Source organism: Glycine max, chromosome 9, assembly GCF_000004515.6.
Source record: "Glycine max cultivar Williams 82 chromosome 9, Glycine_max_v4.0, whole genome shotgun sequence".
Lineage (NCBI taxonomy): Eukaryota > Viridiplantae > Streptophyta > Magnoliopsida > Fabales > Fabaceae > Glycine > Glycine max.
In genome coordinates this window covers 35,968,485-36,040,573 of record NC_038245.2, presented here as the reverse complement: position 1 = coordinate 36,040,573, position 72,089 = coordinate 35,968,485, and the positions used below count along the sequence as shown (strand labels likewise).

Here is a 72,089-nt window from a genome sequence, read left to right as displayed (position 1 = left end):
CTCTAATTCAAACATACTATTTTCATGGACTATGTTCGGCAAAACTAGCTGAAAGCTAGAATGCTAGTTGGAAACTAAAAATATACCTTATTAATTTAAAAATATTCAGTGAAACTAGTTGTTAAAATAGCTGAAAATTGTAAAATTACTAGAAAAAATAAATTCATAATTTATTTAAAATGGATAAACAGAAAATTTGATAAATATATTAAGGATAAAAATGAAAAAAAATAGAAATTAGAAGCTAGCATTTAAAAAAAATACTTCAAGTAAAGATTCAAAAAATGTTAGAAGTTATTGAGAAACTATTAAAAAAACTTATCTATCGAACAATCAAATGAGTTTTTCAACTAATTAATAAAAAAACTAAAAAAACTAACTGAAATGTCTTGTCGAACATTACCATGATTTTCTGACATTATTGCCTGTTGTGTCCCCTTCGACAGGTTCTTGGTTGAGTACCATAATCTCATTGCAGACGAGCAAAGCCCAACACTGTTGTGACAAGTTCTTAGTCTTCATCATCACAAATCACAATTCACAATTGTTTCTCGTAATCACAAACCATAACGTGAGATCAATTCTTTTACATATTTATCTAAATATTTAAAATTTAATAAATAATTTTTTAATGAATAATAAGTTTAACAAAAATATTTGTTATTAATTTCATGTGTAAAACTAGATATACGATCTATTACTAAAATAAAATAAAGTATATATAAACTCAAAAATCTATTTTCTTATATATGTTTCTTCATTATTATTTTTATTTTTATTTTTTCTTTTTTTAAAATTCTTATAAATACATAAAGGATCTCAAGGGAGGATTTCCCATATCCTTCATTGCCTTTATATTTTTTCTTAATGCCCATAACATATTTTTGTTTGTATGTCAATTTTTGCATTCCTCAATTCACTCTAATTATGTAGGATCTCATATATTCCACTTCTTTTCTAATTGTGGCACAACAAACTCAATTTATAACCTTGTTTTGTATTATTCATAAACTTGAAAATATTTTATAAAAAAGGTCTAGCTCACACATGGATCCAACTTTGCCACCTATCATTAATTATCAATTACTTCATTCAGTCAATCAATCAGTTACTTTGATTAAAATGGCTCCACTAAGGACACATGTCAACTTCTTATAAAATTTGCCTAAACTAGCATCTAAATATCTAAGTTTGTCCTTTTTGTTCTCATTTTTTATTAGTTTTGATCAATTTTTTTCTTTCTTCTCCATTTAGTTTATGATCTTCTCTCTTCTTCCAAAATCTTTTAGACAACACCTCAGAAAACCTCCTCTGGTCACCAACTCTATATATGAAACTTAAATTAACGTGACCATCATAAATGAAATCTTACCCAATTTCTTCAATATTTTTTTTTTGTTTGGCATTATTGAATTTGCGATTGAAATTGCTTGCTATGTGTCGGACACAGTAAACATGATAACCGTAGGGAGGTTGCCAACCAAGTGCTTCGTTAGGCACAGTAGACTTTATACTCACGTGACGATCAAATATGAGACAAATACCATTTTTATCTGTGACGTGTTCACGCAAGTGTGCCAAAAACTATGACCACGCTGTTAACGTCTCACCTTCGACCACGACGAATGCTAGAGGAAGGACACCACCATTTCCATCTTGTGATGTGCCCATTAAGAGGGTCCCACGGTATTTGTCGTACAAATATGTGTCGTCAACTTGTATGATTGGCTTACAATACTTGAAAGCCTCTTTACATTGACCAAAAGTCCAAAACACTCTATGAAACTGACGGTGTTTGCGACTAACCGTATTCCCAATAATAAAATCGTCATGTAGTATTTGAAAATATGATCCAGGAGAATGATTTTGCATGTGTGTTAGCCATGATGAAATTTTCGCATATGACTCTTCCCAATCGCCATATTCAATTGCAATGGCTTTTGTTTCGCAAACCAAGCTTTTTTGTACGACACCTTGTAGGAAAATTCACTGTTAATCCTCTCTTAAATCAAAAAAACTTTTATTGATGGATCTTTTCTGATCATGCCTGTCAATAAAATAACAAAATTTAAATGACAATTAACGCAAAAGTAGCATAATATGAACATAAAATACGTACCTACTACACAAGTGGCAATTAAATATGAATCAAGCTTCTCGTGATCTTGTTTCATGGTCATATTGAGACATGTGTGTGGTCCACCCCATTGTGTGACTTTCCATGAATAAGTTTTTTTAGATAAAATTGCCCTCATATAGAAAGGGAAAGGACACTTTACGCTTTTATTCAAGCAACAAACGACATACTTGTTCGATTTGCTTCAACAACTTTGAAACTTTGATGCACCTTCATAACATATTGTTTGACTACATTTTTGACCGCATCTTTACTATCAAAATCCATGCCAACATATAATTCTTGGCCAACATTAAAACTCGATGGCATCCCCAAACCACAAATGTCCTCCTCATCAGGATGACTCCAGTTGATATTGTTATAATGCAAAGCATCATTCCAAAATGGATTTTGAATTCCTTGTACACCTAATAGTTCAAAAAAAAATTTCAAATCATACTTATTTAGCATTAAATACAATTGTCATCAAATGATAAATGTCTTCACCTATTTTTTTTTACAGGAAATTATACCTTCTGCTGGGTGAACAATTCTTACTGGTTGAATCATGTCGGTGACTTCATCGTCATCGTCTGTATCAGATATACCGTCAATACTATCATCTTCGTCTAAAGACTCTTCAACGTATGAGTTAGACATAAGATAATCATCATCATCATCTTCATCACCATGTAAATTGCTCTACTCACATTTCTTGGCGGTTGCACCTCATTATTAGATAAATTATTTCCACATGATGTAAGAGAATTTGCAGAATGAAACATAGAACCACCAACCACATCCTTTTCTATGTACAATTCCAGAACTGACATTTGATCTTGTTGTTGAAAACTTTCGAGCATGGTTTCAACATCTTCGTCATCACAAATTTGCAACGCAACATATTTTCCAGACACTAAAAATCTACAACTAATAGCAGAAATAATTTCATTATTTTCTAACTTTACCTTATTTCCAATTTTTCTTCTTCAAAGCATTGAAACTAATTCCACGTTTAATTTGAATCGCTTTTTTACTGCCTTCAAATATTACACCATCATTCTCTTCATATACCCTTCCATTGAAATACAACACTGTTATAACCGAACTCATGATGTACCTACAAAAACAATATTTTAAATAATTAATCATAATAAATTAAAAATAATAAAATGTAATCACAAAAAGTCCCTTTACTGGAACTTGACATTAAAACTTTATTCTATAGAAAAATTATTAACTTCAAATAAATATGATGGTAGACACTTAAAAAACATAAACAATTCCAAGGTAGTAATTTTAAAGGCAAAATAAACCATAAACAAAGTTAGTATTATAAATAATTAATCTTAACAATAATAACTTCAAAATAAAAAAGGTAATTAAAAAATTACTACAAATACATTAAAATAAATATGATGCCAGAAACTTAAAAGTATAAATTTAAAAAGGCAGAACAAAGCATCAAAGAACACTTTCAAACTAGACATTTTAATTACATTACTAAGCATCAACGAAGTTATTATTATAAAGGCACACAGCATCAACACCAACCTAATCTAATTAAAAAAATACTACACACTTCATATTGAAATTTTTTTCCGCACTCAACATACTTACTTCAAATAAATATAATGCCAAAATTTTTTTATTTTAAACACCATTCAAGTTAAACACTCATAAATTTTTAACACACACCAACAAACCATGAACATCAACCTAATCTAATTAAAAAAATACTACAACTTCATATTAAAAAAAAAATTCCACACTCAAAATACTTACTTCAAATAAATATGATGCAACAAATTTTTTTTAATTTTAAACACAGTTGAAAGTACAAGGTACATCAATTTTTAACACACTAACAAAGCATCAACACCAACCTAATCTAATTAAAAAAATACTAAAAACTTCATATTCAAAATATTTTTTCCAGACTCAAAATATTTTCTTCAAATAAACATGATGGCACAAATTTTTTTATTTTAGACACACTTTTACTTCAACCCTCACAAATTTTTAACACACACGAACAAGCATATCGAATATAAATCTAATTTAATTAAAATAATAATAAAAACTTCACATTCAAACTTTATTCCGGCCTAAAAAAATTACTTCAAAAAAAATTTGATGCCAAAAAATTGTTTGATTGGGAATTTCGAACCTTGAAGGCTGACAAATTTAAACTTCAAGAAGGCAAATTTTGAGGGTTTCAACAAGTTTTCAAAACATTGAAAAGCAAGTTTTCAAAACACTAAAGCAATTTTGAAGACGCGTTGGACCTATTTAAAGACCCTAAATCGCCAAAGCCACTGGCTACTCCCATTTAGCCTAACTCGCCAATGCCAATGGCTACTTCCCTGTAGCCTGTACCCCTGCCCCTGCCAACTGAAAAAGCCTGCCAACTAAAAAGCCTGAAAAGGCTGAGAAGCCTGCGCCCTGTGCTTGGAACTCACCAGTTTGACTGGCTACTCCCCCTTGCATGGCGAAATCGCCAATGGGGCTGGCGACACCATGGAACCCGCTAGTGGCAATGGCGTATTCACCACGTGTCACAGCCACAGCAAATGCGCCAATGGAGCTGGCGGTTTGCATGGTTTTTGCATGCACTTTACATAGAAAATAGCACCATTATGGAATTAGTTTGAAAACAGACTTATTTCGGGAATAACTTTATAAAAGTGCCCCCTTTAGGGCAATTTGACTGCAGGACTTAGACCCAATTTTGAGTCACTCCTTTTAATGTTTGGTTGTCAATCTTTGACATCTCATAAGCTTTGTAGTGGGTGGAACCAACATGTGACAATACCTACAAATTCTCTGCACTTGCCTGCGTTAAAAAGCATGCATCTTGCATATGTCAATTTTACTACAAGTGACAATGACTGTGCTGAGACATTCTCATACTTTCTCGTCTTGAGTACTTTGGTACTTGAAGATTTTTCTTTGCATAATGATGCATAAGCCCTCTGCATATTTAATCATACCCTTTGGATATATAACACCCTTTCCCATTTGAGAATAATACAACGACAAGATTTCAAACTTGTGTTGTCTACTCTAGATCTTAGAGTGTGTTCCGATAAGAAATTTAAAATTCTGAAAAAATTTAAATTTTAAGAATTTTAAATATTTCAATTGAAATTATTTTATTTTTAAAATTTTTTATTTGGATAAAAAAATATAAAACTGTGAGGATGAAAGAAAATGAATGTAAAAATAAGAGAAGATATGGTTGGTGTGCTCCCAAAGGGAAGGGGAAGTTGAAGGGGAACCGGGACACGACTGCGTACACCAGCACATCCAACCACAACATTCAATCAATGACACAAGGCATGACCTAGGCCCTCCGCGCTGGTGAGCACCTCCACTGCATGATGCGTAGCGATGACTGCTCTCCTGACTGGCAGGTGCAGTTCTACGTGTTTCCCTACGCCCACACCCAATCAATGCTCCACGAGTTCAAACAGTGTTTCTTGAAGAAGAAGATCATCGACGTGAGGAAAGAGTCGCGAATTCGAGAATGAGATTTTGGAAACTTTCAAGTGGAAGAGAGGACAGAGGTTATAAAGGAAATACGCGAACATTTTGAAAGATTCTTCTATCAAGAAGAGAATTTCAATTTCTCACATTTCAGAAGGAAATTGAAATTCCATATTTTTAGTTGTTTAAAATTCTGTTTTAAAATTCCAAAAATTTAAATTCTTCATAAAAAAATTCAAACAATGAATTTTATATTACAAAAATTTAAATTCTCTGATAAATTACTTTCCTCAGTTAAAATTTTCTATTCAAACGCACTCTTAGTTCTTCCTTTGTCAATAGTTTTCTTAGTCACCAACTCTCCACCACATGCAATCTTTCTTTTCTTGAAGAAGTAAACCTTCCGTCGGATTCAACTATATGGTGACAAATTCGTGTCTCATAAAATGGCTGCAAGTGCTTTCCAATGTAAAGATATTGATATTCTCTTTGGATACCCTTCAAATAATACTAGATGTAAGTTACTTTAGAATGTTTTTGCATCTTTATTTTTTTTTTATGCTCGTAGCATGTCTACATTCTTATGTCAAAATTTTGCCAATACTCAATCTTGTATTTGAAAATATCAATTTAAATGTGTCTTCACTTCACTCTAATTGTGTAGGATCTCTCAAATCCCAGCTCAATAAAACCTCAACCTCCGTACTTTGTTAGATTGGAGTCATTGAAAGTGAAAAAGGAATTGGTTGCAGACATATCTGATGAGGAATTTTACAGAACACGGATCTTTTACAGAACATCCTGCATTTTTCTATTTTAACGTATGCTATGAATTTTTTCTTATTTGGCTTTTACCAATGGAAAATCTTCAAATTAAGACACAGATCTTTTATTCTTTTGTTATTGGAGGAGGATGAGGAGAGAAATATTCAATTTAAAACAAAAATTTTATGTCAAATATTGTTGGAAAAATCAAAGATGATTTTGTAGCACTTTCCACGACAAACATAAATCGTCTTTGAAGCTGTCATCATGGAAAGTAAATACTTTCCACAATAATTTTTAAATCATTTTAGAATGTCGGTTTCTATATCAGTTTTATTAGAAACCGTCTTAAATTATTTTTTTATTGTTAATTTAAAAAATGTTTAAAACATTAAGATTCTAAGACAATTTTTAGAAAAATCATCTTGGAAACTACATATTCTAAGATGGTTTTTAGAATAACAGTCTTAGACTTTGTAATTTCTAAACCAATTTTTAGAGAAACTGTTATTATTTTTTGAATGTCTTTTTTTTTTGTTTTACATCAAACCCAATCTCCAATTTCAGAAAAACCGACACACGGTAATAAACAACTAAATATATATTTTTGCTCAAATAATTATCAATAAATTATTAACTACTTATAATGTTTACAATAAACATTTATGCATGATATAAATTCCTCTTATATCCACCATGACATCCATAGTTTTTCTCAATGTTTATAAAATGGAGCAAACCCTTTATTTTTCCAATATCCTTTCAAGGCTGTCTAATCCTCTTAAGCCCATGCATCCCAATTGTAACATCTCATTTTTCGTAAATAAAATAAAAAAGCTTTTTAGTAAAAAAAATAAAATAAAGTTTTAGAAAATGGTGAGGTTTTATAATTAAATAAGTAAAGAAAAATAACTATATTAAAATAATGATTTGAAGAAAAAATATATTTGATTTATTAATTTGATAGGAAATAAAATAGAGTTCCTTTTATAAAATAATAAAAATAAATAAATAGAGTAAATAATAGGCTATGAGAGTACCCTATCTAAGGCATCTTAGGTCAGTTTTTAGACTGATGATACTCTCTATGCCACCTCTTCTTCTCAATTTCGTTTTTCCTTCTCCTCCTTTCAAAACCTTCACTTTTTCCCGTATATAACCAAACATGTCCCAGAAAATGACGATCTTGGACTCATTCACCGTTGGATTGTTGTGAAATTTGAGCACCAAGTTTGGAACTGATTTCCAAACATTTTCACCATTGGGAATTACGAAAAGATGTCGGAGCTGAGAGATATACCCTTCGCATTGTAACCTTTTCTTTTCTCATAGAAAAGCAAAAACATTCTCAGTAAAATTATGATACCAAATTCGTTAACCGTTGGATTGTTGTGAAAGTTTGATATGTAGTTCGTGATTCATTTTTGCATACCTTAACCGTTGGGATTTGTGAGAAAATATTTACAGAGAGAGAAAACATAATCGCACAAAGCAGTACAAAATGGAGGAGAAAGGCTCTTAAAAATCTTATAATTATATTCCACGGTACATTGGTCAATCTTCAACATGTTCTGAAGTTTTAAAACCTTTACAATAAATACAAGCTGCAAAACCAATTGTTGATTTCACTATAAGAGATAGGGACGAGTGTAGGCAACAAAATCATCATATTGTACATATCTAATAAGGCATTTGTTGGGTTACAATCACCATCAAATGTTATTTTTAAGGAAAATGAGAAGAAAAGATGTAAGAATGTAGAAGAAGTAAAATTTGACCCAAGGAATTTGTTTCAATACTACAACAACAACAATCACAACAATAGACTTATCCCACTAGGTGATGTCATGTACATGGATTACATGTCATTGGACTTAGTTAAAAATCAAATCTTAGATATTATTCACCATCCATGCAATAAAGTAACAAGGAAAACTAATCCTACTTTCACCACAAGAAATATAATGAAGTGTATGGGAAGTAAATTACCTCAAATAAATAAATATTGGGAAAAATAAATAGACCACTAGAACCAACAATCAAATGCCTTTTATTTTTTAGCATTTCAAGTTGTGACCATTAGATTATAATTATACAAAAGATATGCATGATAGAAACTAAACTTGAAAGTGTAGTCATCTCATCACCCATGTCAAGTTCCATTTCAGAGGAATCTGAATCAACATTAGTAGAACCAATTTCAAGAGAACCAGATTCAACAACATCCATAAAAGCATATTAACTCTCTTCATCAGCCAAAGAGTTGCAATAAGCACACTCCCGTCCAAATTGGGAAGCCGACATTGCAACATTAACAAGAGTCTCCTTCTAATTGGTGTGTTACACAAACTTGCCCCAATCCAGAAAACAAAAAAAAAAAAAATACACGCATTAAATAATTTTTGCTCTATCTAACATCTACTTTTTCTTACATCTAAATAATAAGTTGGCCATTAGCCTGAATTGTACTTCCTATGCAAAGACCCATCAATTGCAAGAGTTAGAGCACTATCATCAACTATTAGTTTCTAATAAACATCTGGATCATTAGAAAATGAGAACAAACATCTCAAAAGGAAATATTAGGCCCAAACCTCTTTACCCAGATGTTGCATATGATTTTGTTTTTTCATTGTCATTTCTTAATGTCTAGATACATGAATACGCCTTTCTTAACAGTATATTATATGATCTACAATTGATCTAGTCAGAAGCATCACCTATTTTTTCTTGCTTCTTTAACATTTGCCTCTCGAGTTCAAGAGCATGAAGAATGACATCTTCTCTACGTGTATATTTCTCTTTTTTTCTTTAATAGCATACCCTGGGTGGACTCCGCCCTTTCAATACATCCATCAAATTCACCACATCAGAATGCCTTCACATGCTTGGATTTCTCAAATTGTACCAATCTCTGTTAAAAATAATACCAACGAACACAAGGAAAATAAAAAAATACTAATGACATGCATCAACACTGGATATCATAAGAACAAGTCTCTATAACTTTCTAACTCACAAAGAGTTGGCACCATTCAATAACTATATACTCACACTCACAATCACATAAACTTTAACTTAATTGCTAGTGGCTAAACTCAAACAAAGGAACACTATAATAATCAAGAAAGTGTGATATGAATTATTGAATAAGAATAATAAATGTAATAAAAGGAAAAAAAAGACAATTACTTGTTGGAATCTTCCTTTCTGAGAAGCTTAACGGGAGTTCCTGAACAAGGAGAAGTAAGATGAGAAGTAGAAAGGTGATCAAAGCCAAGTATTTGACTTGGCCACCACGAACCATTCCTTCTTCGAACCCAAACAATCGATCCAACATCACAATCCACTAGACCTAACCCAAACACTCCATCTCCCTCACTCTACCTTTCATTTTCTCTCTTTTTCGCTTCCCCAATTTTTCTCTTGATTTCTTTTGGTCTTTCGATATTAATAGATGGATGTGATGCCTTAGCTGCTGACGAAGAAGGACGATGAATAAAACGACGAAAAGTGCGATGTGGGTTAGGGCACATGATTCCATTCAAATTTGGGAAATTTCATTTTTAAGGTTTTCAATTTTGACTTTGCTTAATTAAAAGCTTGAATCTTCTAGAAGCACCATGAGCTAACCACAAATCCATCACCATAATGAAGTCACACCTACCATTCTAAAAACTTAATTCCATTCCAAAACGACCATATATAGGGACCAAAGTACAACATTCCAAATCACCATCTAAAGAAAAGTTCAACAGTGTTCTACATATGTTCCAACCAAGCACACACAGACAAACATGTCATTAACACAAATTATAAGCAAACAAAGATAGGAAGACCGCGAGGGGGAATGAGCGAGGGAAAATGAACCTTACAAACGATGAGAGAGTGAAGCTATTGTGAGGGCGAGGGCATGCAATGATGACGACAATAACACACACGAGCTTCGACAACTACACTGGACAACTTCGACATAGACGCTTTTTGTAACATCCCATTTTTTCGTAAAAATAAATAAATAAATAAATATAGAGCAAATAATAGACTGAGCACCCTAGGTATAAATAGCTATGTTAAGTCAGGTGTCTTCCTCTTCGCTTCATTTTCGTTTTTCTCTTTTCTCCTCTCAAAACTCTTTCTTTTTCCCGCAGTCTACCTAACCCGTCTCAGAAAAACGATGATCTCAGAATCATTCACCATTGGATCGTCGTGAAATTTTATCAGCACGTTCACAACCCAATTATGAGCATTCTCACCGTTGGAAATTGAAAAAACATGTTGGAGCTAAGAGACATACCTCTCGCACCGTAGCTTTCTCTTTTCCCGCAAAAACCAAAAACAGTTTCAGTAAAACTACGATCCCGGTTTCATCAACCGTTGGACTTTCATGAAAGTTGGATATGTATTACGAAATGCAATTGCGCACACTTTCACCGTTGGGATTTGCGAGATAATATTCGTGGAGGGAGAAACAGAATCACATGAAGACAGTACAAGTGGAGGTTTCAATCCCTTCTCCGTCTCTCTGACGTTTGAGAACTCTATCGGAGCAGTCAGAGGAAAAATTGGAGGAATCTCAGGGAACCGCTAGAGATGCCGCGATCGCTGTCGGAAGACATGTGAGTCCGCTTAGAGGTAAGAGATGAGTTATTCACAATTGAGGATTAGTGAGAACATGTGTATAGATCTTTAAAGTATCAATTGAAATAAGTTTTGGGGTGTTTTTGCAATTTTCATTTTATCCTTATAATTATTACGGTGAATTATATTTGTTTGATGAATCAGTTGATGTCCCAATGAGAAATTGCTGTGAAATTGATGTGTGTTGTTTGTGTTTGGATCCTGTGATGATCTTGAACTTGTGTTCGGGGGAGCAGATGACTAGGTGAATTGCTTTAAGGAACCTTGTGCTAAAGGACGTCGAGACACAACGCTCTGATAATTGAGGATTAGTGAGAACATGTGTATGGATCCTTAAAGTATCAATTGAAATAAGTTTTGGGGTGTTTTTGCAATTTTCATTTTATCCTTATAATTATTACGGTGAATTATATTTGTTTGATGAATCAGTTGATGTCCCAATGAGAAATTGCTGTGAAATTGATGTGTGTTGTTTGTGTTTGGATCCTGTGATGATCTTGAACTTGTGTTCGGGGAGCAGATGACTAGGTGAATTGCTTTAAGGAACCTTGTGGTAAAGGACGTCGAGACACAACGCTCTGATAGGATGTGTCTTTGGGATATAGGGTTTTATATTAATTGTATGAAGTCTTAGACGATCTTGTTTGAACCGAGATGACTTTATTATTTATTTGTACAAGTTTGAATATCATATAGAAGAAAGTGAATGTGAGCCTTTTATCCCTTTGAAAGACTTGTATTTAAAAATGTAAAAAAAAAATACTTTTAATTAATATTTGAATTTTTATTCCTTTACTAGTATATATGTGAGGGGTAGAGGATGTCACACTTTTTAGGGTGTGACTGAGTCAGAGAGACAGAGGGAACAAAGAAGGTGAGGTATGAGTGAGACGAACTCAGAGGTTAAAACCAGGCATGAGAAAAAAATACTTCACTTTGCAAAGAATTTGAATTGTCAATTTCAATGATGGGTCGTACCAAAATTGCCATCGATTACCAATTTCAAAGACGATTTTTCAAAAACCATCATTGAAAAAGTCACACTAATTACAAAAATGTCACCACCTTCAAAATGACAACGGTTTTGATATAACCAGGGTCGAATCACCATCGTAAAAACTATGTTTTGTAGTAGTGGAAGAAAAGATCAAGTAATAAACTGAAGAATCCAAACCGACTTTGTTAGTGTTGTCTATTGCATTGTCATTGTAAATTTTTTATTCTAGATGATTGGTTAAAGATGACATTTAGCCATTTTTCATGTTCAACTTCACATCTAAAATTTCTTAGGTTTAGTTTCACTGTAGAATTAGATATCATCTTTTTGAAAAGAATTTTGTTACTTGTAAAATAGAATGCTCGAGAAAGTTATTGAAAAATTAGATTGAAAATGAGATAATAAAATCCTTATACATTCATAAACTATTATTGTAATTTATCATTAAGAATTTATTTAATGTCTATTTTGGTCTTTTAGTTTATTTTTTAGGTTTAATTTGATACTCTAATTCAAACATACTATTTTCATGGACTATGTTTGACAAAATTAGTTGAAAGCTCGAAAGCTAGTTGAAAACTAAAAAGATACCTTATTAATTTAAAAATATTCTGTGAAACTAGTTGTTAAAATAGCTGAAAATTGTAAAATTACTAGAAAAAAATAAATTCATAATTTATTTAAAATGGATAAACAAAAAATTTGATAAATATATTAAGGATAAAAATGAAAAAAAAAAATAGAAATTAGAAGCTAGAAGCTAGCATTTTTTAAAAAAAGATACTTCAAGTAAAGTTTCAAAAAATGTTAGAAGTTATTGAGAAACTATTAAAAAAACTTATCTATCGAACTATTAAATGAGTTTTTCAACTAATTAAAAAAAAATAAAAATTAACTGAAATGTCTTGTCAAACATTACCACGATTTTCTGACACCATTGCCTATTGTGTCCCCTTCGATAGATTCTTGGTCGAGTACCATAATCTCATTGCAGACGAGCAAAGCCCTACACCGTTGTGACAAGTTCTTAGTCTTCATCATCACAAATCACAATTCACAATTGTTTCCCATAATCATAAACCATAAGGTGAGATCAATTTTTTTACATATATATTTAAATATTTAAAATTTAATAAATAATTATTTAATGAATAATAATTTTAACAAAAAATATTTGTTATTAATTTCATGTGTAAAACTAGATATACGATCTATTACTAAAATAAAATTAAGTATATATAAACTCAAAAATCTATTTTCTTATATATGTTTCTTTATTATTATCTTTATTTTTAATTTTTCTTTTTTTTAATTCTTATATATACATAAAGGATCTCAAGGGAGGATTTTCCATATCCGTCATTGCCTTTATATTTTTTCTTAATGCCCATAACATATTTTTGTTTGTATGTCAATTTTTGCATTCCTCAATTCACTCTAATTATGTAGGATCTCATATATTCCACTTCCTTTCTAATTGTGACACAACAAACTCAATTTGTAACCTTGTTTTGTATTATTCATAAACTTGAAAATATTTTGTAAGAAAGGTCTAGGTCACACATGGATCCAACTTTGCCGCCTATCATTAATTATCAATTACTTCATTCAGTCAATCAATCAGTCAGTTACTTTGATTAAAATGGCTCCACTAAGGACACATGTCAACTTCTTATAAATGCTGCCTAAACTACTATCTAAATATCTAAGTTTGTCCTATTTGTTCTCTTTTTTATTAGTTTTAATCAGTTTTTTTCTTTCTTCTCCATTTAGTTTATTCTTTTCTCTCTTCTTTCAAAATCTTTCAGACAACACCTCAAAAAACCTCCTCTGGTCACCGACTCTAATGCGATTTTTGGCTTGTTAGGGCCGCAGCTTGAAAAAGTAAATCGATTAAAACGTTTCTCACATTCTATTATTCATTTCCCCCAAAAAAATTCCAGAAAATAGCACCTTGGCCAAACCCTAACTATCAAGTTATTGTCGTTGTCGGTCATAGTGAGAAGAATGATTTTTCTTTTGTCATTTTTCCTTTTCCTTTTCTAGAAAATCCCTTAAATCCTCGACATCTAGTCACCGGCTCTTATGCCCTCTTCTTTTCCTCCTTTTGCGATTTCCATCTTCTTCAACAAATCTAAAGGTAGTGTGATGGGTAAGCTTCTTCTTTTTTCTTTTTCGTTTTTACCTTTGACAAAACTTAATTATTAGAAGTTTGTTTATCTTCTTCATTTGAAGAACAATTTCGGTTGCTAAGTTTTCTGGATTGCCCCTAATGTTTGTACCTTTCAGTTATATTCAAAGGTTTTTGTTGTTCTTCATTTTAGGAATCACAATCGTCAGGTGTGGGTACATATTTTTTCTTTCCTTATTTTTGTTTTTGTGATTGAGTCTGATGCATACACAATGTGTAGCTAACATTTTTGTTCTTCTCCTTCGCACAAATGCAACATTATGTTGTGGGTGAGTTTTCTTTAATTTTTCTCTTTGGGGTACTAGAGCATTTTGGCAGCAATGACTAGGCAAGTCTGGGCAGTCATGGTTAAGCAAGCTCTATGGGTTACCTTTGGGTACTACTTATGGATTTTAAATTTCTTCCACTTGAGAGGAAAATTACCATGTGAAAGAAACTCACACTTGACGAGAAGATTCTTAAAGTACAAGTGTGAGGTGAGGTCTCACATCGTATAGGAATTAGAATGTTGAGCATCATATATGTGAAGAAAAGACCCATAAGTATGAACCTTAAGGTTTTAGGTTAAAGTGTAGTGTCAAGTTCATTTATATGGTTACTCATGGCCCTTTAGTGTAAATATCCCTAATATCCCCTCGGATTTCCCAACAATTGATATTAGAGTCGATGATATGACTTAGTGATTGGCTTGAACAAGTGAAGAAGACGAAAATGAATCCATGAACATGAGAATCCCTTGAATTGAAAATGACTTCCACTCAAGGGGGAAACTACCATGTAGAAGAGAATCACAATTGAAAAGGGGGGGGGGGGGGGACTATTGTAATATTAAGATTTTGAAGTTAAAGTATGATGTCAAATTCATTTAAACGAGATTGATGTAACAAGATCCCAAAAAAAACACAAAGGATGTCAATATTAATAGACAATGTAATTCAGTTGAAAAATAGGTTTAAATGTGGTTTTGTCCTCATAAGTTCGCATTTTTTTTTAATTTTAGTGTCTCTAAGTTTTTTTATTTATTTTTAGTTCCCATAAGTTTACATTTTTTTTTTCAGTTTTTGTGCATGGAATTTGTTTTGTTCATTTTTAGTTCATATAAGTTTGTAATTTTTCAATTTGGTCCCTCTAAGTTTGATTTTTTTTTTTTCAATTTTAGTGTGAACTTACAAAGACTAAAAAAGAAGAAATATTAAAATCTTAAAGGATTAAAATTGAAAAAAGCACAAACTTACATACATAGCTAAAAATGAACAAAAAAAAAAACTTACATAAATCAAAATTAAAAACACACAAATTTACAGAAACCAAAGTTAAAAAACACCAACTTAAAAAAAAAAAAAAGACAACAAAATATAAGGAACCAAAATCTCAGATTAAAATTTAAAGAACCAAACTGTAATTAAACATTTAAACCTTAAAAAATGGAATATTTCAGAGGTTATGAATATCTGCTATGATCTTAATCTATAGTATGTGAAATATTTGTCAAACGTTTCTTTGGTCAGGTATCAATGGAAGGAAAAGAAACTGAGGGAATGTTGAAGATGACGACAGATAAGAGACAACAGAAGCGAAGCAGAAGTGACAGAGAAGAGGAAAGGGACAGGCTGAGTGAGTTGCCTGACTGTGTTGTGCTCCACATAATGGAATTTATGGACACAAAATATGCTGTACAAACTTGTGTCTTGTCTAAAAGATGGAAGGACCTTTGGAAGCGTCTAACTTATCTTGGATTCAATACAACCCTCTTTAACAATGTTGTCAAATTCAACAAATTTGTGTCTCGCGTTCTGTCTGGCCGAGATGGTTCAGTTTCCCTGCTCAATCTTGAATTCACGCGTCGCGGTATGGCAGAGCCCAAGCTCTTCAATAGGCTGATGAAATATGCTGTGCTGCACAATGTTCAGCAGTTTACAGTATCTCTAAATTTAAGCTTCAGACAGAGTTTCGAGTTTCGCCCCTACATCTTTTCCTGTGAGTCCTTGACATTTCTGAAGCTTTCATTTAATTCTTTTGACACCTCGATTGTAGCACTTCCAGGATCTCTGAACATGCCAGCATTAAAAAGCTTGCAACTTGAGGCTGTCTCTTTTACTGCAAGGGACAATGACTATGCTGAGCCGTTTTCTACCTGTAATGTGCTGAATACTTTGATACTTGATGGTTGTTCATTGCATAAAGATGCAAAATTCCTCTCTATATCAAATTCTAGCCTCTCTAGTTTGACCATAAGTGGTAGCTTTGAAGGAGGAGCTTACAAAATTGCGCTTTCTACTCCAAACCTTAGTTCTCTCACAGTCACGGGTCATAATAATCACACAATCTCCTCCGCATGCAATCTTTCTTTCCTTGAAGAAGTAACCATTGACACCCTTGGTTATACACTTTTTCCGAATACAGACTTACTCATCATAAGCTGGCTGCAAGTTCTCACCAATGTAAGGATACTGAGGCTCTATTCGGGTACCCTTCTGACAATACTACGGGTTAGTTACTATGCTTTCTCCTCTTTACATCTTTTATTTTTTTCATAATGCTCATAAGATGGGTGTTCTTGTGTCAAATTTTTAGCCGATACTCAATCTTGCAATTAAGAATGTCAATTATAATATGCCTCCTATTCACTCTAATTGTGTAGGATATATCAAATCCTGTTTCGGTGAGTACTCAGCCTCCCTGCTTTGTTCAATTGAAGTCATTGATTTTGGAGAACCAACCATCTGCAGATATATCTTTTGAGCAACTAAAGAGAGCAGTGGAGTACCTACTTCAAAACTCTCCACAACGTAGAATTGATTAAATCTTCAGGTAGTGTTTTTTCCATATTATTCAGTTTTACTTATTTTATGCTTCTGTTTTTTCCATGATACAGTGAGACTCTCTTCCATCCATGTCATGGATGTTTTTTTTTTTTATGAAACTACACTATGGGGAGCAATGTGTCTGAGACAAAAAATTTATTATTTTTTTGTTGGAGAATGCTGATGAGTAAAATATTCTGTTTACAACTGAATTGAGACTGCAACAGAAAACTAGTTTTTATTTGAGTTCTTTTCAAATGACAACAAATATCTTTTAGTGGCAATCAGTTTATGTTGTCTTTGAAGTTTTTGCATGGTATGTATTACAACAGTCTGGATCATCCTTAAAGAACAAAACTACCGATGAAAAAAGGACACATACTAGACTGAAGAATCTGAAGTGGTTTTGTTTGCTAGTGTTGTATGTTGCATTATGACTGTGAAACTTTAAATCATGAAATTGGATCGAATCCTTCTTTTCACTTAAGGCTAAGATGTAGCTGTTATATTGTCATTCAATTTCACATCTGAAATTTCATAGAATTAGTTTCATGGTAGATCTAGATACAATCATTTTGAAAAGCATTTTGGTAATTTCAAAATAGGAAGAGCTCAAAATGCATTTTTGAAAAGCCTTAAGCATGTATAGTACCTCTGCATTGCTGGCTAAAGTTCGGTCTTTCTGAGTTCTCAGATTGTAAGTTTGCAACATAAAATTCAATGCTTGTAACACCTATAATAGGATAGTCACAGGCCAATCATGAATGAGTGTGGTAGTGGCAGGGAAGAGAAATTAGACCCATAGAGGAAGAAGTGAGGAGTGGAACATGCTAATGTGGTTGAAGGAGAGAGAATATAACAGAAAATGACAGGTGGCAAGGGGAGAGAGGGAGGAGAGAGAAGGTTATCTAATGGGTGTAGTTGTGGTAATCGAATAAGGGGTAGTATCAAAAAATTAGTATCAAATATCAATATTGGCTAGGCTGAGTGAAGTTCTGCCTCAGGAAAGGGGTTCTCTAATTTCTGTTATTGTTTGTTTTCTATCTTTCATCTTGTAAGGAGCTAGTCTCCAGCTATAAGCCATTACCCTATTTTTCTTTTTATATTTTCTTGGATTGCAACATTGTAAAAGAGGTTTATACCTCTGATATTGTTCCAATTCAGTATCAACATTACTTGAGTTTTACCATTCCTATTTTGGCTCCTAACAGATAGCTTTCTGCCTTTCTCGTGTGTTATTGTTTTCAATTCGTTCTCCCCTGTTATTCCTATATTGTTTGCATGCTGTTATGTATCTTCCAGAAACTTCACATATATTTTTTGTATATGTTACGTATAATCTGTGCAAGGCAATAATCTTGGCAACTTTTACTTTTTATGCATTTAGTGGATAAGATAAAGCCTAAGGAGATCTTTGTTTAGATGAGAAAGCCAGTAATTGTCACTCCAAAATATATGAAGACTAGTGGCAGGCATTGACAACACTACAATTAACTGATTAAGTGAACATATGTCTGAAACTTGTGTTTTGATTCACTCGCGCTTGTTCTTTGTAGCTTTAGAGATAGAAATCACTACAAGCAAAACACTCTTAATTAGATGTTGCAAATTATGTTGAAACTTGAGCATGTGTTTGGCATAAATTTGCTAGGGACTTCCTTAATAACACCCCACTTTCTTGCTTCTAGTTTTTCCTTGCATACTTGGTGTAGTTCTATGGCTGCTAAGTCAAGTTGAATCATAAAATGATTTACTAGTGATGGCATGTCATTTTCTTAATTTGACCTATCGAATATTAACTTGAACATTTCTTGGTATAGGCTTACTCCTTATTATAAATTGTTTTTGACTAAGTTTAACTCTTGCTTATTTAGGTTCCTTGGTCATACATTGTTGATCCAAGCCCTCAAAGGATCCTATGTGGCTCAATTTGGTGAGAGACTGTTTGTTGGCTTCCTGTATTACATGGCCTAGTACTGTGTAGGTTCTTAATGTCTTTAATAAGATTGTAGTTTTGACCTAAAACCAAGAAAATATTGTAGTAATGATGAGTAGCTGGAAGCTTGGAACTATTCCCTTAAGTAAGGAAAATAACAGTTTGAGAATTCATCGCTACTATCGGTTTTCTTTTCATTTTTATTTTATTTCTAATCATATCCTTGACTAATTTGAGAGTTGAGGCCTTGAAACAGTCCCCAGCGTTCAGCCTTGACAATTGAACATAAACCCAAGTTTGTGAAGAATCACTCAAAAGATCTAGAGTCATTATGATTCTAGGGCCTGCACCTCCGAATGCTCAAAAAAACCTAACTCGTTTTCACAAACCTTCACTATTGGGATTTGCGAGATAATATTTATGGAGAGAGAAAACAGAATCGCACGAAGAAGTACAAAATGGAGGCCTCAATTCCTTTTTCTCTTTGATGTTTGGTAACCCTATATTTTCAATTGGAGGAAAAACTTGAGGAATCTCAAAAAACCGTTAGAGATGTTGCTATTGTTGTCACAATGCACATGTGAGCCCGCTTAGACGTAAGAGATGAGTTTATCGCAATTGAGGTTAGAATGAACATGTGTAGAGATCCTTAAAGGATTAAATTGAGGTTTATTTTGGAATGTTTATTGAATTATTGAATTTTTCCTATATGATTATAAATACAATATTAATGTCCTGATGCGAATTGGTTGATAAAATTGAGTGTCATTGGTGTTTTCATTTTTACCTATGATTTGGATTAATTGATTTTGATATAATTGTGTGAAATTATTTGAGGGGTTATACTCCCCATGTTATGATAAACCTTTTGTTGTTATATTGAGATTATGAAATGGTGATTCAAATTGGGATTATGTGATAAATTGAACATGTGATAATTGATGAAATACATGTGTATTGAGTTGGAAGCTATGAATTGTACAATCACACAATTGTAAGACCCTTTAAGGGCGACGAATATTGTGATGGGATCTACTGTGGGAACCCGATGAGTTAAAATAATTTTGAAAACAATTGAGTAGTTGTGTGTATAGCATAGTTCATAGGTAAAGTGTATATGATTCATGAGGTGTGATAACGTGTAAAATTGACATTATACCATTGTGATTGGGATCAAGTGTATGTGATAAATTGAGTATGTATGTGATTGAGATGTTGTGTGCATTGTGATGTTGTGTGCATTGAGTTATGAACTATGAATTGTACAATCGCACGACTATAAGACCTTTTAAGGGTGATGAGTTAATGTTAAGATCCTTTAAGGGCGACGAGTTAATGCGTGACAAGTATTGTGATAGGAACCACTATGGGGACCCGAAGAGTTTAATCACAAGCACAATGAGATAAAACTATTTTGAGAACAATTAAAGAGTTGTGTGTTTTGTACAGTTCATAGATAGAATCTGTGTGCTAAAATGTTTTCTGGGTTGGACCTGAATCCAGAGAGAGATGCCCTGACGGACTCTTTGGAGTTTAGGCCTTGGGAGTAAATACTGTTAGACAAATGGCCTCAAAAATTTTAAGAAGGGGAGATTGAATTAACATTTCGCTGACTATTCCTAATTGAAAATTTTCCCTTTCTTAGATATTCACTAGATTCAATTATTTCTTTAATTGTAAGTTACTCGAATAAAAAATAAGGAGAAGTAAACTTAAAGAAATATAAACACAACAGAAAGTAAAAGAGATTAAGGAAAGAGAGAATGCAAAACCAGATTTATACTGGTTTGGCCACAACCCGTGCCTACGTCCAGTCCTCAAGCAAATTTCACTTGAGCATTTTCACTAACCTTGTAAAATCCCTTTACAAGCAATGAACCACAAAGGACTTTCCTCCTTTGTGTTAAGTGTTTACACCAAGAAGCAAATTCCACTTCTTGCAATGAACCCCAAAGGATCTTCTGTAGAAGCAAACTTCATGATGATGAATCAAGTTGATTCAAGAAGTTTTGATAATGACAAAGATGATGACAAAAAGCCCAAAGAATGATTTCAAGATTAAGTCAACAAGTTCAAGATCAAGTTCAAGAGAAGTTTGATTTCAAGATTCAAGAAAAGATGAATTCAAGTTTCAAGAGAAGAAATCAAGAAGACTTCACAAGGGAAGTATTGAAAAGATTTTTCAAAAAACAAACATAGCACAATTTTGTTTTTCAAAAGAGTTTTCACAAAATTTTCTAAGTTACCAGAGTTTTTACTCTCTGGTAATCGATTACCAGTTTCCTGTAATCGATTACCAGTGGCAAAGTTTGTTTTCAAAAGCTTTTAACTGAATTTACAACGTTCCAATTGATTTCAAAATGGTGTAATTGATTACAAGATATTGGTAATCGATTACCAGTGTGTTTGAACGTTGAAATTCAAATTCAATTGTGAAGAGCCACATTCTTTCATAAAAAGTCTTGTGTAATTTATTACAAGGATTTGGTAATCGATTACCAATGACAAGTTTTGAATAAAAATCAAAAGATGTAACTCTTCAAATGGTTTTCAGGTTTTTCTAAAGGTTATAACTCTTCCAATGGTTTCCATTGACCAGACATAAAGAGTCTATAAAAGCAAGACCTTGATTTGCATTTTGATATCTGATTACAAACTTTTACATCTTTTACACAAAACCTTTGAACATCTTCTTGAACTTCTTCTCCTTCTTCCTTTGCCAAAAGCTTTCTTAAGTTTTTTGGTTTTCCAAACCTTGAAAACAAAAGTGTGTTATTCATCTTTTTCTTTCTCTTTTCCCTTTGCCAAAAAGAATTCGCCAAGGACTAACTGCCTAAATTCTTTTTGTGTCACTCTTCTCCCTTTTCCAAAAGAACAAAGGACTAACCGCCTGAATTCTTTTGTGTCTCCCTTCTCCCTTTTCAAAGAATTCAAAACAACATAGTCTGACCTTTCCCTAAAACAAAAGATTTCAAAGGACTAACCGCCTGAGAATTCTTTTGTTTCCCCTTCAAAAGTTTCAAAAGAACTAACCGCCTAAGAACTTTGTCTTAACACATTGGAGGGTACATTCTTTGTGGTACAAGTAGAGGGTTGTCGCAACGTGCCCTTCGCGGGCGAGCGAAGGCGAGGCTCACGGGTGCGCTTTCCAAAGGAGGAAAGATGCATGGAGTCGCCACCAACGTTTATTTGTGGAAAACGTCAGGAAAACCAAAGGAAATCGGTCAAAATGAAAATTCTAAGTTCGGGAGTTGTATTTACGTTTGAGGAAGGTATTAGCACCTCTCACGTTTGTCTCGAAGGACAACAGCCTATTTTTTAGAATTGTGGAATTGTGTTATCTTAACTTTTATTTCTTTTTATTTTTTGAGGTCGACAAAAGCGGGGCTCTTGCTCCTACGTACCCTCCATCGAAGAGGAAATCAGACCTACGTAGTTCTTTCTTTTCAAGCGTGAATCAAGCAATTCTTTTTACTTGAAAGGTGATCATTTTAAGGCGTTGGACCTTAAAAATGATCCATTTTACTTGGTAAGAAACTGAAATGTTAAACTTTCAAAACCGTATTTTTTGTGGACGAGCTTGACTAGGCGAGTTGATTTTAGCCTTAGTTTCACTTTAGTTATTAGTCAATTCAATTAAGAATGAGAGATCCCAAAGAGAAAACGTCCGATTGATTTTTCGCTTTACTTTACTAAAAGGTATTTTTTTTATTATTATATTATTATTTTACCTCTTTTTTGATTTCCAACGTGGTTACGGCACGACCGAACGGTCGGAATTCATTTTAACCGAAATTAACGGATGATACAATTCAAACGATCAATGGAAATTTATTTTATTTTTAGATTAAGCGAGAAATGACTTAAATAAATGGCTTAAGCACGTCAAAAGGGGGTATAAAAAGCAAATGAAAACGAGAATAAAAATACATGAAACAAAATGTGGACCACCACGGGTACATAGAATGAATTGAAAAGCTCGGTTTGAGGTACTTACCCGTTGAAGACTGAAGAAAACGAAGAACAAACGATGAATGTTGAAGAACGGTCGAGAATCTTCGCGTAATTACTCATGGAAACGTTACGGAAGCGCCTCGGCTTGGATTTTCTTCACGGAAACAATTTTCCTCAGCAAATTCAAGAGAGAGAGAAGTGCCAAGAAGGCTGAACCCTTTTCTTCTTCACTCCTCCCCCTATTTATAGCAAAATAGGGGAGGAGTTGCCACCCAGCTCGCCCAGGCGAGCAAGGTTGCTTCCTCCAGAAGCAACAACCTTCTAGAGGAAGGATCTAGAAGGCCCAAGTGGGCCAGATTGCTATTTGTCCCCCCCTTTTTACTAAATGCAACCCCCTTCTATTTTTTTGGTAATTCTTTTTTCCATAACGTTACGAAACTTTACGAATTTTGTAACGATACTTATTTTCCTTCCGCAAGGTTACGAATCCTTACGGATTATGTATTTACTCTTTTTTAGCTTTCGAAGAAGTTACAGAAACTCACGAATTGCGCAAAAACACCTCTTTTCGATTTCCTCCACATTACGGAATTTCATGGATCGCGCAAGCCTGCTTCCTTTTGATTTCTGACACGTCTCGGGACTTCATTTATTGTGCAACAAAGGACGCCAAGTATCTCAAAGCGGCTAACCAAAGGTTGCATGTCATCAAGTAATAATCCCCGGACGAAATTAGGGTATGACAGTTGCCCCTCTTTACTTACCTCTCATCGGAGATTAGAGGAAAGCAAAGATAGGACACTGATTTCGTCCGTCCTGCCCTTTCTGTGATGACGACTCTCGTCTCTACTCCTTCTTTTTCTCTTCTGCACAAAACAAAATACAAACATCAACAAGAACAACGAATATGATATACATATACACATATACACATATCTGGTGAAGGAACCGATCCGGAAAACAACAGAAGAACATATTCCCCAGTCACCAGAGGTTCCGCGCTTGATAATGGAGGACACATGAATAGCACATGGCAATGACATTCATGGGGCTCCGAAAAAAGGGGGAGAATGGAGGATTGCCTTAAGGGTCTGCACTTAGGCAATCATGAAACACAGCTCCAAACTCGAAAGTGGAGGACGCATGAATGAAAACGCAATTCATGGTGCTCCAAAAAAGGGGGAGAATGGAGGATTGCCTTGAGGGTTCGCACTTAGGCAATCATGAAACACAGCTCCAAACTCAAAAGTGGAGGACACATGAACGAAAACAAAATTCATGGAGCTCCGAAAAAAGGGGGAGAATGGAGGATTTCCTTGAGGGTCCGCACTTAGGCAATCATGAAACACAGCTCCAAACTCGAAAGTGGAGGACACATGAACGAAAACGCAATTCATGGAGCTCCGAAAAAAGGGGGAGAATGGAGGATTGCCTTGAGGGTCCGCACTAAGGCAATCATGAAACACAGCTCCAAACTCGAAAGTGGAGGACACATGAACGAAAACGCAATTCATGGAGCTCCGAAAAAAGGGGGAGAATGGAGGATTGCCTTGAGGGTCCGCACTTAGGCGATCATGAAACAAACCTCCAAACTCGAAAGTAGAGGACACATGAAAAACGCTAGGCAATAACAATCATGGGGCTCCGAAAAAGGGGGAGAATGGAGGATTTGCCTTGAGGGTCCGCACTTAGGCAATCATGAAACACAGCTCCAAACTCGAAGTGGAGGACACATGAACGAAAAACATTCATGGGCTCCGAAAAAGGGGGAGAATGGAGGATTGCCTTGAGGGTCCGCACTTAGGCAATCATGAAACACAGCTCCAAACTCGAAGTGGAGGACACATGAACGCTAGGCAATAACATTCATGGGGCTCCGAAAAAGGGGAGAATGGAGGATTGCCTTGAGGGTCCGCACTTAGGCAATCATGAAACACAGCTCCAAACTCGAAGTGGAGGACACATGAACAGCCTAGCAATAACATTCATGGGCTCCGAAAAAGGGGAGAATGGAGGATTGCCTTGAGGGTCCGCACTTAGGCAATCATGAAACACAGCTCCAAACTCGAAGGTGGAGGACACATGAACGCTAGCAATAACATTCATGGGCTCCGAAAAAGGGGGAGAATGGAGGATTGCCTTGAGGGTCCGCACTTAGGCAATCATGAAACACAGCTCCAAACTCGAAGGTGGAGGACACATGAACACGCTAGCAATAACATTCATGGGCTCCGAAAAAGGGGGAGAATGGAGGATTGCCTTGAGGGTCCGCACTTAGGCAATCATGAAACACAGCTCCAAACTCGAAGTGGAGGACACATGAACGAAAACCATTCATGGGCTCCGAAAAAGGGGAGAATGGAGGATTGCCTTGAGGGTCCGCACTTAGGCAATCATGAACACAGCTCCAAACTCGAAAGTGGAGGACACATGAACCGCAAAACATTCATGGGCTCCGAAAAAGGGGAGAATGGAGGATTGCCTTGAGGGTCCCACTTAGGCAATCATGAAACACAGCTCCAAACTCGAAGTGGAGGACACATGAACGAAACGCAATCATTCATGGGCTCCGAAAAAGGGGAGAATGGAGGATTGCCTTGAGGGTCCGCACTTAGGCAATCATGAAACACAGCTCCAAACTCGAAGTGGAGGACACATGAACGAAAACATTCATGGGCTCCGAAAAAAGGTGTTGGCGGGACCGAACGGTCCACCGGGTTTTTCCACCTGAAAGGAAACATGCTTTTTGTAAAGAAAAATAAATCATTCGCGAGAGCACCATATCTTAGAGAAACAATATACTTGTGCCAAGGGTAATCTTCCTTGTAACCGAGAATGAAGGGCAGGATGTCAACTTTTAGCTTTTAAATGAACATGCAGGGGAAACATCGGGCTAAGCTGAAAATAAATCACTCATAGTGTATAAAACTCACAAGGCAAGTGTTTTATCCTATTCCCAAACCATAACTGCACCATGACTCTATTTTGCACACGATTCCTATCGAATCAAAGATCAAACGTACGATCACGGACCAATAGGATTTTCTCGAGGGTAGTGTTTTTGGAGAGGAAGCTGGGTGTTTCGGTCTTTTCCTCTTTGTTCATGTGGGGTGGGATATCGCCAGTCGAGAAGATTGAATGGCAATCTGAAAGGAAGAGACACCAAAAATGGGTTTTCCTTTGCCGCAGTCACTTACTTGCCGAAAATTTATCTGGCTGAAGATTTCCTTCCTTTCTTTCATTGATCGAGAATTGCTTCTTTTCCCTTTTCACTTCCTTTCGATCTTTGATCGGGAATCCTTCCTTTTCTTTCTTTTTTCTTTTCTTTATTTTCATCTTTTTCTTTTCTTTCTTTCATTTCTTCCTTTTCTTTCACTTCCTTCCCATCCTTTCTTTGGGAAATCGGGTTTTAGCATTCTATTTGCTCTCCCTTGAGGAGATTCCGCTGTCCTTTGCTTCGGGGGAAAGGATGAGGATTCTTTTTATAGGCCAAGGTTCAAAAAGGTCTAAGGTTGTGTTTCAATGGGGTCTTTTATCGTGGGAACCCAATCTTGATATCTGGGGCAAAACAAATTTGGGTGTCAAGGTGTCGGTCTCGGGCCGAACTTCCATATTATTCCATAAGGCACGCGTGACAATGATGATTTGAAAACAACGTGCAAAATTAGTCATGGCTACAGCCAGGTGGGCACTCAAGCATCCCGTTTATGGCATTGTGATACTACGGTTGGGAATTTACACAGACAGACCCAACGTTTCCAATTATGTTCTTTCATCAGTTCAATGAATTCATCCATCCTTATCTCGGTTATTCCGGAAAATAAACTCTTAGCATCAGTCCCTTGTTTCCAGAAGATACGTTTGCTCTTTACGAATGATTTATACTTCTTAACTATAACATGTCGACCTTCGCGGTCTTTCTTTCTTTTTCCTTTTTGTTTCATTTTATATATTCACAAAATTATACACCTGTGGTCCTTTATGAAGAAATTTTCTTTGTAATCTACATTCTTATACATGACAAACTTTTTCTGTACACGCATTAGAACTCTTCTCTTTACGTCACACGGCTATACAAACCCTATTTACATTCAAAGATTTTTTCATTTTTCCCAACACACCTATGGTTCATACAAAAGTTTCTTTATATACACTCGTTGCTCACACACACAAGAATTCTTTCCACGCATCATTTACACACAAAATTCTATACACATTTCCTTTTATACATATATATACCTTTTTCTTTTATACGCAGACATTTTATTCACAACGCTTCTTTCTTTTTATCATGATTTTGGTTCATTTTATTTTTAGGACGACGTTCCTAAATGAAAAATCTACACGATTCGGAATTTCAACAAACACTATTGACAACAACGAAATAAGCACTAACGAACAGTCCAAACAAATGTATGCACAAAACAAAAGTCAATCAACACGAAACAAACGTTAGTCCCTCAAGTCATAGAAATAGATAAAGATGAAACATAAAAGAACATGAATTGGGGATCCCACGGTCATGTGGCTCCGCATGCCACCGGACTCTTGGGACACGGTAACAAAAAGTGGGGTGGTCGACAAAAGCAGGGCTTTTGCTCCTACGTATCCTCAATTTGTGATGAGGAACTCAGACCTACGTAGTTCTTGATAACTGTGAGACTAAAAATAGTCTCGGTGTTTTCTTCACCAAAATGCGAACATGCTTTAGTAAAGAGACAAAACTTCCAACTGATCAGAGCACATATGCTTTTTGGATGAAAAACAATGTGTCTATCGGGGAAGGAGAGTATGCTGATGAAATTTTCTCATAACCGTAAATGAGATTTTGGATGTTAGCATTTCATTTCTAAACGACCATTTAGAGGAAACACTGGGTCCAACAAAGATAGGAGAAAATCACTCAAAGTGTATCAATCTCACACAGGTAAGTGTTTTATCCTAATTCCAAACCATAGATATGTCATGACTTGATTTTGCAAATCATTTCCTATCAAATCAAAGATTACATGCGTGATCATGGATCAATAGGACTTATTTTGGGAATGGTTTTTAGGTGGGGAATTTGGCTTTGAGTGTTTTTGCCTTTTCCTTTTCTGTTTTTGTTTAGTGCGTGACAAGAAAGTCGCTAGCGCACAGGATTTTGGTTGGCAATCAAAGGGAGAGGGCCACTTTGGGTCGTGGTTTCCTTTCTTTTTTGTTTACTTGGTGACAATTCTGTATTATTCAGATATTGTCTGGTCCGAAGACCTTTCTGCATATTTCTTCTGTTTTCTTCCGATCCTTGATCAAGAATTTTTGTTTCTGCTTTCTACCATTCTTTGATTGGGAATTTTCTTTCTTTCTGTGTTTTCTTCTGAGGTCAGGATTTATGATAAGTTGGGATTTTGGCTCAAGGCTTGTAGAACGGTTGGTCACGATATATGTCAGGGTTTGGCCAGCGGTTCGGGGATAAAGGGGACGTCCCACATTATTTCCATTATGCACATGCAACAATGATGATTAGGAAATTTTATGCAAAACTGGTCATGCATGCACCTATGTGGATACTCAAGCATCAAGTTTTTTATGGTCATGTGACACTAGGGCTCAGGATTCATTTTCCCTATTTAAGTCAACCCAGTGTTTCCAAAATACATTCTTTTATCAATTTGTGCATTCATTCGAGTCCATTTTGGGCATTCGGAAAATTTTCACAGCATTCACTCTTCAGGTGTGTACACACATTTTTTCAAAAACTGGTTAAGATCAGTAAAATCTTTCAAAGAAAAGTTGGAAATTATCTTTTTTCACAAGCATGTTGTTTTTTAGCTAGACAACCTTTATTATTTTTTATTTTCTATTTTTTTTCCTTCCTTCTTATTCTTTTCTTGCTCGCTCTCTTTTTGCTCTCATTTTTTCCATGAGGTATTTTGCTACCTAAACATACGTATATTTTTGTGAAGTATTTTGCTATATACATGCGTGTCCCAGGTATCTTGCTACCTAAACATACATATATATGTTTTGTGAGATATTTTTGCTATATACATGCATATCCAAGGTATCTTGCTACCTAAACATACATATATATATTTTGTGAAGTATTCAAGGTATCTTTCTACCTAAACATACATATATACATATTTCTTTTTGTGAGGTATGACTACCTTCCGAGCTTGTGCTTGTTTTATTTAAATTCCTAGGATCATGAGCAAATAGGTGTGTCCTGCTATGACTTGAGAAACAAAGGTGATCAAACAACAAGCATAGATTTAAAAGGTACTAGGTTGCCTCCTAGTAGCGCTTCTTTAACGTCTTGAGCTGGACGCGTGATGGCTTGTCGGTCACGGACCTAGTACTTTGCTTACCTTTGGCTTTGGACTTGGTCGCTTATTGGTCGGCCATGGGTCGTAAGCAACGCTCTAACCTTTTTGTGGATGAGCTGAGGTGAACTCTAGAGGTGATGGCGGTGCGTCTGTTGCCCGCTGCCGGCCATCCCCAGGCTGCTGTGGTGTTTCGCCCTACGCCTGCCTGGAGACGCAGTACTTCTTGATGAAAGCTCGATTAGTAGGGGGCCTGATGCCCTTGCTGGAGGTGACAGGTACTCCGTAGAATTGACAGACACCCGTAACTAGAGCTTGACAACTCCAAGACCCTGTTGGACTTCTTCGGGTCCACTGGGTGTCCTGCAGGCGCGATCCCTGCAAACAATAGATGAAATCAGAAATCAGTTGAGCGATGTGCATACTTACCTATGATGACGTGACCTTGCCGGGGGGAACGGGCACCCTGTAGGACTACAGAGGCCCGTAACCAGAGCTGGAAACCCCAGGGCCCTGTTGGACTTTTCCGGGTCCACTGGGTGTCTTTGTGGGTGCGATTCTTGCAAACAATAGATGGTATCAGAAATCAGTTGAACCATCTGTATACTTACCTATGTCACGATGGCATGACCTCGCTGGGGGAACAGGCACCCTGTAGGACTAACAGAGGCCCATAACCAGAGCTGGAAACCCCAGGGCCCTGTTGGACTTCTTCGGGCCCACTGGGCGTCTTGTGGGCGCGATCCCTGCAAACAATAGATGACATCAGAAATCAATTGAACCATGTGCACACTTACCTATGTCATAACGGCACAGACCAACCGATACATCTGCAGGGGGAGATTGGCATTGTGGTCGCCGGGCAGAATGTTACTAAATAGCAACGTCATCCATATCCATGTAAAAGTGGTCATGTTGGTGCGCATGATCCTCACTCGTCTTTTTGCAGCGGCACGGGTGAAATCTTGCCCCGGTATGCATAGTAGATGCGTGATAGCCTCCCTCTCTGGATGTGCTCGCACAGTTGGTCGCCCTCTAATATCAGGGGGTGGCCCAGGAACTGATAAAAGGAAACTACTGGCCCCTTAACCGGGAGCGCGAGTCTCGATTAAGCATCTAAGGGCAAAGGACCTTATATTCTCTTAAGGTGTGGATATGAAGCACACTGAAAATGAGGACGCATAGCCCTCTAAAGGCGAGGGCGTGCAACCCTCTGCAGGCGAGGACATATAGTCCTCTAAAGGTGATAGGTACTAGTACCCAAGGGTCCACCTTTATGAGAAAACATGCGATCGGCCCATCGAGGGGGCAGGTCATAAAAAAAGATTGGACACGAGATGTAGGAAATCTATGCAGTTAACATGATTTTTAGGGATGCAGACGCATGCAACCTTTGTCGTGAAATTTGGTAATGCTGACCTCATATGAAACAATGCAATGCAATGGAAAGTTGTACAATGTTCATGACATTCCTTCCCTATTTTGTGATTTTGATTTTGATTTAACTTTTGGAAAACACAGATTGACTGTCCTTTTGAAAGAGGTGATAATTCATGCAACCTCCTCCTATCTTTTTGCAAATCTCTCCGGGAACTCCCTCAGAGTGTATGTTATGTTTGATTTAGTCACTTGACCATTTTGGAGTGACGGCAATGGAGCCGTTTGACGTTTAATCAATCTATTGAAATTCCAGGGCTTGTCTCCTTTTTTTTCTTGTTTAAAAACATCGACGGGTGAGAACTTTTGATCTGCCCTTATGTTCACTTGAGGCTCATGCACGTTGCCCCTCATTGCCCCAGTGTAAGGCTTTGAGGTACCAATTGTTATCTTTTGTCATGACCTTGTAGCTGGGAACCTATTGGGTGAAAACTTCTAATCTGCCCCTAGGTTCGCTTGAGATTTTTGCATGGTGCCTTTCGTTGCCCCAGTGTAAGGCTTTGAGGTACAATCGTTGTCTTTCGTCATGACCTTGTAGCAAGGAACCTATTGGGTGAGAACTTCTAATCTGCCCCTAGGTTCGCTTGAGATTTTTGCATGGTGCCTTTCGTTGCCCCAGTGTAAGGCTTTGAGGTACAATCGTAGTCTTTCATCATGACCTTGTAGCAAGGAACCTATTGGGTGAGAACTTCTAATCTGCCCCTAGGTTCGTTTGAGGTTTATGCATGGGGCCTTTCATTGCCCCAGTGTAGGGCTTTGAGGTACAATCGTTGTCTTTTGTCATGACCTCGTAGCAAGGAACCTATTGGGTGAGAACTTCTAATCTGCCCCTAGGTTCGTTTGAGGTTTATGCATGGGGCGTTTCATTGCCCCAGTGTAGGGCTTTGAGGTACAATCGTTGTCTTTTGTCATGACCTCGTAGCAAGGAACCTATTGGGTGAGAACTTCTAATCTGCCCCTAGGTTCGTTTGAGGTTTATGCATGGGGGCTTTCATTGCCCCAGTGTAGGGCTTAGAGGTACCAATTGTTGTCTTGTTTTCACAACCTCGCAGTGAGGAAGAATGAAAGATGCAGTTGATTCTTGCAAAAAGAATTTTCCAAGGACGAGAAATAGTTGAAGGATCTTTCAATTGATGGATTAAGTCAAATGACTCCTATGTAGAAGCAAGATGTTTTGATGTCTTGATGATGCTAAAGGATCAAGTGCTTCTAAGTTTTACTCAAGACAAGAATCCAAGAAAATCAAGATATATGATCAAGTTGATCTCTAGAATCTTTAGGAAGAAGTTTCCAAATTGAAAATACAAAAGGTTTGACCAAAGAATTCTATCATTTCAAATTGAGATTTTCTCTATGGTAATCGATTACCGGCAGTTGAAAATACTTATCACAGTCACTAGAAATTTGAATTCAAAATTTATAATGTGTAATTGATTACCAGAGGGGATTTTCAGAAATTAATTGCCAAGAGTCACACCTATTCAAATTTTTTATGAATGACCATCAAAGGTGACTTGGAAACACGAACTTAAAGGGAGTTTTCATTGCCCAAAAAGTTTTATCCTCTTAAAAGATTAACAGTTTTTCTGAACTGAAATGTTTTATCCTCTCAAAAAGATTCCTTGGTCAACCACTTGCATATTCAATAAGGAATTTTGATTGATCTTCATTGTACAAGCTATCTCTTTTAAGAGAGATCTCTTCTTCTCTTCTTCTTATTTCTGAAAAGGGATTAAGAGACCGTGGGTCTCTTGTTGTAGAGGATTCCTGAACACAAGGGAAGGGTTGTCCCTGTGTGCATTGTTAATCCGAAAAGAGAGAGTGAAAGTTTAATTGGGGCATAGTCTTTGTATCTTAATTCAATCCCCTCTTTTTCTTAAGGTAAGTGAGGCCATTTGTCCAACATCCTATTCTTGATAACTTACTTCTCTCTAAAAAGACAAACTTTCCAGAATAAGGTCATATGAACGTCTGGAAAACACAGTCAATCAAATGTTTTCTTTTTCTTTTTCTTTTTGAACCCCTTTTTTTATTTTGAAACTTACTTGTTTTGAACTTTACTCGTTGTTTTACGGCACCCCCACCAACGTGCAAGACGAGTAATCTCTGATTGAACGGTCTTGGAAGTCCAAACTCAAGAGCACAGGTCGCTTGAGCAAACAGACCAATGGCTTGCACTTGAAAATTATGATGAGTCATTAGAGACATCTAACAACAGCTTTCAAAATTGCCCCATGTGTGGCATCTCTTGTCAATGTCGGTATTTACACGCGATTCTCCTCAAATTTCAGCCAGCCCGCATCAATTAGACCTTGCACCTTACGCTTTAGATCCCTACAATGCTCAATGGAACGCCCCGGGGCTTCTCCGTGACAAGCACACGTTGCGTTCGAGTCGTATTCTCGAAGAAATGGAGGTTGATGAACCTTGGCTAGGGTTATGGCTACCATTGAATTATCAAGTAGATATGGGAGCAAGTCAGCATAGGACACTGGAATTGGGGTGAATTCTAAGGCTTTCTCGTTGCAAAATTCATTTCTTGGTTGGTGTTTTGGTTTACGCTAAATGTGGTGTTTGTCATTGGAAGTGCGGTAGGTAGGCTTTGTGGTTGATTTTAGGGATGACCTTTGTGAATAACTGGGCGGTGGGTAAGGAGAAGGTTTGTTATTGGCTGAGTAATGACATTGTTGGGTTGGTGGGAAACTTGGTCGTATAAGAATGGCAGTCACAACATAGGTTTCTCCCTTCTTCTCATCCTCATCACTTGCCCTAGTTTTTTAGCATTTATCAAAGTATGATAATCAGATTTGTCTCTTTTTAGACTCACTTTGATTCTTTCGTCGGTGAAGACCATATCATCAAAGCTTGAAGGTGTGTAGTCCACCATCTTTTCATAGTAGAATACTGGTAATGTGTCTACTATCATTATCATTTTTTCTCCGTCATTGAGGTGCCATTTGAGCTGCCTGGTCTCTCCACCTTTGGGCGTATTCTTTGAAAGATCCGTGCCCCCTTTTTTGCACATATTTTGTAGTTGCATCCTATCCGAAGCCATTATACCGACACTGCCTAACGAAGGCAACCATTAGGTCCTCCCAGGAATGGACTCGGGAAGGTTCCAAGTTAGTGTACCAGGTAACAACTACCCCAGTAAGACTTTCTTGGAAGGAATGTATCAACAATTCCTCATCTTTTGCGTATGCTCCCATCATCCGACAATACATCTTTAGATGGTTCTTGGGGCAAGTAATCCCCTTGTACTTGTCAAAGTCCAGAACCTTGAACTTGAGAGGGGTGATGATATTGGGTATTGGGAACAACTCTTCTAGGTTAGCAAAGGAATAATCTTCACCTCCTTCAATGGCCCTGAGCCTTTCGTCTAGATGATCCAGCTTTCCCATTTTTGCCATAGCATGAAGGTTTTTACTTGTCGTGGAATGCAAGAGGTGTAGTTGTGGGTGATACTGAGGGCCCTCCAAAGGGTTTTGTAGGGGTATACCACCAACTGCTTGCCCTTCAGTGGCATATCCGAGCCAAGGCTCGAAGTTGGCTAGATTGTGATGGGGAATTTCATGTGTCTCCCCCACGGTTTAAGAGACATGTGCATGATCAGTTTGGGGTTGCTGGCTCTCAATGGGTATAGGAGTGGAGTTATTGACATTCTTATTGGGAGTGTACGCCACATTGGGTGGCATATAGTTGAGAGGCAAGCCATATGGCGGGAAGGCGTGCTCGTTTTGAATTTGCACATCATGGGGGCCGCCCATACTTCCCAAATCTTTGCCTACCATATCTGAGGTTGGATGATTCATTGATGCCAGATGATTCATTGGTTTCCATTATCTTCTTCATGCTCATCATGGCCTCCATCATTGCGGCCATTTGCTCTTTCATAGCCTCCATGTCGGCCTTCACCTTCTCTTGCACCTCCTCTGCTTTACCCATTACTCTAGCTCTAGCACAGGTTTGGTAAGGGTGCCGTAAAGCGGGTTCTTTTTTTTTTATAACAATGATTAAGTTCTCCTTTTTTTTTATTTTTCAAGGAAAGAATGTAATGAGCAATGCAACCAATGAAAAGCATGGATGTATGCGAATGATGCATAGTTGAAGTATTGTGAATTTTTACACAAGACATGGGGTTGAATCAATTTAGATTTTCAACTTGGTCCATGACATCTTTGTCAAGGTGAAACTGGAGGTAACAGGGACATCGACAGCCCTAAATGTGTTTGGCAGTAGACGAAGGAGCGATGTAACACGATCCATCTTTTGCCCCAATTTTTTGCAAGATGGTTACTTCCATACTTCAACTTGACTCAATGAACCTTTTCATAAAAGCACGAGCTTGGTTCAACCCCATAACCCAGAGAATGGCAATTTTGATCGCCAATATTTCAGCAACATTTCATAGGGATGAAAGACTCGAGAATACGCATGCTATGCATGGAAAATGTAATTATGAGATTGAGATGCCCAAAGAGACATCCTTTCTTAATTAACCACGCATTAGGTACCATGCTCAATCATTTTGTTTTGTTGTTTGAGTTTTTTTTTTTAATTTTAGAAATGGGTTTATGATCCCAACATGGTTGGCTCATGGTACCTAACACATGCAACTAAGAATGCATCATGAATTTTCATGCTTCCCTTTTTTTTTGTTTTTGTTTTGTAGAGGAAAATACAAGGATCATGTATGAGCAAACATGTAGAACAAAAAGTATGTTGAAGGCATATGCATGATGATGCAATGACTCATGCAAAATGGGAATGTGATAACGGACAAATGCAGGAACGATATGTTCATTATGATGTTGAAGAGATGTTTATGCGGTGCATGATATGAATGCATTTACGGACATGAGAACCCGGAAAATTATCTCTCCTTATTGCGCATTTGGGGGCGCAGTGCCCCATGTGTGCAGTTAAGAAGACGATATGGATCTTCCGGCTTCCCATGACAAAAGACGAGACCCACATACAACGCATGTGTGATGGTATGATGCAGATGCGCATGCATGAAACAGAAAGAAAACAAAACAAATGGGTAATTCACACATACGAGACTGCAGAGATCCAACTTTAATGCTACGTTTTGGGCATGATGGCGCCTCAACGTAGTATTAAAAAGGTTACATATTACTCTAAAGAAACCAAACATCACTAGCAAAACTATAAACTAGTGCTATTTACCAAAAATGCATGAGAACGAATGGCACGGAGCGTGTTTGCTCTTTGCCCCTATTTGGGAACCTATAGGACAATATCTAGGGGTCTCTAATAACTACTCCCCAACAATTCATAACTCACACGGCTGTTTTCTAGAGGTATCATCACTCAAGATAATAATATTGTGGCGGTATGGAATACCAGTGACAACACATTATAAAGAGAGAAAGCTCTAGACGAGGTTTCACTATTATCAAGCAAGTCGGAGACCTAGCATGATGATAGATTCACCTCCACTCCTTAAATTCCCATGAACCCGGGTATAGGGCCCCTTTTTTACTCAAACCCGTGGGTGCTTAGAATGCAGTGTAAAGAATGCGAAATAGACAATAATTATTTACATTTTACACAGTTCAACAAATCCACACACGAAGTTTCACAAATCCACAATTCCTTAAAATAGGCCTAACTCGCAAAAATGTCCCCAGCAGAGTCGCCAACTGTCGCAACGTGCCCTTCGCGGGCGAGCGAAGGCGAGGCTCACGGGTGCGCTTTCCAAAGGAGGAAAGATGCGCGGAGTCGCCACCAACGTTTATTTGTGGAAAACGTCGGGAAAACCGAAGGAAACCGGTCAAAATGAAAATTCTAAGTTCGGGAGTTGTATTTACGTTTGAGGAAGGTATTAGCACCTCTCACGTTTGTCTCGAAGGACAACAACCTATTTTTTAGAATTGTGGAATTGTGTTATCTTAACTTTTATTTCTTTTTATTTTTTGAGGTCGACAAAAGCGGGGCTCTTGCTCCTACGTACCCTCCATCGAAGAGGAAATCAGACCTACGTAGTTCTTCCTTTTTAAGCGTGAATCAAGCGATTCTTTTTACTTGAAAGGTGATCATTTTAAGGCGTTGGACCTTAAAAATGATCCATTTTACTTGGTAAGAAACTGAAATGTTAAACTTTCAAAACCCTATTTTTTGTGGACGAGCTTGACTAGGCGAGTTGATTTTAGCCTTAGTTTCACTTTAGTTATTAGTCAATTCAATTAAGAATGAGAGATCCCAAAGAGAAAACTTCCGATTGATTTTTCGCTTTACTTTACTAAAGGGTATTTTTTTTTATTATTATATTATTATTTTACCTCTTTTTTTATTTCCAACGTGGTTACGGCACGACCGAACGGTCGAAATTCATTTTAACCGAAATTAACGGATGATACAATTCAAACGATCAGTGGAAATTTATTTTATTTTTAGATTAAGCGAGAAATTACTTAAATAAATGGCTTAAGCACGTCAAAAGGGGGTATAAAAAGCAAATGAAAACGAGAATAAAAATACATGAAACAAAATGTGGACCACCACGGGTACATAGAATGAATTGAAAAGCTCGGTTTGAGGTACTTACCCGTTGAAGACTGAAGAAAACGAAGAACAAACGATGAATGTTGAAGAACGGTCGAGAATCTTCGCGTAATTACTCACGGAAACGTTACGGAAGCACCTCGGCTTGGATTTTCTTCACGGAAACAATTTTCCTCAGCAAATTCGAGAGAGAGAGAAGTGCCAAGAAGGCTGAACCCTTTTCTTCTTCACTCCTCCCCTTATTTATAGCAAAATAGGGGAGGAGCTTGCCACCCAGCTCGCCCAGGCGAGGTTAGCTCGCCAAGGCGAGCAAGATTGCTTCCTCTAGAAGCAACAGCCTTCTGGAGGAAGGATCTGGAAGGCCCAAGTGGGCCAGATTGCTATCTGTACCCCCTTTTTTACTAAATGCACCCCCTTCTATTTTTTTGGTAATTCTTTTTTCCGTAATGTTACGAAACTTTACGAATTTCGTAACGATACTTATTTTCCTTCCGCAAGGTTACGAATCCTTACGGATTATGTATTTACTCTTTTTTAGCTTTCGAAGAAGTTATGGAAACTCACGAATTGCGCAAAAACACCTCTTTTCGATTTCTGCCACATTACGGAATTTCACGGATCGCGCAAGCCTGCTTCCTTTTGATTTCTGACACGTCTCAGGACTTCATTTATTGTGCAACAAAGGACGCCAAGTATCTCAAAGCGGCTAACCAAAGGTTGCATGTCATCAAGTAATAATCCCCGGACGAAATTAGGGTATGACAAGGGTACATCTACTTGGATTGTTGTAACTGAGAACAATAGAGGGTACATCTCTTGTGGATCAGTTCAAGTGGAGGGTACATCCACTTGGTTGATACAAAGAGAACAAGGGAGGGTACATCCCTTGTGGATCTTTGCTTGTAAAGGATTTTACAAGGTTGAAAAGAAATCTTAAGGACTGCAGGTCGCTTGGGGACTGGATGTAGGCACGGGTTGTTGCCGAACCAGTATAAAACTCTTGTGTTTGTCTTCTTCTTCCCTACACTCCTTAATTTCCGCTGTGCACTTTATTTATCGCTTTTACTTTTGGTTAAGTTTCTTTTCTATTCTTTACTTTCTTAACAACACAGTAAAAGCCTAAGAAGGATTATATTTTTAATTAGTAAAGGTTCATTAATAATTAATTCAACCCCCCCTTCTTAATTATTCCGAGGCCACTTGATCCAACTAGTGGTATCAGAGCAGGTATCTTATAGAAAGTCTAACCACTTCAAGATTCATGGTCTCTTCAAATTCTTTGTTTCCTGAAGGAAATTCCATCTATAGGCCACCTATCTTCAATGGTGAGGGTTACCATTATTGGAAAACCCGAATGCAGATTTTCATTGAAGCTATAGATTTAAACATTTCGGAAGCAATAGAAATAGGACCTTACATACCCACAGTAGTAGATGCAAGTAATAGCACCACAACACAAAAACCTAGAGACAAGTGGACAGAAGAAGATAGGAGGAGAATCCAGTATGATCTTAAAGCCAAAAACATTATTACTTCAACCCTAGGAATAGATGAGTATTTTAGAGTGTCAAACTGCACAAATGCAAAGGAGATGTGGGATACTCTCCAACTTACACATGAAGGAACCACTGATGTAAAAAGATCTAGAGTTAATACCCTTACACCTGAATATGAATTGTTTAGGATGAACCCTAATGAAAACATCCATAGCATGCAGAAAAGATTTACACATATAGTCAAACATCTTGCCTCTTTAGGAAAAATCTTCCCTAATGAAGATTTAATCAATAAAGTTTTAAGATGCTTAAGTAGGGAATGGTAGCCCAAGGTAACTGCTATTTCTGAAAGTAAAGATCTTTCCTTTATGTCTCTTGCTACTTTGTTTGGAAAATTATAGGAACATGAGATGGAACTCCAACGTCTTAATCAGAATGAAGAAACTAACAAAAAGAAAAGAAGTATAGCACTTAAAGCCTCTTCATCAATGCAAGAAGAAAATGAAGAAGATGAAGAAGACTTCTCACTCTTTGTGAAGAAGTTTCAAAAATTTGTCAAGAAGAGAAGAATCGAGAGGCGTCAAAACTTCAACAATGGAAGAAAATCTCAAGAAGACTCTCAAATTCTTAGATGCTACAAATGCAATCAACTTGGTCACATCAAAGCAAATTGTCCCACAAATGAGGAATGGCCTGAGAAAAGTGATAAGAAAAGATATGAAGAAAGAAGAACAAGAAGGCCTACATTGCATGGGATGACAATGACTCATCCGATGGTTCAGAGAAGGAGATCAACCTTCTAACCAAGGACTATGAAAGCGATGAGAACATCTCTTAAGAAAATTGAGCACAAAAGTAAAAAGTATGACTTCCATCTTTGAAGATTTTGATACTTTAATCATGAAAAAGGTAACATCAAAATCATTCTCTTTTAAAATTTATCTTGGTTAAAATTTTCCTTTCAATTAATTCGATTATGATGACTAACAAATTTTTATTTGTTTGTCTTGATTGATTGAAATTGTGAGTATGTGTTTATATGTTCTTATTTGAGTTATTTTTCTTTCTCAAGGCATGAAGTCTCTTTTTTAAATATTTTGATTATGTCTATGATTATTATTCTTCAATACTTGTGTTGATTATTTTGATATAATTACATGTCTACATGATTTTTTATGATTATGCATGATTTTGAATGTGATATGTAAATTACTTGATACTTGATTAAAGTTCTTTCATAAATTATTTTCAAAATTTAATGTTATATATTCTTTTAAAAGAATTATATATTTATATCCATTCAAATCTCTTTTCCCTTAAAAGTCATTCAACTTTTAGTTTTAGCTGAAATGCTCTCTGGTAATCGATTACAACAACAGTGTAATCAATTACCAAATACTGTAATCGATTACAACACGTCCCTGCCCCTATATATTCCGATTTCAAAATCTGAAAACTGCAACTCCTCATTTTTTCGAAAACCCTCTTTCCCAATTCTTCCTTTTGCCATATCTCACTCATTTCTTGTCCAAATCACTCCCCACAAAGCCCAAACTTCATCTTTTTTCATTCTCTTTCATTTAAACCAATTGAATTGTCAAATAACTCCTTCAAATGGCGGAACCATCAAAGAAGCGAAAGGGTTCTTCGAGTCAAAGCCAACGACATTCCGAGACTCAGGAAACGCAAATTCCTTCCTCCATTTCCTTTTCCTCATTGTTCTCATCAGAAGAACAACGGATGCGGTACACAAATATTTTCTCTTCTCGTTCCATTATTGATCCAAAATTCATTGACATGGATTTCTTTTCCAATGAGAGCTTTGAATGCACTCAGGCATTTGAAAACTCCAATCTCATTCCTTTCATGTCTTTAAAATTGCCTGTTTACACTGAATTGGTTAAAGCCTTCTATTCTAACCTAGAAATTCAAGAAGGCACTTTGATTTCTAAAGTTTATGGGATTAAAATGGTCATTGACCAATCCCTATTCTATGACTTGACCCAATTATCCAGTAAAGGTGTACCATTTGAAGGTACACTAAATGATGATTGGAAATTTGATTTCTCTGTGCATGATGCCCGCCAGTTGGTTAGCACCAACCAAGCGGATATGACCGGAAGGCTTCTTCCCGGTTCATTGGCTTTTGAGAGCCACATCCTTCATTATCTCATTGTGCAAATCTTACTTCCAAGATCTTCAAACCTTGCACAGGTTTCTGAAGAAGATCTTATTGTCATGTGGGCTTTTCATAAAGGCCGACAAATTGATTGGGCACACTTAGTCCGATATCGCATGCATAAGGCATTGCGATTAAATGCTACATTGCCATATCCACACCTAGTCACTCTCTTCCTTAAACACTATAACATCCCTCCTGATTCTGAACCTTATGTTCCAATCAAGAGATCCTTCTTAATCGGTGCCACTATGATTGCATCCTTTGGTTATCGTAAAGAGCATGATGGCTCTTGGGTGAAAAAGGGTGCTCAACCCATTGATGAAGAAGGACATTTACATGGTGGAGAAGATTCCTCTCTTCTTCAAAAGGTTTTGGATAGGTTTGATGGTCTTCAAACCTTTGTTGGTGAAAGGTTGATGCTCTTGAGTTACAAGTGGACATGCAATTCGATGACATGGAGTCAAAGATCACCAAGGTCGAAGAAGATGTTTCTTATATTCGTACAAGCTTTGATCTACCACCACCACCACCACCATCATCTTAATTTTCTATTATGTTTAATATTATTAGTACTTTGATTTCTAGCCGTGTATTTGGCTATATTATTATGACATTTGAACATTTAGTATTTCTTTTATTTGCATAGTATGACTGAACAATTATGAATTATGTTATATGACTATGTGGTTTTTATATATTTGATATATTCATGTTTCTTGCTTCATGATTGGTTTAGATTTTTCAATGAATGTCTTGTGTATGATTAGTCATTTGTGAATGTTTTATATTTGTTACGCACTTTGGTTTTTTGTTGATGCCAAAGGGGGAGAGAAATAGGGATTAAATCAAGAACTCACATAAGTAATTAACTCAATTTCAAGTGAAGCTTAAACTCAAAAACAAAGGGGTAGAATATGGAGAATTAAGTGAGTGGTCGACTAGGAAAAAATATGTGCATGTGTTTCTTGATTTCAGGGTTGTCATCATCAAAAAGGGGGAGATTGTAGAAGCAAGCTTCATGATGATGAATCAAGTTGATTCAAGAAGTTTTGATAATGACAAAGATGATGACAAAAAGCCCAAAGAATGATTTCAAGATTAAGTCAACAAGTTCAAGATCAAGTTCAAGAGAAGTTTGATTTCAAGATTCAAGAAAAGATGAATTCAAGTTTCAAGAAAAAAAATCAAGAAGACTTCACAAGGGGAGTATTTAAAAGATTTTTCAAAAACAAACATAGCACAATTTTGTTTTTCAAAAGAGTTTTCACAAAATTTTCTAAGTTACCAGAGTTTTTACTCTGGTAATCGATTACCAGTTTCCTATAATCGATTACCAGTGGCAAAGTTTGTTTTCAAAAGCTTTTAACTGAATTTACAACGTTCCAATTGATTTCAAAATGGTGTAATCGATTACAAGATATTGGTAATCGATTACCAGTGTGTTTGAACATTGAAATTCAAATTCAATTGTGAAGAGTCACATCTTTTCATAAAAAGTCTTGTGTAATCGATTACAAGGATTTGGTAATCGATTACCAATGACAAGTTTTGAATAAAAATCAAATGATGTAACTCTTCAAATGGTTTTCAGGTTTTTCTAAAGGTTATAACTCTTCCAATGGTTTCCATTGACCAGACATAAAGAGTCTATAAAAGCAAGACTTTGATTTGCATTTTGGTATCTGATTACAAACTTTTACATCTTTTACACAAAACCTTTGAACATCTTCTTGAAATTCTTCTCCTTCTTCCTTTGCCAAAAGCTTTCTTAAGTTTTTTGGTTTTCCAAACCTTGAAAACAAAAGTGTGCTATTCATCTTTTTCTTTCTCTTCTCCCTTTGCCAAAAAGAATTCGCCAAGGACTAACCGCCTAAATTCTTTTTGTGTCTCTCTTCTCCCTTTTCCAAAAGAACAAAGGACTAACCGCCTGAATTCTTTTGTGTCTCCCTTCTCCCTTTTCAAAGAATTCAAAACAACACAGTCTGAGAATTCTTTTGATTCTTCCCTTTCCCTAAAACAAAAGATTTCAAAGGACTAACCGCCTGAGAATTCTTTTGTTTCCCCTTCACAAAGTTTCAAAGGACTAACCGCCTGAGAACTTTGTCTTAACACATTGGAGGGTACATCCTTTGTGGTACAAGTAGAGGGTACATCTACTTGGGTTGTTGTAACTGAGAACAATAGAGGGTACATTTCTTGTGGATCAGTTCAAGTGGAGGGTACATCCACTTGGTTGATACAAAGAGAACAAGGGAGGGTACATCCCTTCTTGATCTTTGCTTGTAAAGGATTTTACAAGGTTGAAAAGAAATCTCAAGGACCGCAGGTCGCTTGGGGACTGGATGTAGGCACGGGTTGTTGCCGAACCAGTATAAAACTCTTGTGTTTGTCTTCTTCTTCCCTACACTATTTAATTTCTGATGTGCACTTTAATTATCGCTTTTACTTTTGGTTAAGTTTCTTTTCTATTCTTCACTTTCTTAACAACATAGTAAAAGCCTAAAAAGGATTAGATTTTTAATTAGTAAAGGTTAATTAATAATTAATTCAACCCCCCCTTCTTAATTATTCCGAGGCCACTTGATCCAACACCTTCATCCTTTGTGTTCAGTGATTACACCAAGAGGCATTCCCACCTCTTGCAATGAACCCCAAAGGACCTTTCTCCTTTGTGTTCAGTGATTATACCAAGAAGCAAATTCCACTTCTTGCAATGAACCCCAAAGGACGTTACTCCTTTGTGTCTATTGATTCAACCAAGGAACAAACTAGTTCCTTGAACCAAGAAGACCGTCTCTTGAAAACTTTTACAACCAAGAGTCGGTCTCTTGAAATTTTTTTTGTAAGAATGGAGGAGAGGAAGAAAATAGAATAGCACAAGTTTTTGCCCAATGAACTTTTCTTGACAAAGCAAATGTTGAACAAAAACTCTTAGAAAGATGTTCAAAATAATTCTTGAAATTCGTGCCATGGTCACATATTTATAGCCATTTGATAACTCTTGAAGAAACCATGCTAAAAGTTGTTACTCTTGGCAATTTCTTCAAAACCAATCACTAGTAATCGATTGCACAATTTATTTTATCAAAGGTTGTGACCCTTTATGTTGAGGTTTGAAATCTAACGTTCAGAATCACTGGTAATCGATTACAAATATTGTGTAATCGATTACACTATTTTGAAAATATTTTTGAAAGTTACAAGACAATGGTAAGCGATTACATGCCCATGGTAATCGATTACTACTTTGTAAATTAGTTATAAAACTGTTTTTGGCTTCTGGTAATCGATTACTACCTTATGGTAATCGATTGCGAGAGAGTAAAAACTCTGGTAAAAAAGTATTTCTTGAAAAATTCTCTTGGACAATTTTGTGTTGTTCAATATTTTATTTGAAAAATTCTTTTTAAACTTATCTTGATGCTTTTCTTTAGGTTCTTGCATATCTTGAGTCTTCTCTTGAATCTTCACTTAAATCTTCTTGATTCTTTAATCTTGTTTGAATGAATCTTTAATAATCTTTGGCATCACCAAAATACTCTTGGAAGCTTTGCTTCTACAAATACACCCAGTTTGAGTGCTCCTTTAAGTCTATGTTGATCCCATATGGTTGGAGCATTCTCGCAAAATAGCGTGACCCTGACTGGTCTCCCGATGATTTTACCTAGTGAGAGTGACCTGACTTGCTAGTGTGTGGTTTGTCTTATCATGTACTCCTAGGCACCCGATGAGATTTTTCACTGACATGGTACCACATTGCATATAGGATTGAATCTTAGTGTATATGTTGCATAACGCTTATGTATTGATCGATATTGATTGACTTGGTGATATTGTGTTTTGATCCTTGAGTACGTGAATGAATGAGATGTGTTATGTTGTGATGTGATGTTGGACGACAAACTGATGAAATGATGTGAGTTATGTTTAAGTAAGTTTTATTTTGTTTATATGATATCTATACCTACATGTTGTCTTGTTGTCTCTCTATTAGTTAGGAATGTGATAACTCACTCCCCGTGTGCTATTTGTGTTTGGATCTTGTGATGATGTCGAACTTTGTGTTTGTAGGAGCAGATGATTAGGTGGATGACTATGAAGAACCTCATGCTAGAAGACATGGGAACGCAATGCTCTGATAGGATGTGACATTGGGATATAGGTTCTATATTAGTTGCACGAAGTCTTGGACGACCTTGTTTTGAGCCGAGATGATTTATTATTTATTTGGGAAAATTTTATTATGATGTTAGAAAAGTGAATGCGAGCCTTTTACCATTTCGAAAGGCTTGTATTTAAATGTATTTTAAAAAAAACTTTTAATTAATTTTGATTTCTTACTTTTATTGTTAGTGCATATATGTTAGGGGTAAAGGGTGTCACATTTAGTGGTATCAGAGCAGGTCGAACCTTTTGGCTAGTGTGTTATGTGCTTATCATATTCTGGTGTGCACTCTGTGTGGTTACTTATGAGTACTTTTGTTGAGGATGCTTGAATTATTATTTGTATTTTCTTCTGCATGAGCAAATGAGACTTGATCATAATGTTTGTATGTGCCTTGCATCCTTAATGTCTGCTATACCATAAATCCACTGTTGAGTCATGAGTTATGAGACTAACCACCTCTATAATTTGTCGAGTGCGGTTGGACATTATGGCAAGCTGTTAGATGATGCAGGTAGTCTTGATATTGATGGATAATCCCTTAATGAGCCCTTATCTTCTTGCATGTATGTTGTTAATAAACTTATTTCTCTCTTGATGTATGGATTAGTGTTGTGAAAACCTTTTGAACCGTATATATATATACCTTGGATGAGTATGTCTTTCTTGATGTGTAAACGCATGACTACTTAACTCCCTTTATTTTGTGTGTAGTCGTGAATGTAGTTGTTGAAGTTTGTAATTCCTTAATACAACCTTATTAACTGTTTAACTCTAACTTCTTATATATACGTTATATACTTGTTATAGGAACCTTATAATTCTATGCATGCTTGTAATATGATGTTCTACCTTAATTACATAGATAATATGGTTGTTTATGATTTCTTGTTCTTTGCAATATGGATACTCTATAGTTCGATTACTCATATCGAGATATATTTCATAAAGAATACTCTTTGAGAGTACCTTCTAATTCTAGTGCAACCTATTCTTGTGTTGCGTGCTGAAGTCAAGTAATTCGATTACACTTGCAAGCTTGAGTATAATTCATTCTTTGTGTTATGAGCCTACGTCAAATAGTTTTTGATTACTGATGTTTCTTACATAATCAAACAATTGTTAACATCTCCACCTGGGTTTACACTGTGGTCATGTTTTCGTTTATAGAATTCATTCACAATTGTTAACATCTCCACCTGGGTTTACACCTGTTATGAATAGAGAGAGACTTCGCTCTTGTTAATCACGTTAAGGTGTTTCGAGAGGAAAATACTTGAGTAGGCATGATCCTTGTTACATATAGATGAAAGTCAACTTAGTAAGTCATGTACCTGTGTTCCTTAAGGATGTGCTTAGTTACCACCTAAGTGCAAGATTGAGAATCTTATAAGTGTAATACCCATAGAAAATTGTAACCGTAGTTTCTAGGAGATGACTGGTAAAGAGTCATTTAAGAATATAGAGTAGTTGGAAAAGTTGTGAAAAATAGTTAAGAGATTTAGTGTGAAACCTTAAGAAGAGTGTAAGGTAGTTAGTAAGGCATTAATTGCTAAGCATGGAAGGCTTCGAGAGTGAGTGTTCTTGCATAAGGTAGGTGACCTAAAGGATTATTGATGATAGTTGTATGATTAGCGAGATAAATCTTAGTTCTCCTTACCTTAATATGGGAAAAGTTTGAGGATGCTCCGATAACTACCTTAGTACCTTTCGTGGTCTTTACGTGTACCTGGTCATGTCTTGGCAAGATCAACCCCTTGTGTGTTCATGGGATGCATGGACAGGATCTCCCACCCTGAGTTAGCCCTTGTAGTGGTTTCGATGATTAGTGCTTAGTGTATTTCCACTTAAGTTGGATTATGGGGTTTATCATAAGGTTGTTATAGATCTTTGGGAATCACATTTCGTGCTAAGAGTTTTGTTATGCATTTTAGTTAGATGATGATGACCCTTAAAGTATGCTATGTCTAGGTGAGAGATAACTTTAAATCCTTTTTGGGAAAAAGTTGTTTTGAGATGAAAGAAACTTAAGATTAAGATGAGACGCCCTTAACTAGAAAGTTATTTTAGGATTCCTTGAATTAACCTCAACCCTTGTTAAAGATGAGTCGAGTAAGTTTAAGCTTTCTTGTGAAATTTTTGTAGGGCGTAAACCTTAAGTTTGAACAAGTTTACGGAAGTGAGAAGTGGTATGTTTTGGTGATTCAATTAGCACCCAGTTAGTATCAGTTAGGAAACCTTAGAGTGGAACCGTTACAATTTCTTATACCTAAGTGAGAGTTATGAGTCAAGTATACCAATGTGAGAAAGATCGTGTTGAAGGAAGAGAGTTAGACCCGAGGGTAGGCAAATCATGTATTCTCGATGGTTATTTGTGGACTAGAATTGGTAGAGCGCGAGAGTCTCGAAACTCATATTTTTTTTCTTGAACCGTCTCATGTTCAAAAAAGAGTCGACCATGTGGTCAGTCACATTTTCTTGTGTATGTTTGTTTGTTTCAAATTGTCATCTGTGTCTCCTATGATATTACCATACTCCAAATAGTATGCCATTCACATTCTATTATTGTTGAAATATTACTCTTGTGAGAAGACTTAACTTATAAAATACTATCATTGAGTAAACGAGGATCGCTAGATTTAGTTGTTAAGTGCAAATGAGTTATGATCGAAGTCACAGAAAAATGCTTCAACTGGGCACACAACTTGGTATTGAGAACCATATGCGTAATATCTTTTTTCTCAATTTTTTGGCAAATTTTTTAGGGACGAAACTTCTTTTGAGTGTATGTTGTAGAAGCAAAGTTTCATGGTGAATCAAAGGTGATTCAAAGGTTTTTTGATGATAACAATGATGATAACAAAAGATGATGACAAAGGTGATGACAAAAAGCTCAAAGATCAATCAAAGAACAACTCAAGTGAATCAAAGGTCAAGCAAAGAACAACTCAAGTGAATCAAGAACAATTCAAGAGTTCAGGATAAGAATCATGAAGAATTCAAGACTCAAGAAGAAAGTTTAGAGTCAAGAATCAAGATTCAAGGTTCAAGATCTCAAGAATCAAGATCAAGATTCAAGACTCAAGATTCAAGAATCAAGAGAAGGCTTAATCAAGATAAGTATGAAAAGTTTTTCTCAAAAATTGAGTAGCACATGATTTTTCTCAAAACATGTTTACCAAAGAGTTTTTACTCTCTGGTAATCGATTACCAGATTGGTATAATCGATTACCAGTAGCAAAACTGTTTTGAAAAAGTTTTCAAATTGAATTTACAACGTTCCAATTAATTTCAAAAAGCTGTAATCGATTACAATGTTTTGGTAATCGATTACCAGTGCCTTTGAACGTTGAAATTCAAATTCAAATGTGAAGAGTCACATCCTTTCACATAAAAGCTTTGTGTAATCGATTACACTTATTTGGTAATCGATTACCAGTGATTGTTTTTGAATAAATCAAAAGATGTAACTCTTCAAATGGTTTTTTGACTTTTTCAAATTGGTTTTAAGTTTTTCTAAAAGAGTTATAACTCTTCTAAATGGTCCTCTTGGCCAAACATGAAGAGTTAATAAAAGAAAGGCTTTGATTTGCTTTTCAATACACATTTTACACTTATTTCATACAATCCTTTACAAGCCGTGAATCTCTTTGAACTTATTTTTCTTCTTTGTACTAAAAGCTTTCTGAAGTTTTCTGGTTTTCCAAACCTTGAAAACTTGTGTTATTCATCTTTTTCATCCCCTTCTCCCTTTGCCAAAAAGAATTCGCCAAGGACTAACCGCCTGAATTCTTTTTGTGTCTCTCTTCTCCCTTTTCCAAAAGAACAAAGGACTAACCGCCTGAATTCTTTTGTGTCTCCCTTCTCCCTTGTCAAAGAATTCAAAACGACACAGTTTGAGAATTCTTTTGATTCTTCCTATTCCCTTATATAAAAGTGTTCAAAGGACTAACCGCCTGAGAATTCTTTTGTATCCCCATTCACAAAGTATCAAAGGTTTAATAACCTGAGATCTTTGTCTTAACACATTGGAGGGTACATCCTTTGTGGTACAAGTAGAGGGTACATCTACTTGGGTTTGACTGAGAACAAGAGAGGGTACATCTCTTGTGGATCAGTTCTAGTGGAGGGTACATCCACTAGGTTCAAAGAGAACAAGGGAGTGTACATCCCTTGTGGATCTTTGCTTGTAAAAGGATTTTTACAAGGTTGAAAGAAATCTCAAGGACCGCAGGTCGCTTGAGGATTGGATGTAGGCACGGGTTGTTGCCGAACAAGTATAAAAACTCTTGTGTGTTTGTTTCCTTTTTCCCTACTCTTTTACTTTCCGCTGTGCATTTTAATTTCCGCTTTTACTTTTGGTTAAGTTTCTCTTCTACTCCTTATTCTCTTAACAACATAAGTAAAAAGCCTTAGAAGAGTGAATTTTTAATAAGTAAAAGTTTAGGAATAATTAATTCAACCCCCCCTTCTTAATTATTCTGAGGTCACTCGATCCAACATATGTGATAAATTGAGTATGTATGTGATTGAGATGTTGTGTGCATTGAGTTATGAACTATGAATTGTACAATCGCACGACTATAAGACCCTTTAAGGGTGACGAATTAATGCCAAGACAATTTAAGGGCGACGAGTTAATGCGTGACGAGTATTGTGATGGGAACCACTATGGGGACCCGACGAGTTTAATCACAAGTGCAACGAGATAAAACTATTTTGAGAATAATTGAGGAGTCGTGTGTTTTGTACAATTCATAGATAGAGTTTGTGTGCTAAAATGTTTTCTGGGTTGGACCTGAATCAGGAGGGAGAGGCCCTCACAGACTCTTCAGAGTGTAGGCCTTAGGGGTAAATACACCTAGTTTAAGTGCTCCTTTAAGTCTATATTGATCCCATATGGTTGGAACATTCTCGCAAAACAGAGTGACCTGACTGGTCTCCCTATGATTTTACCTAGTGAGAGTGACCTGACTTGCTAGTGTGTGATTTTTCTTGTCATGTACTCCTAGGGACCCGACGAGGTTTTTCACTAACATGGTACCACATTACATATATGATTGAGTCTTAGTGTTTATGTTGCATAATGCTTGTGTATTGATCGATATTGATTGACTTGGTGATATTGTGTTTTGATCCTTGAGTACGTGAATGAATGAGACGTGTTATGTTGTGATGTGATGTTGGACGACAAAGTGATGAAATGATGTGAGTTATGTTTAAGTAAGTTTTATTTTGTTTGTATGATATCTATACCTACATGTTGTCTTGTTTTCTCTCTATTAGTTAGGAATGTGATAACTCACTCCCCATGTGCTATTTGTGTTTGGATCCTGTGACGATGTCGAACTTTGTGTTTGTAGGAGCAGATGATTAGGTGGATGACTATGAAGAACCTCATGCTAGAAGACACGGGAACACAATGCTCTGATAGGATGTGACATTGGGATATAGGTTCTATATTAGTTGCACGAAGTCTTGGACGACCTTGTTTTGAGCCGAGATAATTTATTATTTATTTGGGAAAATTTTATTATGATGTTAGAAAAGTGAATGCGAGCCTTTTACCATTTTGAAAGGCTTGTATTTAAATGTATTTTAAGAAAAGCTTTTAATTAATTTTGATTTGTTACTTTTATTATTAGTACTTATATGTGAGGGGTAGAAGGTGTCATACTAATCAACACCTTGACACATGCACCCCCCCCCCCCCTCCACACCCAGAGAAAATGCATGACTTTTGTAAGTGATTATATGATCACTAACTAACTTGTAATTTCAACTATCCATGTATGATTGTATGCCCTAGATATATAGTTCTCAACTCTCAAAAGAATTCTCACTTGACAACATACCTCACACATTAAGGAAAATTATACACTAAGCGTTTTGACATACACGCACTATCATCCAGTCAAAATTAAGAGAAACATGCTAATGACAATTCATTATGATCTCAATTTAATGTCCTAGGTTGCAACAAAGTAGGTTACTCAATATTCATACAGTAAATTTGGTCTATCGTGACTTTTTTTTTCTTTAGGTGTTGAGCACTTATACATATATGTTGTAAATGGTAGTTCCCCGAAGAGAAAGGATCTTAAAAATGTTATAATTATATTCCACGGTACATTGGTCAATCTTCAAAATGTTCTGAAGTTTTAAAACCTTTATAATAAATATAAGCAGCAAAACCAATTGTTGATTTCATCGTAAGAGATAGGGATGAGTGTAGGCAACAAAATCATCATATTGTACATATCTAATAAGGCATTTGTTAGGTTACAATCACCATCCAAAGTTATTTTTAAGGAAAATGAGAAGAAAAGATGCAAGAATGTAGAAGAAGCATTAAAATTTGACACAAGGAATTTGTTTCAATACAATAACTGTTGGGATGTGACCTAAATCCATAAGGAAGTTTATTCTATTATTTTTTTTTGTTTTGTCCTCTGCCTATATAAGGCAAAGATGTCCTGTATTTCAAAGATAGAATAAGCTTCCACTTGTATACTGCAACTATAATAAAGGCTTTCTGTTTTTCCCTCCCGTGGATGTAGCCTTTCTCAAGGTGAACCACGTAAACCTATGTGTGTTCTTTCTCATTCTTCTCTCTTTCACCTTTGTTGCACAATTCGGTGTGTATGACATTTCTGATCTGCTTCATTTTCTACTGTTGTTCTTGCTTGTTCTTCATCACTTCCATAACAAACTGGTATCAAGAGCTCTAGTTGCGATCAAGGGAATTCAAGATTCTCGTCTGAATACGAAGATCAAGATGTGGGAGTCTTGTTTCTGGTTCTTTCGCTGCTTCTTCGTGATCAAGAACATTCAAGAAATCATGTCAAACACAATCAGGATTAAGAAATTCAATGGAAAGAACAACTTCAATCTGTGGCGCATCAAGATGCGTGCTTTGTTGAAGGAACAATGTTTTTGGGCTGCTATTGCTTCTGCATCTGTGAAGAAAGAAATGGCTTCTGAATCAAAAGAAAAGGCCTCTATTTCAAAGACTGAAGAACTTGCAGAAAAAGAAGAAAAGGCTCACTCACTAATCTTGCTTTCCTTGTCTGATGAAGTTTTATATGAAGTTGCAAATGAAGAAACTGCAAGTGGCTTATGGCTCAAGTTGGAAAAGCTGTATATGACTAAGTCAATCTGCAACAAGCTCTTCTTGAAGAGGCGTCTATTTGGTTTAAACATGAAAGAAGGTACATCTCTTAAAGATCATCTTGGTGAATTGAATTCTATTTTGATGGAATTAAGAGATATAGATGTTAAGATAGAGGATGAAGATGCTGCCATGATTTTGTTAGCCTCTCTACCACCATCATATGAAAGCTTTGTCAATTCTCTTAGTGTTGGTAAGGAATGTGTCACCATGGAGGAGGTGAAATCCAGCTTATACTCAAGAGAACTTCGATCTAAAGCACCTGGAAATTTTGAAGAATCAAATGGATCTGGTCTTGTTGCCTCTAACTCTAACAAGAACATCAAGAAAAAGGTGTTTAAAGGAAAGAAGAAGACTCATGTCAATCCAAACGATATTTGTAACTACTACAAGGAGCCAGGTCATTGGAAGAAAGATTGTCCCAAGAAAAAGGGCAAACCATCTGCTGCTGTTGCCAAGGAAGGTTCCACATCTGAAAATGAGCTTGTTCTCTCAGTTGCTGATCATCACCAACATTCTGAAAATCAGTGGATATTAGACTCTGGCTGTTCCTTTCATATGTGTCCTAACAAAACCTGGTTTGACACCTATGAAGAGAAATCGGGTGGAAATGTCTTCATGGGAAATGATGTCTCATGCAAGACAATTGGAATTGGCACAATAAAAATCAAGATGCATGATGGAATTATCCGAACACTCGCTGAAGTTAGGCATGTTCCAGAGCTGAAGAAGAATCTAATCTCCATAGGTATTATGGATGAAAGGGGTTCAAATGCAACACTAAAAATGGGGTCATGAAAATTCAGAAAGGCTCTACAATGGCGATGAAGGGTATAAAGAGGGGTAATCTCTATATACTTCAAGGTACAACATGTATTGATGATGGTCTAGTAGCTGTTGCATCAAGATCCAATAAGAGCATACCTGACTTAACTCAATTGTGGCACATGAGGCTAGGTCATATGAGTGAAAAAGGTATGATGATACTTCAAAAATAGTAGCTGTTGGGAAATCAGAAATTGGATGAACTGAAATTCTGTGAGCACTGTGTTTTCGGAAAACAACATAGGATTAAATTTCCTAAAGCAATTCACACCACTAAAGGAACTCTTGATTACATTCATGCTCACTGTTGGGGGCTTGCAAGAGTACCTTCTCTAGGTGGTGGAATGTATTTTCTGTCCATAATTGATGACTACTCAAGGATGACATGGATCTACATCATGAGTCAAAAGAGTCAAGCTTTAAAATGCTTCAAAGAATGGAAGGCACTGATTGAAAAACAAACTGAAAGGAAAGTTAAAAGACTCAGAACTGATAATGGCTTGGAGTTTTGCTCAACAGAATTTAACAAATTCTATAGAGATGAAGGGATTGCTAGATAGCTTACTGTTAGGAACACTCCTCAGCAAAATGGAGTTGCTGAAAGAATGAACAGAACACTCCTGGAAAGAACAAGATGTCTATTGTCTAATGCTGGTCTCAACAGAAGTTTTTGGGGAGAAGCTATCAATACAGCCTGTTTTCTGATCAATAGAACACCCTCTACTGCTATAGGACTTAAAACTCCTATTGAAATCTGGATTGGCAAAACAGAAAACTAGTCAAACCTAAGAGTATTTGGCTGCAATGCTTATTATCATGTCAATGAAGGAAAGCTGGTACCTAGATCAAGAAAGGGTATGTTCATGGGTTATGGTGATGGGGTGAAAGGCTATAGGATCTGGTCTCCATCCGAAAAGAAAGTTCTACTCAATAGAGATGTAATTTTTGATGAATCACATCTGTTTCATCCCAAGCTTGAGGTTCCAATTACTGGAACACAGAGCTGCCACTCTCCTCAAGAAAAGGATGTAGAATCTACAGCCAAAGACTCGGAAAAGGGGGGTCATTCCAAAACATCTCCTGTGGTTTTTCAAGAAGGTGAGAAATTAGAAGATTTCAGTGCAAATGAGTCTCATTTGGCTACCGAACCTGATCCTCCACAGCTCAATTCTGAAATCAATCAGAGACCAAAAAGGGTCACTAAACCTCCTGAAAGATATGGTTTTGAAGACATGGCTGCCTATGCATTACATGCAGCTGAAGAAATAGATTCAAATGAACCAGCCACTTACCAAGAAGCTATCAATCATCCTGAAGCTGAAAATTGGTTGTTAGCTATGAAAGAGGAAATGGAATCTTTATATAAGAATTAGACCTGGAAACTTGTTGAACTACCTAAAGGAAGACATGTGGTAGGTTGCAAGTGGATATTCAAGAGAAAACCTGGTTTTTCAGAAAAGGAAGGGATAAGATGCAAGGCTAGGTTAGTTGCCAAGGGATTTAGCCAGAAAGAAGGAGTAGATTTCAACGAAAATTTTTCTCCTGTGGTCAGACATACATCCATTAGGGTTCTGCTTGTTATAGTGGCAAACCAAGATCTGGAACTTGAACAACTTGATGTCAAGACTGCTTTTCTCCATGGAAGATTGGAAGAAAATATTCTAATGAAATAGCTTGAAGGTTTTGAAGTTCAAAGAAAAGAAAGGTATGTTTGTCAACTACAAAGGTCCTTGTATGGGTTGAAACAATCTCTAAGGCAATGATACATGAGGTTTGACAGCTTTATCACCAGCCAAGGATTCAAGAGAAGTCTCTATGACTGTTGTGTTTATCACAACAAGGTGGAGGATGGATCAATGATTTATCTTCTACTCTATGTAGATGACATGCTTATTGCAGCAAAAAACATGTGTGATATACAAAATCTGAAGATTCTCCTGAATGGTGAATTTGATATGAAAGATCTAGGGGCTGTGAAGAAAATCTTAGGAATGGAAATCTATAGGGACAGAACTCAGAAAAGGCTATTTTTGTCTCAAAAGGATTACATTCAGAAGATACTTGTGAGGTTTGGAATGGCTGACTCTAAACCTATCAGCACTCCCCTTTCAGAAAAAGAGAAGTTGTCTGCTGTGATAAAGGTTCATGCTCAAGCTAATCAGGACTACATGTCAAAGGTTCCATACTCAAGTGTTGTTGGCAGTCTCATGTATACCATGGTTTGCACCAGACCTGACCTTGCTTATGCAGTTAGCATGGTTAGTAGGTTCTTAAACCAACCTCAGAAGGAACATTGGAAAGCAGTGAAGAGAATTTTCAGATATCTAAAAGGGACTGCAGATGTAGGTTTGATCTATGGATCTCACTCAGATTGCTGCCTCACTGGCTATTCTGATGCAGATTTTGCTGCTGATCTTGTCAAGAGAAGGTCATTAACAGGGTAAGCTTACACCCTTGGTGGCTGCTTGGTGAGTTGGAAGGCAACACTTTAACCTTCTGTTGCTCTCTCAACTACTGAGGTTGAATATATGGCTCTTACTGAAGCTGCAAAAGAAAGAATTTGGCTGAGAGGTCTGATAAATGATCTCGGGATTTATCAAGAATATGGTAACATCTACTGTGACAGCCTTAGTGCTATATGCTTGGCCAAGGATCAGGTTCATCATGATAGAACCAAGCATATAGATGTTAGATATCACTTCATTCGGTCAGAAAGAAGAATCAAAGTTCATAAGATCAGCACTCTGCACAATCCTGCTTATATGTTCACAAAGCCAGTTCCAAAGAGCAAGTTTGATCACTGCTTAAGCTTGCTCAATGTTGACTGCTGGGGATAAGATCATGAGTGTTTGGACGGAGCAGTTTGTGTCCTATATGGATGTTAGTTCAAGGTGGTGAATTGTTGGGCTGTGACCTAAATCCATAAGGAAGTTTATTCTGTTATTTTTTTTTTGTTTTGTCTTCTGCCTATATAAGGCAAGGATGTCTTGTATTTCAAAGATAGAATAAGCTTCCACTTGTATACTGCAACTATAATAAAAGCTTTCTATTTTTCCCTTCCGTGGGTGTAGCCTTTCTCAAGGTGAACCACTTGTTGGGTTACAATCACCATCCAAAGTTATTTTTAAGGAAAATGAGAAGAAAAGATGTAAGAATGTAGAAGAAGTAAAATTTTCTGTTGTTTTTCTTGCTTGTTCTTCATCACTTCCATAACAATAACAACAACAACAATCACAACAATAGACTTATCCCACTAGGTGATGTCATGTACATGGATTACATGTCATTGAACTTCGTTAAAAATCAAATCTTGGATATTATTCACCATCCATGCAATAATGTAACAAGGAAAACTAATCCTACTTTCACCACAAGAAATATAATGAAGTGTATGGGAAGTAAATTACCTCAAATAAATAAATATTTGGAAAAATAAATAGACCACTGGAACCAACAATCAAATGCCTTTTATTTTTTAGCATTTTCAAGTTGTGACCATTAGATTATAATTATACAAAAGATATGCATGATAGAAACTAAACTTGAAAGTGTAGTCATCTCATCACCCATGTCAAGTTCCATTTCAGAGGAATCTGAATCAACATTAGTAGAACCAATTTCAAGAGAATCAGATTCAACAACATCCATAAAAGCATATTCACTCTCTTCAACAGCCAAAGAGTTGCAATAAGCACACTCCCCTCCAAATTGGGAAGCCGACATTGGAACATTAACAAGAGTCTCCTTCTAATTGGTGTGTTACACCAACTTGCCCCAATCCAGAAAACAAAAAAAAAAATACACGCATTAAATATTTTTTGCTCTATCTAACATCTACTTTTTCTTCCATCTAAATAATAAGTTGGCCATTAGCCTGAATTGTACTTCCTATGCAAAGACCCATCACTTGTTAGAGTTAGAGCACTATCATCAACTATTAGTTTCTAATAAACATCTGGATCAATAGAAAATGAGAACAAACATCTCAAAAGGAAATATTAGGCCCAAACCTCTTTACCCCGATGTTGCATATGATTTTGTTTTTTCATTGCCATTTCTTAATGTCTAGATACATGAATACGCCTTTCTTAACAGTATATTATATGATCTAGAATTGATCTAGTCAGAAGCATCACCTATTTTTTCTTGCTTCTTTAACATTTGCCTCTCGAGTTGAAGAGCATGAAGAATGACATCTTCTCTACGTGTATATTTCTCTTTTTTTCTTTAATAGCATACCCTGGGTGGACTCCGCCTTTTCAATACATCCATCAAATTCACCACATCAGAATGCCTTCACAAGCTTGGATTTCACAAATTGTACCAATCTCTGTTAAAAATAATACCAACGCACACAAGGAAAATAAAAAAATACTAATGACATGCATCAACACTGGATATCATAAGAACAAGTCTCTATAACTTTCTAACTAACATAGAGTTGGCACCATTCAATAACTATATACTCACACTCACAATCACATAAACTTTAACTTAATTGCTAGTGGCTAAACTAAAACAAAGGAACACTATAATAATCAAGAAAGTGTGATATGAATTATTGAATAAGAATAATAAATGTAATAAAAGGAAAAAAAAAGACAATTACTTGTTGGAAACTTCCTTTCTGTGAAGCTTAACGGGAGTTCCTGAACGAGGAGAAGTAAGATGAGAAGTAGAAAGGTGATCAAGGCCAAGTATTTGACCTGGCCACCACGAACCATTCCTTCTTCGAACCCAAACAACCGATCCAACATCACAATCCACTAGACCTAACCCAAACACTCCATCTCCCTCACTCTACCTTTCATTTTCTCTCTTTTTCGCTTCCCCAATTTTTCTCTTGATTTCTTTTGCTCTTTCGATATTAATAGATGGATGTGATGCCTTAGCTGCTGATGAAGAAGAACGATGAATAAAATGACGATAACTGCGATGTGGGTTAGGGCACATGATTCCATTCAGATTTGGGAAATTTCATTTTTAAGGTTTTCAATTTTGACTTTGCTTAATTAAAAGCTTGAATCTTCTAGAAGCACCATGAGCTAACCTCAAATCCATCACCATAATGAAGTCACACCTACCATTCTAAAAACTTAATTCCATTCCAAAACGACCATATATAGGGACCAAAGTACAACATTCCAAATCACCATCTAAAGAAAAGTTCAACGGTATTCTACATATGTTCCAACCAAGCACACACAGACAAACATGTCATTAACACAAATTATAAGCAAACAAAGATAGGAAGACGACGATAACACACACGATGACGACGATAACACACACGAGCTTCGACAACAACACTGGACAACTTCGACATAGACGCTTTTTGTAACATCCCATTTTTTCATAAAAATAAATATAGAGCAAATAAATAAAAAAATATAGAGCAAATAATATGCTGAGTACCCTAGGTATAAATAGCTATGTTAAGTCAGGTGTCTTCCTCTTCGCTTCATTTTCGTTTTTCTCTTTTCTCCTCTCAAAACTCTTTCTATTTCCCGCAGTCTACCTAATCCGTCTCAGAAAAACGATGATCTCAGAATCATTCACCGTTGGATCGTCGTGAAAATTTAGCAACATGTTCGCAACCCAATTCTGAGCATTCTCACCGTTGGGAAATGCAAAAACATGTCGGAGCTAAGAGAAATACCCCTCGCACTGTAGCTTTCTCTTTTCCCGCAAAAACCCAAAACAGTTTCAGTAAAACTACGATCTCGATTTCGTCAACCGTTGGATTTTCATGAAAGTTGGATATGTTGTACGAAATGCAATTGCGCACACTTTCACTCTTGGGATTTGCGATATAATATTCGTGGAGGGAGAAAAGGAATCGCATGAAGACAGTACAAGTGGAGGTTTCAATCCCTTCTCCATCTCTCTGACGTTTGAGAACTCTATCGGAGCAGTCGGAGAAAAAATTAGAGGAATCTCAGGGAACCGCTAGAGATGCCGCTATCGCTGTCGGAAGACACGTGAGTCCGCTTAGAGGTAAAGGATGAGTTATTCACAATTGAGGATTAGTGAGAACATGTGTAGGGATCCTTAGAGTATCAATTGAAATGAGTTTTGGGGTGTTTTTGCAATTTTCATTTTATCCTTATAATTATTACGGTGAATTATATTTGTTTGATGAATCAGTTGATGTCCCAATGAGAAATTGCTGTGAAATTGATGTGTGTTGTTTGTGTTTGGATCCTGTGATGATCTTGAACTTGTGTTCGGGGGAGCAGATGACTAGGTGAATTGCTTTAAGGAACCTTATGTTGAAGGACGTCGAGACACAACGCTCTGATAGGATGTGACATTGGGATATAGGGTTTTATATTAATTGTATGAAGTCTTAGACGATCTTGTTTGAACCGAGATGACTTTATTATTTATTTGTACAAGTTTGAATATCATGTAGAAGAAAGTGAATGTGAGCCTTTTATCCCTTTGAAAGGCTTGTATTTAAAAATGTAAAAAAAAAATACTTTTAATTAATATTTGAATTTTTATTTCTTTGTTAGTATATATGTGAGGGGTAGAGGGTGTCACACTTTTTAGGGTGTGACTAAGTCGGAGAGACAGAGGGAACAAAGAAGGTGAGGTATGAGTGAGACGAACTCAGAGGTTAAAATCACGCATGAGAAAAAAATACTTCACTTTGCAAAGAATTTGAATTGTCAATTTCAATGATGGGTCGTACCAAAATTTCCATCGATTACCAATTTCAAAGACGATTTTTCAAAAACCATCATTGAAAAAGTCACACTAATTACAAAAATGTCACCACTTTCGAAACGACAATGGTTTTGATATAACCATGGTTGAATCACCATCGTAAAAACTATGTTTTGTTGTAGTGGAAGAAAAGATCAAGTAATAAACTGAAGAATCCAAACTGACTTTGTTAGTGTTCTCTATTGCATTGTCATTGTAAATTTTTTATTCTAGATGATTGGTTAAAGATGATATTTAGCCATTTTTCATGTTCAACTTCACATCTAAAATTTCTTAGGTTTAGTTTTACTGTAGAATTAGATATCATCTTTTTGAAAAGAATTTTGTTACTTGTAAAATAGAATGCTCGAGAAAGTTACTGAAAAATTAGAATGAAAATGAGATAATAAAATCCTTATACATTCATAAACTATTATTGTAATTTATCATTAAGAATTTATCTAATGTCTATTTTGGTCTTTTAGTTTATTTTTTAGGTTTAATTTGATACTCTAATTCAAGCATACTATTTTCATGGACTATGTTTGACAAAATTAGTTGAAAGCTCGAAAGCTAGTTGAAAACTAAAAAGATACCTTATTAATTTAAAAATATTCTGCGAAACTAGTTATTAAAATAGCTGAAAATTGTAAAATTACTAGATGTTGCAAATTATGTTGAAACTTGAGCATGTGTTTGGCATAAATTTGCTAGGGACTTCCTTTATAACACCCCACTTTCTTGCTTCTAGTTTTTCCTTGCATACTTGGTGTAGTTCTATGGCTGCTAAGTCAAGTTGAATCATAAAATGATTTACTAGTGATGGCATGTCATTTTCTTAATTTGACCTACCGAATATTAACTTGAACATTTCTTGGTATAGGCTTACTCCTTATTATAAATTGTTTTTGACTAAGTTTAACTCTTGCTTATTTAGGTTCCTTGTTCATACATTGTTGATCCAGGCCCTCAAAGGATCCTATGTGGCTCAATTTGGTGAGAGATTTTTTGTTGGCTTCCTGTATTACATGGCCTAGTACTGTGTAGGTTCTTAATGTCTTTAATAAGATTGTAGTTTTGACCTAAAACCAAGAAAATATTGTAGTAATGATGAGTAGCTGGAAGCTTGGAACTGTTCCCTTAACTAAGGAAAATAACAGTTTGAGAATTCATCTCTACTATCGGTTTTCTTTTCATTTATATTTTATTTCTAATCATATCCTTGACTAATTTGAGAGTTGAGGCCCTGAAACAGTCCCCAGCGTTCAGCCTTGACAATTGAACATAAACCCAAGTTTGTGAAAAATCATTCAAAAGATCTAGAGTCATCATGATTCTAGGGCCTGCACCTCCGAAAGCTATAAAAAACCTAACTCGTTTTCACATACCTTCGCTATTGGGATTTGCGAGATAATATTTATGGAAAGAGAAAACAGAATCGCACGAAGCAGTACAAAATGGAGGCCTCAATTCCTTTTTCTCTCTGATGTTTGGGAACCCTATCAGAGCAATCGGAGGAAAAACATGAGGAATCTCAGGAAACCGTTAGAGATGCTGCTATTGTTGTCACAATGCACACGTTCGGCCGCTTAGAGGTAAGAGATGAGTTTATCACAATTGGGGTTAGAATGAACATGTGTAGAGATCCTTAAAGGATTAAATTAAGGTTTATTTTGGAATGTTTATTGAATTATTGAATTTTTCCTTTATGATTATAAATACAATATTAATGTCCTGATGCGAATTGGTTGATAAAATTGAGTGTCATTGGTGTTTTCATTTTTACCTATGATTTGGATTAATTGATTTTGATATAATTGTGTGAGATTATTTGAGGGGTTATACTCCCCATGTTATGATAAACCTTTTGTTGTTATATTGAGATTATGAAATGGTGATTCAAATTGGGATTATGTGATAAATTGAACATGTGATGATTGATGAAATACATGTGTATTGAGTTGTAGGCTATGAACTGTACAATCACACAATTGTAAGACCCTTTAAGGGCGACGAGTATTGTGATGGGATCTACTGTGAGAACCCGATGAGTTAAAATAATTTTGAAAACAATTGACTAGTTGTGTGTATAGCATAGTTCATAGGTAAAGTGTATATGATTCATGAGGTGTGATAACGTGTAAAATTGACATTATACCATTGTGATTGGGATCTAGTGTATGTGATAAATTGAGTATGTATGTGATTGAGATGTTGTGTGCATTGAGTTATGAACTATGAATTGTACAATTGCACGACTATTAGACCTTTTAAGGGTGACAAGTTAATGTTAAGACCCTTTAAGGGCAATGAGTTAATGCGTGACAAGTATTGTGATAGGAACCACTATGGGGACCCGAAGAGTTTAATCACAAGCACAATGAGATAAAACTATTTTGAGAACAATTGAAGAGTTGTGTGTTTTGTACAGTTCATAGATAGGATCTGTGTGCTAAAATGTTTTTTGGGTTGGACCTGAATCAGGAGAGAGATGCCCTGACGGACTCTTCGGAGTTTAGGCCTTGGGAGTAAATACTGTTAGACAAGTGGCCTCAAAAATTTTAAGAAGGGGAGGTTGAATTAAGATTTCGTTGACTATTCCTAATTGAAAATTTTCCTTTCTTAGATATTCACTAGCATCAATTATTTCTTTAATTGTAAGTTACTCGAATAACAAATAAGGAGAAGTAAACTTAAAGAAATATAAACACAACAGAAAGTAAAAGAGATTAAGGAAAGAGAGAATGCAAAACCGGATTTATACTGGTTTGGCCACAACCCGTGCCTATGTCCAGTCCTCAAGTAAATTCCAGTTGAGCATTTTCACTAACCTTGTAAAATCCCTTTACAAGCATTGAACCACAAAGGACTTTCCTCCTTTGTGTTCAGTGTTTACACCAAGAAGCAAATTCCACTTCTTGCCATGAACCCCAAAGGACCTTTTGTAGAAGCAAGCTTCATGATGATGAATCAAGTTGATTCAAGAAGTTTTGATAATGACAAAGATGATGACAAAAAGCCCAAAGAATGATTTCAAGATTAAGTCAACAAGTTCAAGAGAAGTTTGATATCAAGATTCAAGAAAAGATGAATTCAAGTTTCAAGAGAAGAAATCAAGAAGACTTCACAAGGGAAGTATTGAAAAGATTTTTCAAAAAACAAACATAGCACAGTTTTGTTTTTCAAAAGAGTTTTCACAAAATTTTCTAAGTTACCAGAGTTTTTACTCTCTGGTAATCGATTACCAGTTTCCTGTAATCGATTACCAGTGGCAAAGTTTGTTTTCAAAAGCTTTTAACTGAATTTACAATGTTCCAATTGATTTCAAAATGGTGTAAACGATTACAAGATATTGGTAATCGATTACCAGTGTGTTTGAACGTTGAAATTCAAATTCAATTGTGAAGAGTCACATCCTTTCATAAAAAGTCTTGTGTAATCGATTACAAGGATTTGGTAATCGATTACCAATGACAAGTTTTGAATAAAAATCAAAAGATGTAACTCTTCAAATGGTTTTCAGGTTTTTCTAAAGGTTATAACTCTTACAATGGTTTCCATTGACCAGACATAAAGAGTCTAGAAAAGCAAGACCTTGATTTGCATTTTGATATCTGATTACAAACTTTTACATCTTTTACACAAAACCTTTGAACATCTTCTTGAACTTCTTCTCCTTCTTCCTTTGCCTAAAGCTTTCTTAAGTTTTCCGGTTTTCCAAACCTTGAAAACAAAAGTGTGTTATTCATCTTTTTCTTTCTCTTCTCCCTTTGCCAAAAAGAATTCGCCAAGAACTAACCGTCTGAATTCTTTTTGTGTCTCTCTTCTCCCTTTTCCTAAAGAACAAAGGACTAACCGCCTAAATTCTTTTGTGTTTCCCTTCTCCCTTTTCAAAGAATTCAAAACAACACAGTCTGAGAATTCTTTTGATTCTTCCATTTCCCTAAAACAAAAGATTTCAAAGGACTAACCGCCTGAGAATTCTTTTGTTTCCTCATCACAAAGTTTCAAAGGACTAACCGCCTGAGAACTTTGTCTTAACACATTGGAGGGTACATCCTTTGTGGTATAAGTAGAGGGTACATCTACTTGGGTTGTTGTAACTGAGAACAATAGAGGGTACATCTCTTGTGGATCAGTTCAAGTGGAGGGTACATCCACTTGGTTGATACAAAGAGAACAAGGGAGGGTACATCCCTTATGGATCTTTGCTTGTAAAGGATTTTACAAGGTTGAAAAGAAATCTCAAGGACCGCAGGTCGCTTGGGGACTGGATGTAGGCACGGGTTGTTGCCGAACCAGTATAAAACTCTTGTGTTTGTCTTCTTCTTCCCTACACTCTTTAATTTCTGATGTGCACTTTAATTATCGCTTTTACTTTTGGTTAAGTTTCTTCTCTATTATTTACTTTCTTAACAACATAGTAAAAGCCTAAGAAGGATCAAATTTTTAGTTAGTAAAGGTTCATTAATAATTAATTCAACCCCCCCTTCTTAATTATTCCGAGGCCACTTGATCCAACACCTTCATCCTTTGTGTTCAGTGATTACACCAAGAGGCAATCCCACCTATTGCAATGAACCCCAAAGGACCTTTCTCCTTTGTGTTCAGTGATTATACCAAGAAGCAAATTCCACTTCTTGCAATGAACCCCAAAGGACGTTACTCCTTTGTGTCTATTGATTCAACCAAGGAACAAACTAGTTCCTTGAACCAAGAAGACCGTCTCTTGAAAACTTTTACAACCAAGAGTCGGTTCATTAATAATTAATTCAACCCCCCCCCCTTCTTAAAAATAGAATAGCACAAGTTTTTGCCCAATGAACTTTTCTTGACAAAGCAAATGTTGAACAAAAACTCTTAGAAAGATGTTCAGAATAATTCTTGAAATTCATGTCATGGTCACATATTTATAGCCATTTGATAACTCTTGAAGAAACCATGTTAAAAGTTGCGACTCTTGGCAATTTCTTCAAAACCAAACACTAGTAATCGATTACCATAATGGTGTAATCGATTACACAATTTATTTTATCAAAGGTTGTGACTCTTTATGCTGAGGTTTGAAATCTAACGTTCAGAATCACTGGTAATCGATTACAAATATTGTGTAATCGATTACACTATTTTGAAAATATTTTTGAACGTTACAAGACAATGGTAATCGATTACATGCCCAAGGTAATCGATTACTACTTTGTAAATCAGTTATAAAACTTTTTTGGGCTTCTGGTAATCGATTACTACCTTATGGTAATCGATTGCCATAGAGTAAAAACTCTGGTAAAAAAATATTTCTTGAAAAATTCTCCTGGACAATTTTGTGTTGTTCAATCTTTTCTTTGAAAAATTCTTTTTAAACTTATCTTGATGCTTTTCTTGAGGTTCTTGCATATCTTAAGTCTTCTCTTGAATCTTCACTTGAATCCTCTTGATTCTTTAATCTTGTTTGAATGAATCTTTAATAATCTTTGGCATCACGAAAATACTCTTGGAAGCTTTGCTTCTACAAATACACCTGGTTTGAGTGCTCCTTTAAGTTTATGTTGATCCCATATGGTTGGAGCATTCTCGCAAAATAGCGTGACCCTGACTGGTCTCCCTATGATTTTACCTAGTGAGAGTGACCTGACTTGCTAGTGTGTGGTTTGTCTTGTCATGTACTCCTAGGCGCCCGATGAGATTTTTCACTGACATGGTACCACGTTGCATATAGGATTGAATCTTAGTGTATATGTTGCATAACGCTTATGTATTGATCGATATTGATTAACTAGGTGATATTGTGTTTTGATCCTTGAGTACATGAATGAATGAGACGTGTTATGTTGTGATGTGATGTTGGACGACAAAGTGATGAAATGATGTGAGTTATGTTTAAGTAAGTTTTATTTTGTTTATATGATATCTATACCTACATGTTGTCTTGTTTTCTCTCTATTAGTTAGGAATGTGATAACTCACTCCCCGTGTGCTATTTTTTTGGATCATGTGATGATGTCGAACTTTGTGTTTGTAGGAGCAGATGATTAGGTGGATGACTATGAAGAACCTCATGCTAGAAGACACGGGAACGCAATGCTCTGATAGGATGTGACATTGGGATATAGGTTCTATATTAGTTGCACGAAGTCTTGGACGACCTTGTTTGGAGCAGAGATGATTTATTATTTATTTGGGAAAATTTGATTATGATGTTAGAAAAGTGAATGCGAGCCTTTTACCATTTTGAAAGGCTTGTATTTAAATTTATTTTAAAAAAAAACTTTTAATTAATTTTGATTTCTTACTTTTATTGTTAGTACATATATGTTAGGGGTAAAGGGTGTCACATATAGTGATATCAGAGCAGGTCGAACCTTTTGGCTAGTGTGTTATGTGCTTATCATATTCTGGTGTGCACTCTGTGTGGTTACTTATGAGTACTTTTGATAATAATGTTTGTATGTGCCTTGCATCCTTAATGTCTGCTATACCATAAATCCACTGTTGAGTCATGAGTTATGAGACTGACCACCTCTATAATTTGTGGAGTGCGGTTGGACATTATGGCAAGCTGTTAGGTCATGCAGGTAGTCTTGATATTGATGGATAATCCCTTAATAAGCCCTTATCTTCTTGCATGTATGTTGTTAATAAACTTATTTCTCTCTTGATGTATGGATTAGTGTTGTGAAAACCTTTTGAACCGTATATATATACCTTGGATGAGTATGTCTTTCTTGATGTGTAAACGCATGACTACATAACTCCCTTTATTTTGTGTGTAGTCGTGAATGTAGTTGTTGAAGTTTGTAATTCCTTAATACAACCTTATTAATTGTTTAACTCTTACTTCTTATATGTACGTTATATACTTGTTATAGGAACCTTATAATTCTATGTATGCTTGTAATATGATGTTCTACCTTAATTGCATAGATAGTATGGTTGTTTCTGATTTCTTGTTCTTAGCAATATGGATACTCTATAGTTCGATTACTCATATTGAGATATATTTCATAAAGAATACTCTTTGACAATACCTTCTAATTCTAGTGCAACCTATTCTTGTGTTGCGTGCTGAAGTCAAGTAATTCGATTACACTTGCAAGCTTGAGTATAATTCATTTTTTGTGTTGTGAGCCTAGGTCAAATAGTTTTTGATTATTGATGTTTCTTACATAATCAAACAATTGTTAACATCTCCACCTGGGTTTACACTGTGGTCATGTTTTCGTTTATAGAATTCATTCAGAATATTTGTTGTTGATTATCGTCTCCTAATCAATTGAGTGTTCATTTTGTTATTGGCTGCTCATCTTCCAATCATGTCTTGTCAAACTACTTGATAATCTGTCATGTTGTTACTTCTGTTATGAATAGAGAGACTTCGCTCTTGTTAATCACGTTAAGGTGTTTCGAGAGGAAAATACTTGAGTAGGCATGATCCTTGTTACCTATAGATGAAAGTCAACTTAGTAAGTCATGTACCTATGTTCCTTAAGGATGTGCTTAGTTACCACCTAAGTGCAAGATTGGGAATCTTATAAGTGTAATACCCATAGAAAATTGTAACCGTAGTTTCTAGGAGATGACTGGTAAAGAGTCATTTAAGAATATAGAGTAGTTGGAAAAGTTGTGAAAAATAGTTAAGAGATTTAGTGTGAAACCTTAAGAAGAGTGTAAGGTAGTTAGTAAGGCATTAATTGCTAAGCATGGAAGGGTTCGAGAGTGAGTGTTCTTGCATAAGGTAGGTGACCTAAAGGATTATTGATGATAGTTGTATGATTAGCGAGATAAATCTTAGTTCTCCTTACCTTATAATGGGAAAAGTTTGAGGATGCTCCAATAACTACCTTAGTACCTTTCGTGGTCTTTACGTGTACCTGGTCATGTCTTGGCAAGATCAATCCCCTGTGTGTTCATGGGATGCATGGACAGGATCTCCCACCCTGAGTTAGCCCTTGTAGTGGTTTTGATGATTAATGCTTAGTGTATTTCCACTTAAGTTGGATTATGGGGTTTATCCTAAGGTTGTTATAGATCTTTGGGAATCACATTTCGTGCTAAGAGTTTTGTTATGCATTTTAGTTAGATGATGATGACCCTTAAAGTATGCTATGTCTAGGTGAGAGATAACTTTAAAACCTTTTTGGGAAAAAGTTGTTTTGAGATGAAAAGAAACTTAAGATTAAGATAAGACGCCCTTAACTAGTAGCCGAACTAGAAAGTTATTTCAAGATTCCTTGAATTAACCTCAACCCTTGTTAAAGATGACTCGAGTAAGTTTAAGCTTTCTTGTGAAATTTTTGTAGGGCTTAAACCTTAAGTTTGAACAAGTTTACAGAAGTGAGAAGTGGTATGTTTTGCTTATTCAATTAGCACCCAGTTAGTATCAGGTAGGAAACCTTAGAGTGGAACCGTTACAATTTCTTAAACCTAAGTGAGAGTTATGAGTCAAGTATACCAAAGTGAGAAAGATCGTGTTGAAGGAAGAGAGTTAGACCCGAGGGTAAGCAAATCATGTATTCTCGATGGTTATTTATGGACTAGAATTGGTAGAGCGCGAGAGTCTCGAAAATCATATTTTTTTTCTTGAACCGTCCCATGTTCGAAAAAAAGTCGACCATGTGGTCAGTCACATTTTCTTGTGTATGTTCATTTGTTTCAAATTGTCATCTGTGTCTCCTATGATATTACCATACTCCAAATAGTATGTCATTCACATTCTATTATTGTTGAAATTGTGAGAAGACTTAACTTATGAAATACTATCATTGAGTAAACGAGGATCGCCAGATTTAGTTGCTAAGTGCAAAGGAGTCTTATGATCGATGTCACAGAAAAATGCTTCAAATGGGCACACAACTTGGTATTGAGAACCATATGTGTAATATCTTTTTTCTCGATTTTTTGGCAAATTTTTTAGGGACGAAACTTCTTTTTTGAGGACGAAACTTCTTTTGAGTGTATGTGATAAATTGAGTATGTATGTGATTGAGATGTTGTGTGCATTGAGTTATGAGCTATGAATTGTACAATCGCACGACTATAAGACCCTTTAAGGGTGATGAATTAATGCAAAGACAATTTAAGGGCGACGAGTTAATTCGTGACGAGTATTGTGATGGGAACCACTGTGGGGACCCGACGAGTTTAATCACAAGCGCAACGAGATAAAACTATTTTGAGAATAATTGAGGAGTAGTGTGTTTTGTACAGTTCACAGATAGAGTCTGTGTGCTAAAATGTTTTTTGGGTTGGAATTGAATCAGGAGGGAGAGGTCCTCACAGACTCTTCGGAGTGTAGGCCTTAGGGGTAAATACACCTGGTTTGAGTGCTCCTTTAAGTCTATATTGATACCATATGGTTGGAACATTCTCGCAAAACAGAGTGACCTGACTGGTCTCCCTATGATTTTACCTAGTGAGAGTGACTTGACTTGCTAGTGTGTGGTTTGTCTTGTCATGTACTCCTAGGGGCCCGACGAGGTTTTTCACTGACATGATACCACATTACATATATGATTGAGTCTTAGTGTTTATGTTGCATAATGCTTGTGTTTTGATCGATATTGATTGACTTGGTAATATTGTGTTTTGATCCTTGAGTACATGAATGAATGAAACGTGTTGTGTTGTGATGTGATGTTGGACAACAAAGTGATAAAATGATGTGAGCTATGTTTAAGTAAGTTTTATTTTGTTTATATGATATTTATACCTACATTTTGTTTTGTTTTCTCTCTATTAGTTAGGAATGTGATAACTCACTCCCCGTGTGCTATTTGTGTTTGGATCCTGTGATGATCTCAAACTTTGTGCTCGTGGGAGCAGATGATTAGGTGGATGACTATGAAGAACCTCATGCTAGAAGACATGGGAACACAATGCTCTGATAGGATGTGACATTGGGATATAGGTTCTATATTAGTTGCATGAAGTCTTGGACGGCCTTGTTTTGAGTCGAGATGATTTATTATTTATTTGGACAAGTTTTATTATGATGTTAGAATAGTGAATGTGAGCCTTTTATCATTTTGAAAGGCTTGTATTTAAATGTATTTTAAAAAAAGCTTGTAACTAATTTTGATTTCTTACTTTTATTATTAGTACATATATGTGAGGGGTAGAAGGTGTCATACTAATCAACACCTTCACACACGCACCCCCCCCCCCTCCACACCCAGAGAAAAATGCATGACTTTTGTAACTAATCATATGATCACTAACTAACTTGTAATTTCAACTATCCATGTATGATTGTATGCCCTAGATATATAGTTCTCAACTCTCAAAAGAATTCTCAATTGACAACATACCTCACACATTAAGGAAAATTATGCACTAAGGGTTTTGACATACATGCACTATCATCCAGTCAAAATTAAGAGAAACATGCTAGTGACAATTCAAAGTTTTTGCTGGATTGCCCCTAATGTTTGTACCTTTCAGTTATATTCAAAGCTTTTTGTTGTTCTTCATTTTAGGAATCACAATCGTTAGGTGTGGGTACGTATTTTTTCTTTCCTTATTTTTGTTTTTGTGTTTGAGTGTGATGCGTACACAATGTGTAGCTAACATTTTTGTTCAATTTCCATCTTCTCCTTCACACAAATGCAACATTATGTTGTGGGTGAGTTTTCTTTAATTTTTCTCTTTGGGGTACTAGAGTATGTTGGCAGCAATGACTAGGCAAGTCAGGACAGTCATGGTTATGCAAGCTCTATGGGTTACCTTTGGGTACTACTCATGGATTTTAAATTTCTTCCAATTGAGCGGAAAATTACCATGTGGAAGAGACTCACACTTGACAAGGAGATTGTTAAAGTACAAGTGTGAGGTGAAGTCTCACATCGTATAGGAATTAGAAGGTTGGGCACCATATATATGAAGAAAAGACCCATAAGTATGAACCTTAAGGTTTTGGATTAAAGTGTAGTGTCAAGTTCATTTATGTGGTTACTCATGGCCCTTTAGTGTAAATATCCCTAATGCCAACTCGGATTTCTCAACAATTGGTATTAGAGTCAATGATTTGACTTAGTGATTGTCTTGAACAAGTGAAGAAGACGAAAATTAATCTATGAACATGGGGATCCATTGAATTGAAAATGACTTCCACTCAAGAGGGAGATTATCATGTGGAAGAGAATCACAATTGAGGGGGGGGGGGGGGAGGGGAGATTATTGGAATATAAAGGTTTTGAGGTTAAAGTGTGGTGTCAAATTCTTTTAAACGAAATTGATGTAACAAGAACCCAACAAAAACACAAAGGGTGTCAATATTAATAAACTGCAATTCAGTTGAAAATTAGGCCTAAATATGCTTTTGTCCTCATAAGTTCGCATTTTTTTTAATTTTAGTGTCTCTAAGTTTTTTATTTATTTTAAGTTCCCATAAGTTTGCATTTTTTTTTTCAATTTTTATGCATGGATTTTGTTTTGTTCATTTTTGGTTCATATAAGTGTGTAATTTTCCAATTTGGTCCCTCTAAGTTTTTTTTTTCAATTTTAGTGTGAACTTACATAGACTGAAAAAGAAGAAATATTAATGTGTGAACATGGATAGTGAAGCGCAGAATACTTTCCGCATTGACAAAAATGGTCATTCAAGTTAACTTCCCACTTTTGTCCGCCATGTTGCGTTATAGGATTGAAGGTCTCCTCTACTTCAAACCTTGTCGAGTGGATATCATACATGCGAATGATGTGCGAACAAGCTTGTTCTTGATTTTTTCTAAGTTCTTTAACACGCTTAGAACAATATACTTGTCCTTCATTTAACTGTATTTTGGCTTAGCGGCCACGATCAACAAAGTACTTTCGACATCTACTATATGTTGATTTGACCAACACTGTTATTGGTATGTTGCGACAATCCTTCAAAACCTTATTTATACATTCTGAGAGGTTGGTTGTCATGTGGCCATATTGACGTCCTTCTCTATCATAAGCCATCGTCCATTTTTCCTTTGAAATGCGATCAATCCATGTTGCTATGGATGGACTCAATTGACAGAATTTTTCTAAATTTTGATTAAAAGTGTGCTTGCAAGGAGTGTAGCCTGCACAAAATTAGTTAGCAACAACAATTTTAAGTATATATGAAACTCAAATTAACGTGACCATCATCAATGAAATCTTACCCAATTTCTTCAACATTTCTTTTTGTTTGGCATTATTGAATTTGCGATTGAAATTGCTTGCTATGTGTCGGACACAGTAAACATGATAACCGTGGAGAGGTTGCCAACCAAGTGCTTCGTTAGCCACAGTAGACTTTATACTCGCGTGACGATCAAATATGATACAAATACCATTTTTATCTGGGACGTGTTCACGCAAGTGTGCCAAAAACCATGACCAGGTTGTTAACGTCTCACCTTCGACC

General features: G+C 36.0%; 1 protein-coding gene across 4 annotated transcripts; it reads left to right on the top strand.

Annotated features, from left to right (window-relative positions):
• Positions 1-13,359: 13,359 nt before the first annotated feature.
• LOC102666482 (F-box/FBD/LRR-repeat protein At1g78750) lies at positions 13,360-60,772 on the top strand. 4 transcript variants are annotated; one of them, XM_014762157.3, is made up of 5 exons: positions 13,360-14,160; positions 14,298-14,354; positions 15,708-16,688; positions 16,841-17,010; positions 60,651-60,772. In XM_014762157.3, exons 3-4 carry the CDS (start codon positions 15,714-15,716, stop codon positions 17,000-17,002), a joined length of 1,137 nt encoding a protein of 378 aa, XP_014617643.1. In that variant the 5' UTR covers positions 13,360-14,160; positions 14,298-14,354; positions 15,708-15,713; the 3' UTR covers positions 17,003-17,010; positions 60,651-60,772. The 4 variants fall into 4 exon arrangements, with proteins under 4 accessions (XP_014617643.1, XP_014617646.1, XP_040860779.1 ...); XM_014762160.3 differs by lacking the exon at positions 60,651-60,772 and adding an exon at positions 18,878-19,106; XM_041004845.1 differs by lacking the exons at positions 14,298-14,354; positions 60,651-60,772 and adding an exon at positions 18,878-19,106.
• Positions 60,773-72,089: the final 11,317 nt, after the last annotated feature.

Excerpts from the sequence above, each read along its gene's own strand:
- LOC102666482 (XM_014762157.3), top strand. The coding sequence starts at position 15,714 with ATGGAAGGAAAAGAAACTGAGGGAATGTTGAAGATGACGACAGATAAG. Across the intron at positions 16,689-16,840 it reads CCCTTCTGACAATACTACGG|GATATATCAAATCCTGTTTC; the intron begins GTTAGTTACTAT and ends CTAATTGTGTAG.